This window comes from Monodon monoceros, unplaced genomic scaffold (assembly GCF_005190385.1).
Source record: "Monodon monoceros isolate NGI ecotype Baffin Bay Population unplaced genomic scaffold, NGI_Narwhal_1 Super_Scaffold_20, whole genome shotgun sequence".
NCBI classification, from domain to species: Eukaryota; Metazoa; Chordata; class Mammalia; order Artiodactyla; family Monodontidae; genus Monodon; species Monodon monoceros.
The window spans coordinates 72,820,552-72,886,789 of record NW_021703777.1 but is presented as its reverse complement, the minus strand read 5'-3'; the positions used below and the strand labels follow the sequence as shown (position 1 = coordinate 72,886,789).

The 66,238-nt window shown below is 41.1% G+C and overlaps 1 protein-coding gene and 1 long non-coding RNA gene across 4 annotated transcripts; one reads left to right on the top strand and one right to left on the bottom strand.

The window, feature by feature from the left end:
* The first annotated feature begins 7,014 nt into the window (after positions 1–7,014).
* RHOH (ras homolog family member H) lies at positions 7,015–50,461 on the top strand. Of its 3 annotated transcripts, none has more exons than XM_029235088.1 (3): positions 7,015–7,213; positions 16,202–16,287; positions 48,495–50,461. In XM_029235088.1, exon 3 carries the CDS (start codon positions 48,712–48,714, stop codon positions 49,285–49,287), a length of 576 nt encoding a protein of 191 aa, XP_029090921.1. In that variant the 5' UTR covers positions 7,015–7,213; positions 16,202–16,287; positions 48,495–48,711; the 3' UTR covers positions 49,288–50,461. The 3 variants fall into 3 exon arrangements, with proteins under 3 accessions (XP_029090921.1, XP_029090919.1, XP_029090920.1); XM_029235086.1 differs by lacking the exon at positions 7,015–7,213 and adding an exon at positions 12,939–13,190; XM_029235087.1 differs by lacking the exon at positions 7,015–7,213 and adding an exon at positions 15,483–15,595.
* A 6,448-nt stretch (positions 50,462–56,909) lies between these two features.
* Positions 56,910–60,656, bottom strand: LOC114902657. The gene is made up of 3 exons (XR_003795568.1): positions 60,556–60,656; positions 60,204–60,367; positions 56,910–58,354 (listed from the first exon to the last, which is right to left on the bottom strand). It is a non-coding gene; the product is annotated as an uncharacterized LOC114902657 (long non-coding RNA).
* Between the last annotated feature and the right edge of the window lie 5,582 nt (positions 60,657–66,238).

Below are 66,238 nucleotides of genomic sequence, written 5' to 3'. Positions count from 1 at the left end.
TATATATATATATATATATATATATATATATATATATATATATATATGTTTTGTTTTGTTTTGTTTTGTTTTTTCAGTACGCGGGCCTCTCACTGTTGTGGCCTCTCCCGTTGCGGAGCAGAGGCTCCGGACGCGCAGGCTCAGCGGCCATGGCTCACGGGCCTAGTCGCTCACGCGGCATATGGGATCTTCCCGGACCGGGGCATGAACCCGCGTCCCCTGCATCTGCAGGCGGACTCTCAACCACTGCGCCACCAGGGAAGCCCCATTTTATATTTTTTAATGTAAAGGTTATAACATATGAGTCCCAGTATTTAGAAAACAGGGGAATGGATAAAAACAATCTATGGGCAATTCTATCCCCCTAAGACAATTCCTGTTAGTGGTTTGGGTTTGTTTCTTCACAGTCTTTGAAAACATTGTTGTAATCATAGTGCATGTACAATCCCAAGTCCTGTTTTTCCTTTTTCATTTTCTTACCCACATAATCTTACATCATGTGGCCACATGATCTTCCTACATATTATTTTTAAATAACTGTATAATATCACAGTAAAATAATCTACCTAACCATTTCTTTTTATTTTCAGCTTTATTGAGACATATATGACAAATAATATTGTGTATACTTAACCATTTCTTTATGACATTCTACACTGTTAGCCATTTAGGTTGGGTATCGGCTAATTTTTTTTTTTTTGCTAAATTTTTTCAATTTCAATTAAAAAAATTTTTTTTTGGCTGTGTTGGGTCTTCATTGCTGTGCACAGGCTTTCTCTAGTTGCAGCGAGCAGGGGCTACTCTTCGTTGCAGTGCGTGGGCTTCTCATTGCGGTGGCTTCTCTTGTTGAGGAGCATGGGCTCTAGGCGTGCAGGCTTCAGTAGTTGTGGCACGTGGACTCAGTAGTTGTGGCTCATGGGCTCTAGAGCACAGGCTTAGTAGTTGTGGTGCACAGGCTTAGTTGCTCCGTGGCATGTGGGATCTTCCCAGACCAGGGCTCGAACCCGTGTCCCCTGCATTGGCAGGCGGATTCTTAACCACTGTGCCACCAGGGAAGCCCCAATTTCAAATTTTTTTGTTTCAATTTTTTTCAATTTCAAATTTTTGTTATATGTTACTACATCGTTAGAAGACATTCAGTTGCAAGTATTAGAATAACGAACTGTGGCTTAGATAATACCTGCATTTTATTATCTCACATAATAAAAATTAAGAGGTGGAGAGTGGGTCAACAGTGTTCTGGCTCTGTGCCTCTGCAGGCTTCTGGGCTTTCCCGTGTGTCCTGAGATGACCACTTTAGTCGTCAGAACGTCACATTCTCATATGACAACAGTCAAAGCATGAAAGGAAGGCAGGTGTTTTTTGACGTCTCTCACTGATCTACCCGGTGAAGAATACCTTTCCCAGGAACACCCAAGAAGACTTTCCTGAATATTTCATTGAGTGGAACTGGGTCACATGGCTACCCATAGCTGCAAGGGAAGCTGGAGAGCCGGGAACCAGAAGAGTCTCTTTCACTACCTTAGACTGGACATCATGATTCATTCCCTGATTTGGTACACTTTGCCCATCACCAGAGAGAGATTCTTTTTAGCAAGGAAGAAGAAATGACTTTGGGGAAGGTAGACATTCAAGTTAACAGTTAAACATTGGGACTTACTGCAGACACAAAGAAAACCACAGAAATGGTTTTTCAGGTTAAGTTCTCAAAAACCTGCCCTATATTGCTACATGGGCTAGAAGAGAGAACCAGATCTTCAGAATATGGCACTGTGATTTCACATTACTTTTTTAAAAATTGAAACCACACATACCTTTTTTTTAAAATAAAAAGTTCCCAGCAAACCAAAAAACTGAAGCGAAACCACATGCATTAGAGAATCACTGACGAGAATAAACTGTATGTTTAGAGCACTTTATTAAAAATAGCTGGTAATGTTTGTTTGACTGATTATAGAGTTAATCCTTACTGATAGCTAAACATTTGCAGAATACAAAAAATCAGAGAAAAATAAATGAAAAATCATCTCCAATTTCACCATTCAGAGATAATCACCATTACTGTTTGATATAATTACTTTTAGTCTTTCAGACATGAGTAATTTTTTTCATATAAAATTAGGATTTTATTGTACAGATCCTTTATTTTTGTATCTTATTCTTTATACTAATAAATCTATGACCATTTAAAAATAACGGATTTTCTGCATTTTTTGCATGTCTCTCTTCAGTGTGTATCTCTTATCATGTTTTAATGAATCAGTTGGGAAAAGTAATTTGTTTTCTGCAGGGAAAATGCTATAGAGGTAAATTGATCTAGAGAGTTCTCTCACTAACTGGCTATGTGGCCTTATATAAGTTGCTTAACCTTTTTAAGTTTCAGTTTTCTCATTTATAAAATGAGGTTGCTGAGAATAATAATAATACTTGTTTTGCTATTTTACAGTGATCTTGTGAGGACCAAATACACGAATATACATAAAAGTACTTTGTAAGTTGTAAATTGAATCTGAAACATAAAAATTCAAAGTTAGAAGAAAACTTAGTATTTTAATATTTTTCTTCCAAAGCATTAAAAAAAACTCATTATTTTATATTTAGAAGATTAAAAGGCAGGAATTATAGAGAGCAAAACAATCTTACTTTATGTTTTGAATAATAAATATACCATAGAGATAGCTTTGTTCAAAATTATAAAAAAAAAACATTTTGTTTCTGATAAATATTTAAGAACTTAAATTTCTTTTTTGGAAAAAATGTTTTAATAGAAATTTTGCCTTTTAAAAGGTTTATATGGTTTAAAAAAAGTAAAGGGTAACCAATATTTTATCATTGGACATTGAAATTGTTTTCATTTGTCTCTACATTAAATAAAACTGCACTGAACAGCCTTGGAAATAAATCTATGTATGGGTGTCTTATTAGTTTGTGAAGATACATTACTTGAAGGAGATTGGCTGACCAAAGAATTCACCACAATTAAGGGATGTTTTTGTGAGACAATTTATAATTTATATTTATACTCATATATGTGTATCTATGTACTACTATACACTACTCATGTGAATTTAAATGGTATGAAGGTATATAGGTTTATGTATATGTGTATGTATTTATAGACACATATACACATAGCTATTTTTATACATATACATATTAATATGTATATTGTATCTATAAACATGATGGAATTTAAATTCACATGAGTAGTGTATAACAATCCTCATTTCTTCATACTATCCCCATCCTGATTATTAACTTTTTACTTACCTTTAATAACTGATGATATTATAAAAAAAAGTAAAGGTAATAGACATTTGTTTATGACTAAACTTGAAGTTTTATGTATCATTTTAAATGTCATTTAAACAGAAAGATTAAATGTCATTTAAACAGAAAGATTAAAAGAAAATTAAGGAAAATTTACAAAAATACTGCCTTTTCTCCTAAATGATTAAAAAATGCACAACTATAATAATTTAGGTAATAGTAATTATAAGAAAACAGCAGATTTAATTTGAAACCAAATCTTGCAATCGTTGACTGCCCTTGGCACAAACATGTTTACCTCTAATAAGCACCAAGCATTTCCCACTACCTCTTTCTTTTTGAGCTCAGACACTGAATAAATTTCCCAGAAACCTCACTTTTATTTCTGAGTACTCCTTTCTTTATCTTTCCCAGAAGATAAAGCTACTAGATAGCCTAGGATCTTTCCCAGCTATGATTTCCATTTTAAGGGAAATTTAAGATTGGACTTCTAAGAGGTTTAATGCAAAAGCCGCTGGAATCTCTTGTTTTTGAAGTCTGTGTGGAAGTGGAATTTGCATCTGGTTGGAATCATCTAAATGTGACCCAGTATAGGCTGAGCGATGAGGAAGATGACTTTGCAAGGTTCAGCTATGGTTCAGTGATTCTATTCTGAGAATCAACTGCTATAAAATCACTGGTTATTACGCAAAACATATTGAGACTGAAGCAGTAACAAGGGTTTATGGAGGAAACAGGTAGACTTACTCAATGCAGTTTTAAAAAAACCTATAATTTTCTATCTGGCTTACATAAGTGTTAATATAAAAAATTTGGGAAATACAGAAAAGGAAAATGTAAAAATTACTGGTGTCCTGTCACCTAGAGATTACCTCTATTAACATTTGCATATGTGTACATAATAACAAGTTGAATTCAAATTCAAGTTTTGTCTTGCTTTTTTTTACTTAATGGTATATTGTGTGCACATTTCCACGTCATTAAGTATTTTTTGATTTATAGTGAGTTGAAATTGCCTGCCTCTTAGGAATGAGTCACCATCAGCAAAGATGAAATCAGTGCCTTCTAGAAGGAAGTAGTTGCCTCTACTGCCTACACCTGCCTCTCTTTCATTGCACCCATAACTATTTTTCTAATAAGAAATGCCAACTGGTGTCAAGTCTCAGCTGGATGACGTGATGTTTAGTTTCGTTTTGATCTGTGGGCTGAAGTGCAATTTATAAATACCCTAAGTACAAAATTTCGCACAAATGTTTCAAGCTAGTTCTCTCCATGAAGGTTGCATCAGTAATAAAGTGAATGGAATTCATGATTTTACTTAGCAGACTCAAAATTTATCATTTAAGCAAGTGGGTATTTCCAACATAGGAAGTTAACTGGTAAGGAAGAAGGGCTATGCTCCTCTGAGTCTGGCTTCCCAAAGCTCAGGCCACATTATTCCAGGTTTGCCAACAGGTGAAATATAAATTTTCTATTGAAGTAAACACCGGCTTAAGAAGTATGCTACTTTCTGGTAAGCTTAAAGAGATACTGAACTGATTTTCTTAACCATTTTTAATATCGTAAGCAGAACCTTAAAAAACAAAGGAACAAAAAACAACTACATTCATCCAAGGACAAAAATGTACACACATTCCTGGCATTTGTGCAAAAAATTTAAAAAACTGCTATATGAAAGTAAAACACCACTGGTCATCTTATTTTCGACTCAGAACATACCCTGACTTCCTTGTGTTGGTTATATATTCCTATAAGATGTATTTTATTCATTTAAGAGAGCTACCTGTTCAGATTACGAACTAACAAGTAATAAAAATTCTAGTTTCATGTGATTTTCAGAAGATAGTGCCTCGTCTCTTCCATAAATCAGTATATATCTGTAATAGCTTCCAGAACTTTATTCAGGAGAGCATATGAAAGCCATTTTTACACATGTCCTTCACATTGTCAGCACAGCTATTCAGTAGTGGGTGAAATTCCTTTTCTTTTCTTTTTTTTGTTGTTGTTGTTTGTTTTTTAATTTATTTTTGGCTGTGTTGGGTCATCGTTGCTGTGCACAGGCTTTCTCTAGTTGCGGTGAGCAGGGGCTACTCTTTGTTGCAGTGCACGGGCTTCTCATTGCAGTGGCTTCTCTTGTTGTGGAGCACAGGCTCTAGGTGCACGGGCTTCAGTAGTTGTGGCACATGGGCTCAGTAGTTGTGGCTCGCGGGCTCTAGAGTGCAGGCTCAGTAGTTGTGGTGCACGGGCTTAGTTGCTCCGTGGCATGTGGGATCTTCCCGGACCAGGACTCGAACCCATGTCCCCTGCATTGGCAGGCAGATTCTTAACCACTGTCCCACCAGGGAAGTCCTGAAATTCCTCTTGCTTATTGGTATAGTGGCAATAGCTAACAAAAAGTGCATCTAAAAACAAAATGTCTGAATTCCCTGGTGGTCCAGTGGTTAGGATTCCACACTTCCACTGCAGGGAGCACAGGTTCAATCCCTGGTCAGGGAACTAAGATCCCGCATGCCACGCAGTGTGGCAAAAACTAAAACAAAAACAAACAAACAAAAAAAACATAAAAAACAAAACCCAAAAATGTCTAAAATTCATGCCTATACACTGAGTCATCTTAGGAAAAAAAGACAAAAAAGGGGCAAAGAACTATTCTTAAAAAGTGCAAAGAAAAAAACAAGGTATTTTTTGGATGAAAATACTGACAGCTTTTGAAGTTTAAAATCAATCTTTGGGGCTACCCTGGTGGCGCAGTGGGTAAGAATCTGCCTGCCAATGCAGGGGACACAGGTTTGATCCCTGGTCCAGGAAGATCCCACATGCCGCAGAGCAGCTAAGCCCGTGTGCCACAACTACTGAGCCTGTGCTCTAGAGCCCGTGAGCCACAACTACTGAAGCCCGCGCACCTAGAGCCCATGCTCTGCAACGAGAGAAGCCACCATAATGAGAAGCCCGCGCACTGCAACAAAGAGTAGCCCCTGCTTGCCGCAACTAGAGGAAGCCCACACACAGCAATGAAGACCCAATGCAGCCAAAAAATAAAACAAAAAACAAAACAAAAATAAACCTGTTGAGACAATCAACATATGACTTAGAATCCTATGCATGATCTGTAAGCTTGTATGACTTTATTCAACCAGATTTTGGCACTGGCAAAGCTTCTCAAGTCCTGAAACATAACAGTTGTTATTTAAAGTGGGGGTAGGAATGGAGGGAAAAAACTCCAGAAGGCAAAAGTCCAAAACAGGAGTAGCTATTAATAGACACCATGTATTGAGTGTCTACTATATTCCAAGGACTATGCAGCCGTTTTACAAAACCCTTCCCAGGTAGATGTCATTATACCTATTTCCCGGATGGGAAGATCAAGGCCTCATCCTTGCTAGTAAGTGGAGCTGGGGTTTGAATCTTGCTTTGTCCAAATCCAAATTTATAATTCTCCAAAATTTCAGATTGCCTTTGGGTACAAGCTTCAACCCGTTCCCTCCAGAACTGTGCTGGAGATCTGTTATTTTGTAAAGATGGCAAGTTAGCACTCACTGGGCCCTGCCTTTTAACTGAACCACCTGCAACTCCCACTCTGAGCAGGTGTGCTGAGCTGCAGTTACCCTGTGATGTTTGTGCCCAAAGCGGAGATCCTTATCAAGGCAACGAGTAAAATGTGAATGCGAGAAGAAGCAGTGATGGTTTTCTTCTTTTTTAAACAAATCAAAATTTCTACATCAGAGAGGATCTTGTACGCAGTGTAGGAGTCCCCTGGAAGTTCATGCACTTGACCCAAAGATGCTACTCTTATTCACATTACATTTCAAACTCCTCACCTGGATTTGCTCTCAGAGCCTGAGGCACAGTCTTTCAAGTTTCTTCAGTGATAGCCAGTCTTTGTCCTTTTGGGGTGGATTTGATTTTGGGAGACAGCCCTTTGGAGCTACCTCCAGTGAATAAGGTAGGTGACCAAGCCAGATTATATTTTGAGTCAAAAACAAGTTGTGAATAGAATGCAGCACTACTGGTTTTCTTTTGTAGTGTATTAAGCTGTCTCGGAAGGTTCTAAAAAGGTTCTGAAAGTGCTTTGCCTGATGTCTGCAGGGTTGGAAAAGTACATTAACTAACCAGGGACTGCTTTGAAGGGTAATGGGCGTTTGACAACATTAGCTCTGCTCTGACACTTAAAAAAGTTACACCACAGCTTGAATGATTTTGTTGGGTGCTATCATCTTTTGCAACGAGACCCTGCATTATTATGAAGTATGGCTCTGCAATAAAAAGAACAAGGATATAAATGTTTGCTCGATAAACACAGTTATACAGGGCAAACAAACCAGGATTAAAAAGGCAGATGAGAATCCTGAGAACCTGGCATTCACTGATAAAAAAAGCAATACATTATGTTACATTAAAACAGTTAAAGAGAAAATAGATGATGAGAATCACAGCCAGGGAAATGATGTTTTTATAGCTATGGCTATAAGAGGGAAGCTTGAAGATGTTTGAAATGATACTCTGAACTGGTTAGGGAGGCTGTTGTTTCTAATGAGTTAAAATGCATAAGGAGGAAATCATTCATGTGATTTCTAGCCTGTGGCGTTTCTAGGATATTTTAATATTTAGAATTTTAAAGTGTTTTATATGAGTGTATTTTTACACTGAAAGTGATACTTCAGAGTTAAGCTCTTTCTCTTATGAAGAGCTAATATTTTACACTCCCCATCATAAAATCTCTCAATCAGAAGGAATGCGTGTTTCGGTTTAATACAGTTATCACTTAGTGGGGAGCTGAGTAAAAATAATTACCGTCTGACTAATGCCCTAGGTTTGAAACTCAAAACATTCAGACAGAGTTTTAGTACATGTTTCCCATCTTCAGAACCCACTGAAATATTTTATTTTATTAGGTGGCATATTGTGAATGAGGGTCTGTGCAAACGTTAAAAGCTACTTACGAAATCGAAATCATTTCACCTAATACTCTAACAGTAAGGAGAAGGGGGAGGCATCTTACTAACCCAGGGTAAAAAAATTTAGTAAATGATTGATATCACAGGTTTTCCAAGGTTTACTATCCATTACAATTACCCTTGTCATTAAGAGTTCTCTGTGGTATAGATGGCAGAGACCTTTGCAACGGGCAAGAATGCCACTTACGTGTGAGTTCAGAGTACAGAGACAGTCGTCATATTATTTCAAAACCCTCGCTAGAAGAGGTCCTCGTTCTTAGGAGACTGTTAAAGAGGAAATAAGCTGTTGGTCTGCTGTATCAGAGGACATCTCAAATGAAGGTGTTTTTGAGAAAGCAAGTCTTGACCTTTAGCGGGTTGTGTTTGCTGGAGAACCTCCGAGAAGGGGTGCTCAGGAGAGAGAAAATGGACCTGTGGCTAAGGCTAGGCTGCCTCTCTGTTCCCAAAGCAGCCCATCTCTCCCCCTTGGGAACCAGCAGAGTGAACAGCCACAACTGATGGACGGGGTGAATCTTTGTTCTTTGGGGGCCATGTGGTTTCATGCAAATTGTTTAGCCAGCTGAGGTGTCCTTGGCTGTAAAATATATAGTTAAGAATGATTACCACATAAGGCTGTTGTGAGGGTCAGATGAGATAATCAATCTATGGATCAGCAAGTGGTTCTTTCGTAGCTGACTAGTTAGTGCCTGAGATGCACCAGTGAGCAAGGCCAGGCCCTGGGCCTCAAGGGCGTCTGAGCAGGACATGACAGGGCTGTTTGGTGAGTGCTTGGCAGGGTTAAGAGGAGGTGCTGTGGGAGCTCATGGGAGGGCACTAGCCCGGCTCACAGTGGGTTGTGAGATTGTTACGGAAGACTTCCTGAATATGGCTTATAACAAGGGGCCGGATTCTACAGGGACCTCCAAACCCATCGTTTCCTTCCTTCCCACCACTGAATCCCCAGGATTTCCCCTCACTTCTGTCCCAAGGCTGGACTATATAGCATCAGAACTGAAACACCCAGAGGTTTGCATATGTGTGTGTGTGTGTGTGTGTGTGTGTGTGTGTGTGTGTGTGTGTGTGAGCGTGTAGTGTGTACATGTATTTTAGGTTATTTTCTACATCTCCATCCCCACTACCCCTGTCTGTTAAAAGAATGAGAGAGACAGAGAGAGAGATTTCCAGAACAGGGAGGAATCTAAATAGCTGTCTCCCAACCTTCTCCAACCCTCATCCAGAAAATCCCCTCTTAGATTAAATATATGTGAAGACTAGAGGTGTGTAAAGGCAACAGGAAAAACCATTTCTCAACGTCAGAGGCAGGAGGCAACACAAAGCCTGACTCCACCTACATCTAAAACTACAGTTACATACACAGAGAGAGCGAGTCCATCACAAGAGGCAAGGGTGTTAGCCGGGAGCCAAGAGGGAAAGGGGCATCTTGCAGCCAGACAGCCATGCCCTTCCCAGCACCTTGCAGGGCGTGGTGGGAGTGCTTGGGCCTGCGGACACACCCCGTCTACGCTGCCCTGGAGTATGTGTGCCGTTTGTGGAGAAAATGCACAAGGCCCGAGGCCCTGAACTTACAAACCATGCTTGTAGTGCTTTTTCTTTGTTTCCCAAAGGGCAGAGTCTCACCTTCTCCTGGAGGTGGATGGGGGCTGCCCCCGTGGGCAGCTGTCTGTCCTTGCCCGGTGCCTCTGCTTTCTCAAGGGGCACTGGGGCACTGACAAAACCACTGGATCTCTTGCTGGAGCTACATCCATTTTCACCTCTTTGCTGCCTCAAAGCTTTTGGAAGCTTGGATGAGAAAACGATTTTATCCTGAACTTTCAGAAGCATTTCTGAAGTCTATTTTCATCTCTCCATTAAACTGGCATATCAAAGCAGGATATGGGGCAGCACACACTGTACTAATCCCTCCACACACCCTCCCCTATGTGCACCCTGGGATTGCTTTCAGTCAACTCTTTCATGAGATGAAATCAACCTACATTGAGGAAAAATGTAAGGAACCATCTCACAAGACGTGCCGCTGGCAGCGTTTAGTCTCAGGATGGTGTTTCACTTCGGTTGTGATGTCCTCCTATTAGATTCCAGGTGCCAAGTTTCTCTTTAGTCTCAGCACCGGGGAGCCAGGAAGCCCTCACCATCCTGAGCAGTGTGCTCACGGTTATTCAGTGGGTGCTCAGTTTTCTATGTGGTAGTGTTTGCTGCCTCACACCAGTCGCTTAAACGCTTAGAACATGGCATTTTCATTTTCTCTATCAACCTCACCCCTGGTTTTAGCTTAATTTTTGTCTTCATTTCTTTTGGTCTCATCTTTCCATTTCTTGTTTTTAATTTGCTTTATTTTGCTAAGGTGTATGTGTTTTTATAAGCTGCCCTAAATCTTTCTTGACCACCCAACCTAGAGGTAAATAAATAAAGTATCCACGAACCATATGTTCTGCTTACCTAATAACATTATGATGGTGATCTGACTTTCCCGGGAGAATTTTCTAAAAGGAGATATGTGCATATCAGAGGGCCCAAGGTTCTCACCTGCCAGACTGAGTTCTTCCTGCACATTAACAAATTGATACCTGAGCTCGTGTAAGAGTCTCTTATGGCCTTAGTAGTTGGGTGGCCATCTCTGAGAATACTCATTTTCCACCACTTATTCCAGCCATCATTACACACCAGACACATCAATCCTCTTTCACTTCCTTGAACACACCAAGCTCTTTCCCACCTCAGGGCCTTTGCGCATACTATTGCCTCTGCTTGGAATGTCTTTCCTTCTACTCCCCTTAGGTTCCTCTTTTTCATCATTAGAGCGGTGGTGTCACATTAGAATGATGGTGGGGGGGAGTTAATATTGATGCCCAGGTCCCAACCCAGACAAATTAAACTGGAATCTCTGGGGGTGGGGCCTAGGTACTGTTTTTTTGGGTTTTTTTGCACTGTACTGCATGCGGGATTTTAGTTCCCCATGTGGGATTGTATTCCCGGACCAGGGATGAAACCCGTGCCCTCTGCAGTGGGAGTGCAGGGTCCTAACAACTGGACCGCCAGGGAATTCCCTAGGTACTGGTATTTTTAAAAAGCTTCTCAACCAGGGCTTAGAGTCACAGCTTCAGGTCTCACCTTAAATGTCAGCTGCACGAAGAGACCCTCTTTGACCACCCCTGGGATGTAGATATTGTCTTGCTCTCTAGTTTAGCTTCTTCTCTGATTCCTTTGCAATAGTTATTACAAATTGTAGTTATTGCATTTGTATGAATGTTTTTTTTTTTTGTCTCCTCCAACCGGAACATAGGTCCTGTGAGCACAGGGAATATATGTCTCAGCCTTTGTGTTTCTCTTCAGTTCACAGTATCAGGCACATAACAGGATACTGAGGCTGCAACGGTGAGGGAGTGAGGGTGGCCCTCAGATGATGCATGCAGGTCTGAGCAGCCTCCTGGAAACCAGCCAAGGGTCCCTGGAATATTATGAGAGAATCCATATCAACATTCAATGGCTATCTTAACTGGCCAGAAGGTTGTACACGCACTTTCCTTTCACCTGACCCTGGTGTCCCAGGATTTTTTGAGTGAGATTTTTTTTTTTTTTTTTTGTCCCTGCACAGCATGCGGGATCTTAGTTCCCTGACCAGGGATGGAACCCGTGCCCCCCGCAGTGGAAGTGTGGAGTCCTAACCGCTGGACTACCAGGGAAGTCCCTTGAGTGAGATTTGTTAATAGATCCTGGCTCACAGCATCTCCTTTATGTCCATGTCTTTCCCCTTCACTTGATTTTGACTCTCATGAGTGAGAGATTCCATCTTGTTCATCTTTAAGTGCCCTCCTCCACACCAGCACTGGACCTTGCACACAATAGGGGCTCTATAAATGCTTGTTGACTTGAATGGAGTTGATCTTATCCTTATGGCATGTAGGTATTTTGACTGAGATTTCACCCTGGGAGGTAGCATTTACGATTACTTAGGGATTTGAGGCAAGGGGGATTGTGACCACATCATGAAAGTTAAATGTATCGGTGTAGGCAACTCAGCCATAATCTAAATATGTGCAAATGGTCTCTACACCTGGATTGCACTGACGGACAGAAGAAGTAAATTTGTCTTTGGAGGCAAATAATGAAACTCTGAGGAGTCTGAAAACAACTCATAGTCATGTATCTCGCAACACAGGTGCTGGTCCATCGAAGGGTAAATGCGTGGCGGAGCTGCTTGAGCGTTAGCGCTGAGTCTGTCTTTTCGAAATTGTTATTTCATAGTTATTAATAAAACAAAGTGAACCGCCCACTTACCATTTTCCCTCCATAGTCAGTATGTTCACCAAGCTGACATGAAGATCTAAGGTGCTTTTTCCTAAGCTTAAATTAACCAAGACCAATCTGTGGAGTGGCCTTTTTTTTTTCCTTGGTTTATTTCACTTCCTAAGGAATCATCTTGGTTTTTCACTCTTCCTTTCCGCAGTTTTTCATAGGTGATTTGCTGGAGAAATGGGGGAAAAGAGAGAGGGAAATGGTCCCTAGAGAGCTGATAAATTCAACACAAATTCAGCCATGCAGCAAAGGCCTTATTCTGTCTCTTATCTGGGGAAGTTTTCATATTGTCATGGAGGGAAATGCACGTGCACATACACATCAAATGAAACCCTCTCTTCAGAGAAGCCAGCTACAGGAAATTGACTTATGCACAGGAACTTGCTAATCTCTTTTGTCACATTTGGATTGTTGCTGCTGCCTCAGTCACCACGCACACTAAACCCAACCATCTTGGGTTGGATTCTACACCAGCCCAACTCTCAAAATTTTAGCTCTTCCAACGTGAAACAGTTATATTCTTGGGGAGGAAGAAAAGATTGATCCTAGAAGGAAATCATAGCAGTGAAAGGGCTTGGGCGGCTTTTGTTTTTACCTACCTGCGCCGAACAAATTTGACTTGTGGAGTCAGTCATTTTGGTGTCAAGAAATTTCTTCGTCATTCTACAACAGGTAAGAGTTTTGCTTCTTTAAAAATATTTCTTCGGTGTTAAAAGAAATCTCTCTGACTTTATTTAGCTTTTACAATAGGCTCAACATAGTGATTTCCCTGTTCTACCTGTTGTGAAGTATGGAACCACATTACGTGGGCAAGGGGAATTGCTCTGATATCCAACTACCCCCCACCCCTGCCCAAGTCTAACAAGGTACATATAGTTTTTGAAACATTAAAAGTTATCATAGTTGGCTTTTTGGTTTTCCAGATATTCTCCTAGAGAATTCATATGCTTTTGATTGGCAATGACTGAGCTCAAATATTTGGGTAGTTTAAATATCACCCAGTGTTTGATGAAGTAAATCCAAAGATCCTCTAAGTTGTGCAAATATGAGTTTTAAAATTTTCTAATTCAAAAAAGAAACAGAGCAAAAATCCAAATGATGTAGATTCATATCTGGAATTCCTAGCTTGTGGGTTTCACCTATTCCCAATGCTAAAGTCCTCTTTTTCTAAAAGTGATATTTGATATATAAGTACATATTTTTAAATTAAATTAAATTAAATTTAGTTTTTGAGGTGGTTTGATTTGGAGACATGCTGTGAGGTACCAGTTGGTAGCCTGAGTTGTAACTAAATAAAGTTTGGGAAATCACTGGTTTTGGGTTCTTTATTAAATTAAAGCTGGCATTGAAATATTCAAGTAAACAACAAGTAGTTGATAATCACTTATTGATTCTAAGCTGGTGCCATGAAGCATATAAGAGAAATGTAAAGAATTCTCTATTTTGAAGGATCCAGTAGACGTGGTCAGAACTAAAATTCAGGAAGCAGTGCAAGATGAGAATTAAGGGATGGATGGCATGGCCACAGGCTGTAAGAGTTATAGGAGTCCTGAGAACGAGATTTGTGGGTAAGCTGGAGTAGTCTGAAAGACATGGGCCATGGAAACATAAGAGATTTTAGTAGATGGAGAAGGAGAAGGTTGATTCACACTGGATGGACTGTGTGGGCAAAGGTACAAAAGTGAGACTGACTAGAAGATGACCAGCCCAGCTGAGGAAATTGACCTGAGAAAAGATGAAAGTTTGTTTTACACATTGGCAGGAAATAAGCTTGGAAAATTAAGGTGTAGACAGGTTATGGGGGACCTTGAGAGGCTGCTGAAGAGAAAAGACTACACCATTCCGTGGTTGTCTAGTCTTCTTATGCCTTTGGGCGCCTCCTTCTCAGCTCTCGCAGCTCCAACAGAATTCCACAAACCTTGTGTGGTTTAAGGTACCTGTAAGACCTCCATTTCTGGTTACTACTTGTTAAGGAGGCCCTTCAATCATCTGGTAATTCAAGTGGCCTTCCTCTTGGGAGGACAAGTTGGTTGACCAGTTACAAGCAAGTCTCCATTCTTCAAAGGTCAGATCCCAAATCCCATGGACTATATGCTACTCCCTTTGCATGTCTGAATGAGATGTTGTGGATATGCTGCTGCCCTTTTCCTAATGATTCCGAGCACTTTTTTCCCCTGCACTCTGAAATATCTGCGTCCACGTAACAGCAAAAGCACAGTACGGTGAATACAAACCCAGACTTTGAATCCTGGTGCTGTTGCTTCTGATTCATGAGAACCTCGGACATGTTATTCAACTTCTTCAATCCTCATATTAAAAAAAATTCTGTAAAGTAGCTCTAACAATAAATGAAAATATCTACTTCAGAGGGTTGTTGTAGGGATAAAAGAGTTAAAAATATGTAAAGCATTTAGCCTAGTGTCTGGAATAAAATAAACTCTCAGTAAATGTAGCTATTATGATTCTTATCAAGGCTGGGGACACTAGAATGAGGATGGCATGGTCCCTGGCTCGAGAACAAGATCTCTCTAAGGTAACTTTTTAAATGCCAGTATTCCTTTAAAAGGAAAGTGGGGGTGATAAGTAGAGCCTGGGAATTAATATTTTTTGAGCACCAAGAATAGACTAAGTACAGGGTTAGGTGTTTTATAGCGATAATGAATATGATAAAAGGGAAACAAGGTTAGGAACTGATTTTTTTAAGCCTTTCCATAGCAAATTCTCAGACTTAAAGGACAACTCTCTGAGTGACTGCTGTGTTATTTGTGGGCATCTGTGGCTGATGCTCTCTGAATGCACGGGGTGGTATTATAGAGTACTTGGAATTAGAGGCGAGTGGGTGACTCTTCTTCCTTGGCCAGTTTAAATTAAATTATTTATTTTATGATATCTTTTAATTTTAGTGCTAACAAGGCACAGCTAAAAATCCACTTCTATCTAGGAATTGGGACCATTTTGACAATGAGTGCCCAGAGTGTTTGTTTGAGTTCTCGATGCTTGGGTCTGGATGAAAGCCAAGATTAAAAAGCATCCTGCTTTCCTGTACCGCTCTCCAGATCAGAGATTCTCTTGAGTTAGTAAGTGCCCTTTAAAAATGCAAATATGGCCGGTGTGTTCGTTATGCAGGGGATTCTCAATTATACATGCAGATTACTTTGGTCAAATCATAATACTGTTTTTCTTTCTAGATCCCCACTAATATCCTAAGGGAGGAAATTTTGGGGGCTTTGTGTATGGAAACGGGCGGACACAAGTCAGGATGGGATGCCAAAGTGGATCGTGCTGGAAGGCAGCCTGGCAGTATTGAGTGCTGGGCTGGGCAGTGAAGGGGTGGGGCGTTCAGAGATGGAAAGGGTGAATAGAGGGCCATGGAAGGTGCCAGAATTAAGGCTTCTCCTCTGAGGCTCTTAAGTCATTTGACTCCAACAGCTGCTTGAATGCCCCGAGCAACTTCTTGATGCCTTACATAAGAAGTTGTCATACTGTTCCTGGATTTGGACCATTGTTAAGAGACAGTTTGATTTGTCTGGTTCTGGCCTGGAATCATAGTTCCTCAAGCTGGCTGGACATGAAAACCCTTTGGGAAGTTTTTCAAAAATAGCAATTCTCATGCCTCACACCCCAACCCCGGAGTGGGGTCCAGGAATCTGTGTGATAAAAATACAATTTTTTTTTTCCCCCAGGTGACTTGGAGACAGTTGTTCTGTGGGTGAACTTTTGGGAGCCATTGATCCAGAGCTCTCCTACCAGGGCCCCCAGCACTGAGATGGTAAGTTGAGTAAGTGTTGAAATGGGGTAAAATGATCTTCCCTCTATTGTGAATAATATCGTCACACAAAAGCATTTTCCTTTGTTTTGAATTTATTTCTTAGGAGAATTTCTGGGAGTGGGATGATTTGGTCAAGGATATGAGCATGTTTAGAGTCTTTGTCAACCATTTTTACATTTTAACATGCAAATGTAGGGCACCACTTAAAAAATTCTGAACTGTTATAGACATGTAGAGGCAATTCAGTCTCACTCAGGGAAAGCCCAAAGAAAGGAATTTGCTTTCACGTGAGAAAGTACCAAATTACTCTCCCATTTCTCTTTTCCAGTAAAACAGAATACTGATGAATTACTTTTGGAACAAAATTTCAAAGCATTACAGAAGGCTCAATTTCTTAGATCATAAGTTGAAGTCTTCTTATCACTAAACTTAGTTTCTTGTAAATCTGCAGTCAGCAGTGACCTCTTCCCCATTTCATAGAAAAGAAAACCAACAAAGAGAGCGGTTAAGTAACATGAATATGGTTTTCATGTCATTTCCCATGAGAACTATGTATAATCATCCATTCAGCCATTGTTTGAGAAAATAAATGATGGAGTAGTTTTTAATAGGTGACCCATGGAAAGACACTAGTAAGATGAATGCATGAAGAGAGCATTATCCATATTGGAGGAGGGTGGGCAGAATGAATTGACCCAGATAGACCTCCTGCTCCATCTTTTTGTTTTTTTGTTTTATTCACTATGCATTATCATAATCTGCTAGCCTAAAAGCATGGTTATTGCTTGTGGCACAGAGAGAATCAGGTGAATTTTCAATGGCTCCAACGGAAAAAAAAAAAAAAAAGACGTGCTTTTGCAAAATATCAAGTGAGGTACACACTGTGGTGTGCGGGAGACTGCACTTGCTTACAAGAGCTGATTGTGATATTTCCAGAAATTTTACAAGCCAGTTGTTAAACACAGTCACTATTAAAAATTAAATTCTGGGCTTCCCTGGTGGCGCAGTGGTTGAGAGTCCGCCTGCCGATGCAGGGGACACGGGTTCGTGCCCCGGTCCGGGAAGATCCCACATGCCGCGGAGCGGCTGGGTCCGTGAGCCATGGCCGCTGAGCCTGCGCATCCGGAGCCTGTGCTCCACAACGCGAGAGGCCACAACAGTGAGAGGCCCGTGTACCGCAAAAAAAAAAAAAAAAAAAATTAAATTCTGTAAATCACAGTTAAGTAAATTATATTAAAAATAAAGGTAATACTCAACACTCATTACTCCTGATTATTTACCACATTTTTACTGTCATCTGTGTTTTGAAGTTGTCTACTCCAATTTATCTGTGTGATAGGAATATTATACAATGATGTGTTATTAAGTATCTCTTTCCAACTTTGTATTCAGTGAAACTGGCCATGGCATGAGTATTTACACCACAAAAATTGGCAAACACTGTCAACCAGGCTCTCCACAATTTTTTTTTGAGGAAAGCCTGTTGAATAAACATTTACCAAAATAACACCAAGGAAATGTGTAAAATACAATCATGGCAACTTGGCAAAATGTGTCAAGAGCCATTAAAATGCTCATACCAGGGAGTTCCCTGGTGGCCTAGTGGTTAGGATCCAGAACTTTCACTGCAGAGGCCTGGGTTCGATCCCTGGTTGGGGAACCATCTTGCATGCTGTGCAGTGTGGCCACAATACAAAAAATTTTTTAAAAAAATGAAATGCTCATACACTTTGATCCATTAATTCTACCTCTGGGAATTTATTCTAAATAAATAATTCAAAGAAGGGAAAAAAATAACATGCATGAACATGTTCACTGTATTGTTATTATAACAGAAAAATCTGAAAATAACCTAAATATTAAGCAAAAGCGATCTGGCAGCACTAACTGTGTGGAATATTTTACAGTCATTAAAGGTCATAATTAACAGTAGTTATGAAAATATATTTGATACGGTGTTAAATTAGAAAATCAGGATTACAATTTTCACTTACATTCTGGTTTCGTTGTGAATGAGGTTTAAATGTGAGCATAAAAAAATAAAGCATTTGGTGTGTTAGAATGGTGAAATAGTAGAATTTTTTTTTACTTCATGTATTGTAGAAGTGGTGTGTGTGCATTAAAAGCTATGGAGAAAGCCTGTAAATAAGTGGTCTTAAGTAGTTTTAATATTTAAGGGGAAGGCTAGGGGAAGATTTGTGGACCAGATGGGGCTTGCTTTTGACCTGCAGATGTGTTCTGTGTACCCTGGGCAGGGCAGGGTACTGTAAAGGGAGTTAGGATCTAGGCAGTCTGGAGTGGTGAATGCTAAGTAGGTTTCGTTAGGGCAGCTCAGGAAGAAAGAAGTGACTGGCTGCCTACAGAGGATTTGCTAACGCAGTCGATGGAGATTGAGAAAGAGCCCAGAGAAAAGCTACCGTCGAAGGCCGGAGAGAGAGGAGAGAACATTTCTTAGGAAGAGACAGGGAGATGCTGATCTCAGAGGTGAACCAGATGGATGTGAAAATAGTTCCATTTAGATCCCAAAACAATAGGGCTCAAAGCAGAAAGAAAATGATTCTTCTAAATCATGTGTTCTCGAATCTCAGTGTGTTTACCTGTGTGTGTCGGGGGTGAACCTGTTACCTTGAGGCTTAGGATTGAAGGGCTCATGACGTAAAAGAGGTATGACAACAGAGAAAGCCCATAAGGGACAAGTTATTCTGTTAAATCTATAGAAACAAACTAAAAACTGGAGACTCTTCTTATGATACTCCTTAAAGGGGAATATAGTTAGTGCCATAAAATTCCCTTCTGTAGTTAAGTAACTTTTGTCAGGCATTTGGACCAGCTGAAAGTAACTGTGAACAGGGGAACTACAAGGGAAAGCACAGAGAAAAATGGTTAAAGGGAGAGTCTAGGACTCATGAATATTCTATTTCAAATCATTGGGAGGTGGTAATCAACAATAAACCTGAGTAGAATATGTGGTGCTATGTTCAGAAAACATTCGGGCCTTAGTGTATGATAATATCACATTAAAGAAGGAAAGAAAGCCTAATTTTTAATGAAATGCAGTACTTTATATACAGAACTGTAGCACTCAAAGTAGTAATAACAATTAGACATGTGCCATAACAACAATGTACGTATCACAAAATAAACATATTGAAAGTAAATGACATCGCAGTAGCAGAAGCCATGGTACTGAGATTATCGACTTCACCTGGCTTTAGAACTTTAGTGACAGTAATAAGCTCTCAAATCGCCTTTAATATCTTGGGTTCTTTCAACTTTACACTGAAAATTGTTTAACTTTAAAAAGGATTTCACATTCCCTGTCGTCAGGGGCAGTAGTCTCTTGGGACATGACATGATAAAACAAGGACAAATCAACAACCCTTAGCCTTGGAGTCAGGGTCTGTTGGATATGCAAGGGTCTGGCACCTGAAGTCTGGCACCTGAAGTCAGACCTCCTTCTGCCTTGCCTGCTGACTGTCCTTTTCCCTACTTTACAGGGTGTTTCATGGACTAATTGGCTTACACTTTAGAGCAGTATTTCCTAATCACTTTTTTGGTCATAAATTCCTTTGAGAATCTGATGAGAACCAAAGACCGTATCCCCAAGAAAAAGAACACATACAAGAACATGCACATTTGTCATACACTTTTAGGAGATTCAGGGATCCTCTAGAGTGTATCCATGGACAATCTGTAGTCCAGAGGCCTCATATTAAGAAATCCTGCCTGAGAGGCTGTCAGTATAGCAGAGAGGGCATTGCAGAAATTGAGAAAGTGCTGGTTATTGTTGATGTTGGATTTAGCTGCTAAAGAGAAAAGTTGACTCTCCAGCTGATGGCTAAAATGAGGACAACATGGCAGGTACATGTGTAATTTTATAGCACTGGATTCTCAAGTTCGGTAAACATGCGGAGCTAGAGCTTGCTCTCTTCAGAGTATATATGACTAATGTTCTACGTCCTTAATTCTGAATTCTCTTATGTGAAGCCAGGATCAGTAGCCATCTGGGAAAACATCTCTAAGATTCTATTTTAATGTCTTATTTACTGTCATGTGGTACCTACTTGGCACAAGAAATGCAGGCACTTTGTAAATACCAGTCTGGCTAGCCCCAGAGTGTAGTGAGTGGTATTCAGTATTGGATACCCAGCCAGGCTGCTTTTAGATGGGAAAGGCCTGTGTGTAATGTGATCGCTTCTGAGTGTAAAATGCTGGTTTTCCTATCTGAAGCTGAACATCTGTTTGGGCCCTGATGACTTTGGAGATAGTACTTTTCCTGTGTAGCCTTTAGACGACAGAAGCCCAGTTGGCCATCTTCTGTTAGTGGGTACTTGATTTGCAGTTTGGGGACCTGGGTTTTTTCGGCTGAAAGTTCATGCCTTTGTTAATCTCCTATCCACTTAGATGGTGATAGGGGCTCAGGCAGGGTGTGAAGATTTGTCCCAAATCTGTCATGTTGATGGAGTGGGGGAGGGAGATACAGGATGGGGAGGGGAAATGCACCCAGTCTTCAACTCTCCAGAGAAAAAGTATGTGCAACTGGATAAAAAAAAATTGTGAAATATGAGTCAGGCTTCTCTTGGTCTGGCATAGTGTAAGAATTATACGTCTTTCTTTGAGGTAGAAAAGGAAAATCTGTAACAAATATATTCAAGTAATTAGTGCGCCTCACTTTCTACAACCATTTAAATTATTGTACACCCATGACTAGGTCTCCTGCCAATTTCAGTTCAATGTATTCAATGTATTTTTCAATGTATTCAGTGTATTTTAATACATTTAATGCATTTAAATAATAACACTGCATCATAGAATCCTCAGTTACAGCCCACAAAACAGAAATATTCCACGTACGCCAAAGACCAGTGGCAAACTCTCCACCCCCTTGTCTCCTGGAGATTGCTTCCCCTGCTTCGACATTACATCTAGCGAACTAGTTGCTGTTGTGGGGAACTGACTGGCATGTATCTTGTATCCCTTCCTTGAGGCTTCTCCTTTCTCTCAGAGGCTCCTTTCTTTTGGGCAGGATCCCTGCTTGTCCTTTGCTTTCACCAGTGCTATTCTAACTTCTGCCTTCTTGAGCACTTCTAAATACACATATCTTATCATAAATCTTTTTCTCAGTTGCCACAAAAAATCCTGCCTGTCTTTGTTCCAATCTGGAGCTGAAAATGATTTCAGCCATGATTGAGAGAAGTATAAGAAGGCCTGGGATTAGTCCTTCTGACGAGGAAAAGGAGAGCCATATATTTGGATTCAAATTTCAACGATGTCAAGCCACTGCCATCAGATGCAGAAACCCTTAAAGGGTCTAGAAGTCCCCTCTGGTGTACTTTCTGGGGTTAAAACCTGATTTTCCTCAAACTCCAATAGCTTTGGACAGTAACTTGCTGTAATTTACGATGACAATCTTTCTTTCTCGCTCCCTCTTTCTCCGGCTGTGATAAGGGAGTAGAAGAGGGGGTTGGACGTATATACAGGAAATAGGAGGGGAAAAGGCAGAAAAACCTTACATGTTGACAGTACCACAGCTTCCTACGTTTACTAAAATGATACTGTCACTCTTCCTATACACAGAATATCTGGTAATATCAGAGAAATATCTGTAATAATGTTGACTTTAAAAATATAATAGCAATGCATGTTCATTGTAACAAAATGTGGCATATGCCTTTTAACCTAAGTATATGCGTATACATTTTATTTATGAGTATTTAACTTTTTATTAAAAACACCATCATGCTAGTGCTTTCCCTTCAAAATGTGCAGAATCTATAGAAAGGAGCTTAAAGTAAACATTGCTCCTTAATACAAGAGAAATACAGCTGATGCTTAAATGGATCACTTGAATTAATAAAGGGCAAGCAACTATGGTATCTTTTCTGAGTCCCATAGTTATCTTTTTTTCCTTTTCATCCTCTACATCTCAGGAAAAGTGATTTCAAGATGTAGATTGTGGCAAAGTTTCTATTAAATTCTAGAGCCATGAAAATACATGGACAGTTTTGTCATGGTGGCAGGGGAGTTCTGTGTAAAACTTGGACCAAAAGTTCAAAACCCAAACCAAGAGTTTTGGATTTCCCCAAGTGCTACCCATTTGACATGTCATCCAGGAAAGACCCAACACACATAGATAAGGAAGGAAAAACAAAAGTTTCTCTTCCAACAGGGGCTAGACTCTTGTGGTTTTCAGTTTAGAAACTAGATTGTGCAATCGTACTCATGAAAAAAGTCACCAGCATTTTTAGCTTAAGCTGATGTTCAATTTTTTTTTCTGACCTGTGACCAGCCAACCTTAAGAAGTTATATTATCTTAAAGCTCCCTCTGATTTATCATTCCTTTCTTTAGAGGGCTGAAGTGATCATATTTAAAATTCTTTCCTACATTCATTCACGCTGTTTGGAGTTTAAACGTTAGTGCTACTTCCTTTATGTATTTGGTCATGACTGGTTTTATTTCTCAACAGGTATGTAGCTCATTATTTTATCTACCAATTATAATTACTTCTTGTTTCTTTTGCCAATTTTGAGAGTGCTTAACGATTCTTAAATGCTAGATCTTTAACAAATTAATTACTAAAATACAGAATAAATAGCATAGCAAATTCACTTGCCTTCATAGTCTTTTAGAGTTTGATCAAGAACTTTTCAATTATTATCAAGTTTTTCCTTTTCCTATAAAATATTGGCTGAAGTACAATTTATAAATAATATCACCAGTCAGGAAAAAAGGGTTGAATGAACCCTTCTGCTCACCACATAATAAGCTTTGTTCTAAATTATTATTTTAAATTACTTTAGATGGCTATAGAAAGGCTTCTTTTCAGAAAAATTGCAAGTAACTGGGCAGTATGAAGCAATAGCCTTAAAATGTTCATATACTGTGACTGCTTCTAAGAATTAGTCCTAAGAAAACAATAAGTGTTTTATTATAAAAACAAAGCTTTTCAACACAATGATTTTTTTATAACAGAAAAACCTAAAAATCATTTAAAATGAAAGGCATGATTAAATAAATTATATTCCTATTAAATATTCATTAAGGTATTTTTTGAAGAATGTTTAATACGTGAGAAAAAAATTTGAGTACAAAATTACATATTTTTGTTTAAAAAGGCCTATATATTTTTATACATGAGTTCAGAATATGAAGGTAGATAAACCAATATGTTAAAAGTTATCATCTAGTGTATAACAAGATTATGTATGATTTTAAAATGATTTTTATTTTTCATGTATTTTCTGTGATTTGCATATATTACTTTTATAATAAAAAAGGTAAAAAATCCTTATTAAAAGAAAGTCAATTTATGGTGTGAGGTTAATAGTGAAACTAGTAAAATGATTTTGATGTGAGAATTATTTTGATATTTTGAAGAAAACCTAATGCTTGAAAGCCCTAAGCCTATAATTAAATTTTATCTTTTAAGATTTAGCGGATCTTTAGGTTTAAAGGGATTTTGAGTTTCTTTTATCTTGAACCTTGAAAATCACTTTTAATGAGAGATGTTGGAGTTATTAAATAGGTTTGGTTTATATTTTTAAAATAAGAGAGAATTAGCTTTAGCTAGTATCAGAATTTAAGTAAAATATAAAATATTCAAATGATGAATATAGAGGATTATCTAAAAAATTTTAACATGTGAAAAGGTTCCCAAAGGGAGCCTTTAAGAGGCACATATTCCTTATGCATCTTAAATATTTAATTTAGAAATAACTGACTTTCAAATATTTTGAAACACATACCTACTAGGCAAATCATTCATTTGGTATAAAGTAGGAAAATTATCTCGTAGCCTTTCATGACCGTTTTTCTACACAGTAATATCAAGTATCTTAAAGTTTGTTAGTTTCAAATGCTAAATATTAGTTGGAATACTTTACAATTATTTGAAAAGTTGATTAGTTTAGTGAAGGAAAGCATTTTCCTTTTAAACATGAGTGAAATCTCCTGTTTGCTTGTGTAATATTCCTGATCACATGTTTTTGCTTTTGTTTGTGTTTCTCTCTGGCTTTGGTTTAACAATAATTCATGGTCATGTCAGACAAGCTATGGTTCATGAGACAGACAACATATCAGTTAGCAATGTTTCAGCTGCAACTTATACAATACCTAATGGTAACTTACAAAAAATCTGGATTCCCACATAAGAAGTCTGGAGATCTGTGTTCTGCCACTGGTTCAGTGGCTCAGTGATACTGCCTTTGCAGTTCTCGTGTCTTTCATCATAGTTGCAAGATGGCTGCTGCAGCTTTGAGCCTTGTGCCTCCATCGAGAGGTGTAGATTTGGGTGGAGGTGGAAAGGAAGCTGATCTGGCAATGGCTGTTGCTTTTTCTAGGAAAGCAAGAATTTTCCCAGAGATCTCCTAAACAGATATCAACTTTCATGTCGTTGCTAGGACTGGGTTACGTGGCCAGGCCAGCTGTGAGGAGGGTGAGGAAACAGGAAGTAGAATTGTTATATAATGGCCTTAGACCATGCATTCCCGATAGGGAAGCAAAGGGAGGAATGCAGTTAGGGTAGGGATGGGGTGAGGGTAGATGGGATGGTGATGATAATCCCTAAGAGGGAGAATTGTTTATTGGTGGGGAAGAGAGGCAGAAAAAAAGATATTACTCTTTTTATGTATGTAGCACAGGTACGCATACAATACATAGACAGACGTAGAGTATATTTATGGTAGTAAAATTTCATGAGTGGGGTGATTAGGGAAAAAGTCTCTAAAAATGCTCTGAGGTGGATGATAATGAAAAAAAGGTTGAGAAATAGTGGCGTAGGCCAAGAATGATCCATTGCCCTAAGGCTTTGCACAAAGTCCTACAAACAAAATTGGATTATATTATTAATGACAAAGAGAGGCTTGGATATTGAGCAGAAAACTAACGATGCCTGCCACCGATAATGTCATAAATTAAATTGAGGAACAACTTACATTATCTTGTAATTGGTGGTCTCTCATTGGATTGTGAATTTCTTAAGAGTAGGAACTGTGTTCTATTCATTTTTGTATATTAGTACACTAGGCCAGTAAAACAGTGTTTTACCTAACATTGTTTTAAAGCTGGACCAATTACCCCCAGACATTAATTTGAACATATTTACCCACCCAAAAGCCATCAGTAGCTTCCAATTCCTTACAGGTACAAGGTCTGCCTTCTCATTCACATTTCCTACCACATCCTCAATTCTGGTCTGGGGTCTAGGCACACTGATCTACTTGGTCCCTAAACACATCTTTGGTCACAGTCCTCTGTGCTTTTGCACATGCCAATCCCTCTCTTGTTACCTTTCCAACTCCTTTCACCTCGAGACTCTATTCTAGGTCACTTTCTCTGGGAGTCCTTAGGTGGTTCCACTTGCCTAGAAGACCTTTTCCTTTGTCTCCAACCTTTTCAAATCCTTCCCCTCACAGCCTAGTTTAAGTCTTACTTCTTCGCAAGTTCTTTTCAGTGCCCTCAGCCCATGTGTACCTCCATCCTTTTTTCTTTTTTTGTTTTTCCTTTTTTGTTTTTTTGGCTTTTGTTTGTTTGTTTATTTTGGTTTTTGTTTTGTGTTTTTGCGGTATGTGGGCCTCTCACTGTTGTGGCCTCTCCCGTTGCGGAGCACAGGCTCCGAACGCGCAGGCTCAGTGGCCGTGGCTCACGGGCCCAGCCGCTCCGCGGCATGTGGGATCTTCCCGGACCGGGGCACGAACCCGTGTCCCCTGCATCGGCAGGCGGACTCTCAACCACTGCGCTACCAGGGAAGTCCTGTTTGTTTGTTTGTTTGTTTGTTTTTAATGATTCCCTTCCTTTTAAAATCCTATTGTGTTTCTGATCTGTTTCACTCTTTGGTGTACCTAATTAAGTAATTAAGTGTACCTAATGTCTTTAGTTGTTAGTTGCCTGACTCAAGCATTTATATCTTATCTCCACAATAGGCTAAATTCCAGGAGAGGAGGGAATCTCTCACAATGACCAGTGTAGTGCTGTGCATCTAGGAAGCAATTAATAAAAGCTGGTTAAATAATAGATAAAATCGATAAATATCAATAGATAAAATGAGAGCCAGTAAGTAGTTGGACATTTTGCTTTCTTTGCAGTTCTAACACCCACTGTATACTATTTGTGTTTTAACATTAATAACCCAGCACAGCACCATGGGGATTCACTCACAAGAGACAAACCTAAAGGCTTGATTTAGGAGCTAGAAACCATCCACTAGCTCAGTTCTGCCTTCCATTTCCTGATCCTCTGCATGAGAGAATTGGAAGCATGGAGGTGTGGTGTAAAGCTCAGGGCTTTGGAGTTAACCAGGGTTAAGTTATTAATTTCTCTGGATCTCAGTCATCACATCTGCAAAAGGGGGATAGTATTATTTATCTTGTGGGATAGTTGTGAGGATAAAATTAGGTCATATATAAAAGTGCTTGGGCTTCCCTGGTGGCGCAGTGGTTGAGAGTCCGCCTGCCGATGCAGGGGACACGGGTTCGTGCCCCGGTCCGGGAAGATCCCAAATGCCGCGGAGCGGCTGGGCCCGTGAGCCACGGCCACTGAGCCTGCGCGTTCGGAGCCTGTGCTCCGCAACGGGAGAGGCCACAACAGTGAGAGGCCCGCGTACTGCAAAAAAAATAAATGAATAAAAATAAAAAAATAAAAAGAAATAAAAGTGCTTGCTTCAGGATCTGGCACCGTGTAGGCACTCAATAAATGGTGCTGTCGATGGCTTGGTTTATCAGCCTGATGTTTTGGGGGCAATATGTCTTTGCTTTTTTGAATTTCCCTCTCAACATTCCCCTGAAGAAAAGAAGTCAATTAGGAGTACTTATTTAAAAGGTATTTTCTACCCAAGGAGTTGGAATAAGAGTAGTATCTACATTTCATAATATTTTGAGCCAGAATGAAACCCTCCTGTCTTATGCGTGATGAAAGAAGCACCTAGAGGTGAGTAGTTACTCCTGGTTATGAGGCCAATGACAGAGATGAAATTGAACTCAAATATCCTGACTCCTGATTAGGGCTTTTCCCCCTTGTCTAGGGTTGCCAGATCTAGCAAATAAAAAACTAGGATACTAGTTAGATATTGAGTTTCAGATAAACAAAGAAATATTTAGTATAAGTATGTTCCATGGCTATTAGTTTAAAAACTAAAAACCCTTTTTAAAGAACAAATAAGAAAAAATAGATGTGAAGGGAATAGCTTATTGACACGCTATTTTAATAAGAGTTGAGAACTTGCCTTTACAAGGGGAAAATGGCACTTGGAGAAGTGAAGGTGTTGATTTTTTTAAAAAATTGTATTATTATAAAAATTTCAAACACATCTAAAAGTTCCCATAAGCTCATCACCCAAATCCAGCAACTGTCAAGATACTGCCATATTTGTTTCATCTTTTTCCCCCTTTGCTGAAGTACTTTAAAGTAAATTCTAGACATCATGTCACTCTACCCACATATGCTATGCATCTCTGAAATCGAGAATATTTTCTTACACTACCATGTGACCATTAGCCCACCTAACAAAATTAGCAGTAATGCCTTGGAACTTTCTAATACCCAATCTATAATCGTATCTACCTGATTGTCTCAAACATACCTTTTCATAACTGACTTATTTAATTCAATATTTAAACAAAGTCCATCTATTATACAGTTATGTCTCTTAAGTATCTTTAATGTTGATTATTTTTAATGGCAAAATGAAGTATGAGGAAAGACACTGGTTGATGTCTGGGGGTAGTTTTATTTAGATTCATAGCAAGTTGTTTGATTACTCTTCTGTAGATAGTACTGTACAAAGACCAGAAGAGACTTTGCAAAGAGCGATGGCATAAATGATTGTTTATGAGATGATCCGTTATGGTAGTTCCATTGCTTTGTTTGCAACAGATGAAAAAGAAGGAAAGAAAATGGAGAAAGAGAGAATTTGTTTTGTTTTGTTTTTTTGGGGGGTGGGGGGCGATTGTCTTTTTGTGTGTTTGTGCTGAAGCTGCTTCACTTGTAAGTTGAGGATAATAACATAATAATTCTTACTACCCAGATTGTGAAGGTCAGATGTAAAGCTGTCTGAGAAAGCTGTGCTTAGATGTGTAACGTTGTTTCTCCAATTTGACTGTGCTTCTGAGTCATCCTAGTACTTTAAAAATAGCTTCTCTGGTTCTTCCCAGACCTACTGAATGTGTATGTCCCCATGAGGGGCCCAGGAAAACATTTTAAACAATTTTGATGATGCTCAGATTTGGAGATCACAGACTTTACCCCCTGGACATTGATCAATTTATCTGTAAACGGAGGGAATTCCCTGGTGTCCAGTGGTTAGGACTTGGCGCTTCACTGCCATAGCCCCGGGTGCCATCCCTGGTTGCGGAACTAAAATCCCGGAAGCCGCGTGGCACGGCCAAAAAAAAAAAAAATTATCTGTAAATTGAGAATAATGATACTTCCCAGGGCTAATGGTATATCACAGCACTGTGGGGTGAGTAGCAAATGCAGTGAATAAACACCAAGTACTTCCTTAATACCTTAGTCATGATCAGTGTTATGAACCCAGTGTTATGAATCCACGCGTTGGACACTTGACTTTGAGATGGATTAGAATTCTTCAGCTTTCTCTATTCCCCCTGCAACATTTAGTATAGTGCCTAGCATGTAGTCATGCAACATTTACTATAGTGCCCAGCATGTAGTCAGAGTGTAGTACATATTGGAGGAATGAGCACATGAATGGTATTATTGACAATTCAGATCAATGACCCTTCAGATTATCAATCCACAGACAATACAGGAGACTGATAGGCCCCTAGTGCTATTCCAGTTTAGGAGGGGCCTGGATTTAGATGGGATTAATGCCCAATGCCTTACCTCTCTTTGTATACAGTTTTTGTTTTTTGGTGAAACTTTTTCCTCTTCCAATCAAAACTGGCTTTGAGGATAGAGAGAGACTTGAAGCACATTTGTATAAACGTGGAAAGGGTAAAAAGGGCTTTATCTTCCAAGGATATTCGCGTTTCAACAAAGCACTGAGCCTCTGGAGAAAGGGCTGTTTCAGTGGTGGGAGGGATGCGCAGTCGGGACGGGACTTCCCATTACCCTGATGTCCCCTGTGGAGTCGGGTAGCTTCTGGTAAGGCTGACCCCTGAAGGAGACATGCTGTGCCCGCTGTGCCAGCTGGTCGGAAAGCCCACGCGTCAGACTTTCTTGCAGGGGATCCTTATTGGCAGGGATGGCAGCTACTGCTGGTTGATTGGGAAGCTACTTCCTTTGCCATCTCCCTGTGGGGAGGGCTCCCCTGAGCTGGGCCTCTGGATGATCCCAGATCAAGAACTGTGCTGTGGGGATCTTATCAGATGCTTCTGAACTGCTGTCCTGCTTCAAAATGAGGAACCCTGAACCTTCAATTCTATGCACAAGTAGCGGTGATGACTCAGTCGAGAAGACACTGGAATTCAGCCAGGAGAATATCATTAAAATGAGGAGATGGGATAACAGATTTTGCATGTGATAGAGAGAGGAAGTCCTCTATCTCTTTCTGTGCCCCATGATGCAAAAAGGAGGGGACATAGTTTGCCTACTGATAGTTGACTCTGTGATCATAAAGTTTCCTGGGACCTTATTTTAGAAAAATAGCAAGTGTGGGGAATTCCCTGGTGGTCCAGTGGTTAGGACTCCACGCTCTCACTGCCAATGGCCCGGGTTCAATCCCTAGTTGGGGAACTAAATCCCACAGGATGCATGGTGCAGCCCCCCAAAAAAAAACACAAAATAGCAAGTGCGAGTCTCACTCTTCTACTTCCTGATTACGCCCACCCGTGCGCACACACACACATACTCATGGGCCAGGCTAGTAAAACTTCATGGGAAATGGAACACTGAAGAGTTCACTGGGAGGTTTTCAAATTTAATCTTACAAGGTAAGAACTTTGGGGTTGATAAACCCAAAGGAAGTGTTCTGATGGATGTCTGCATGAGATATGTGAGTGTTACAAGATACAAGCAAAATGTACAAGTGAAGAGGTGGTTACAGGAAGGTGGAATGAGTTTAGGGGATTATCTTCTGAGGCATTTCAGTTCACTTTGGAATTATGGACATGAGAAGTTGGCTAATGCTGATGTCCTGGGGTTTCTTTTGGAACCCTGAACACTGAGGAACCCTGAAATGTCTATTGAAAGTAATTTACTATTGTCTCTTGAAAGTAATTTCAGGTGGGCTCGTACCACTAAGGCAAGACTTGAGTGGCCTAGTACATGAAGATGACTGAGCGTCATCTCCTGAGAAGCTGGATTTATATGAAGAGATATTGATCAGAAAAAAGAGGGTTGGTGATCCATGGAAACATAGAAAACAAGCAAGTCTGAGAATCGTACTCTGGCAGTGCCCGTCCATGCATTGTCAATGGCCAAAGAATCTTGGCTAATAGACCTCCTGTATTTTGATCCCATTCACAAGACCATAGAGAGGAAGTGAGCCTTAGGCTAAAGCATGCCCTTGAACTTTCTGGTGCTCAGTGACAAAAGGAAAGGTGTTGCCATAAATCCTAACTGTGGCAACTATCTCTGTTACGCAAGGAACCTCTTTTCCTAGGGTCTGAGTTTCCCCAGGAATTTTTCTAGCATATTGAGCAAGGTGGTATAGGCACAATCCAAATCACTGGAATATTCCAAGGTGTTTTTTGTTTTGTTTTTACATGAGTGGTATCTGAAAGAGCTATGAGGAGTTCCAGACTAAGAAAGGGACTAACAGACCCAGTGAGACCTGCTCATCTGACAGATGAGGTGCCTGTGGTGGGAGGGGTATCCTGGACTGGTTCAGGGTCATTTCGTTAGTCAGGGGCTAACCCTGACCCAGGATCCAGGTCTCCTGTGTCATACTTTCTTGAAAGTGACTACAGTATCTGGTGATACTAGCAAATCCCATTTCTATCCAGGAAGAAACTGGGGATGCATTTATATTTTCTTTTACAAAGAGTCGTGAGTTACTTTTACAACTCCCTTTTATTACCGAAGCAGTATATGTTTTTGAAGGAAATTTGTAAAACATAGATAAGCACACAAAAAATCTATAACTGCACCAATCAGAGCATTGCGCATCTGGGTTTAGCTTCTTACTCCTCTCTATATTTTTATTGAAAAAATCAGGATCATGTTTCACATACTGTTTTGAACTTGCTTTTTTTCATGTAACAATGTTGTCATATACCTTTTTTCCACATTATTAAATATTTTTCTAAAATAATAAGGAGTTTAATGATAAAAGAGGTGTGTGTGTATGTTTTTCTCCTTTGAAAAGTTATCCTTTCTGGCAAGTAGTCTTGTGTTTAAAACGTTAAGGCAAATGAGGGCAAAAATGAACAGAAGTGGCAAGTCCATTCCACAGGAAGTGTGTTTTCTGGAAGTCCCTGCTGCTAGAAACACATTTACAATTAGGCCTCCTGGTTTCATACACGTTGATAATAGCTGTGTGGAGGTGTGAGAGTTGGCATAAAGGGTGAACATCAAACTCCAGGTAGGAGCTCTGGATAATCTACGGAGAGTCGCAAGTTACCCTGCCGAGAGTAGATATTCAATAGTTATCCAGTTCCTCTCCCTGTTAGGACCTGGCCATTTTAATGTTATGGGGAATGCTTTACAAGGCCTGAGAACTTCTCGGTGTGGACATTTGGGAGGCAAATGAGTGATGTGGCCAAAGACTGCTTTCTGTCTCGAGGAAAGCCAGGAGCACGCCTTAGAGTTCTGAGGGATTTTGTGGGGTCTACGTGACATTCCCCTTCGGGCCTCTCTGCCACCTTGGCTGCCTAGTTGTTCTGCTGCTGAGGTCTGTGAAGGGGCTGGGTGTTTTCTCCAATCAGCCTCTGAAAACTCTCTGAAGTGCAAAGTGTTCACAAGTTCTTTCTGTCACAAATTAGGCCAGTGGACTCTAAATTGGACGTGTTCCCGGGGAAAAGAGGTACAAATTCTGTTTCTATGTGTACAGCTAAGATGGTTGCAACTGAACACTGTCTTGAAATCTGACACCAGCTGGGGCCCCTTGTGCTTGTTTGGCTCATGCACCCAGGCTGAGGGCTTTTTAGCACCCATGCCTCTGGGTCAAGTTAGGGGGTGGAGGAGGAAGGACAAGCTAGGGAAGGCAAGAAGAAAAGCCCAGGAGTAGGGAAAGGGCATCTGTGGAGGAAGGTTGAGCTGTCTGCCCCTTCATGCTCTTTTCTGTTAATATCTGTTCTCAAAGCAGCAGCAGGGGTTGAGAGCACTGACTACAATTTTGAAAGAAGTTCCACTGTGGGTAATATGTTATCGAACAGCATCGCATGCTACAGAGAAATCGTTCATGAAAGGCAGAGCCCATCGATGTCGTAAACTTCGTTGTTGTCTTATTTTAAGAAACTACCACAGCCTCCCAGCCTTCAGCAGCTATCGCCCTGATCAGTCAGCGGCATCAACATGGAGGCAAGACCCTCAATCAGCAAAAAGTTTATGACTTGATGAAGGCTCAGATGATGGTTAGCATTTTTTAGCAATAAAGCATTTTTAAATTAAGTCATGTACATTATTTTTAAGACAAAATGCTATTGCACACTTAATAGACTACAGTCTAGTCTAGTGTAAACATAACTAATACACACTGGGAAGCCAGAAAATTCATGTGACTCACTTTATTGCGATATTGCTTTATTGTGGTGGTCTGGAACCCGAACCTGCCGTACCTTTGAGGTATGTCTGAAAATCTGGTGATAAAGAAAAAATTAAGTGAGAAAAGCATCAGGGAGTATAGAATAGTATGCTGCAGTTTGTATACTAAAAAAAGAGCGAGTGTGTGTGTTAGGATAATTACACATATGCATTCGTATATATGTTTGTGAATACGTGCCATAATGTAATAGCTTTGGGAAAATGCATGAAAAACTTAACACAATGGTTGCCTCTGGGAAAATGGCCTGGGGCCCTGGAGGGCAGGCAGAGGAGGAAGACATATTTTTCACTTTTGTACTCTTTGAATTTTACCATAGGCGTGTATTATATTAACTATTCAAAAAGGTAAACATAAAAACATTTAAAGATTACATGTGAGCTCAAATAAGGGAGAAAAATAATGCTTACGAGGAGTTTCTGGAAGGCCTCCTGGAGGAGGTGGTGTCTGAGCTGGGCTCTGAGACAGGTAGAACTTTACCAGGAAGAGTCAGAGCAGAGAAGGTTGTACTTTAGGAGATGAGAGTGACACACTTAGGATTACTAAGTGAGGTAACATTAAAAAACAAACAACCCAATCCAAAAATGGGCAGAAGACCTAAACAGACATTTCTCCAGAGAAGACATACAGATGGCTAAGAGGCACATGAAAGGATGCTCAACATCACTAATCATTAGAGGAACGCAAATCAAAACTACAATGAGGTATCACCTCACACCAGTTAGAATGGGCATCATCATAAAATGTCCAAACAACAAATGCTGGAGAGGGTGTGGAGAAAAGGGAACCCTCTTGCACTGTTGGTGGGAATGTAAATTGATACAGCCACTATGGAGAACAGTATGGAGGTTCCTTAAAAAACTAAAAATAGAACTACCATATGACCCAGCAATCCCACTCCTGGGCATATACCCAGAGAAAAGCATAATTCAGAAAAACACGTGCACCCCAATGTTCATTGCAGCACTATTTACAATAGCCAGGTCATGGAAGTAACCTAAATGCCCACTGACAGACGAATGGATAAAGAAGATGTGGTACATATATACAATGGAATATTACTCAGCCATAAAAAGGAGCGAAATTGGGTCATTTGTAGAGATGTGGATGGATCTAGAGACTGTCATACAGAGTGAAGTAAGTCAGAAAGAGAAAAACAAATATCGTATATTAACGCATATATGTGGAATCTAGAAAAATGGTACAGATGAACCAGTTTGCAGGGCAGAAATAGAGACAGATGTAGAGAGCAAAGGTATGGACACCAAGGGGGGAAAGTGGCGGGGAGGTGGTGGTGGTGTGATGAATTGGGAGATTGGGATTGACATGTATACACTAATATGTATAAAATAGATAACTAATAAGAACCTGCTGTATAAAAAATAAAATAAAATTTAAAAATTCCAAAAAAAAAAAGAACAAAAATAAAGATTACTGAGTGAGGAAAGGCAGGGAGAGTTTGGGGGATATTTCATAGTCCCAGGGCAGCAATGGCTAGGTGGAGTGGGGAAGAGGAGAAAGTAATGAGAGAGCTGGTGGGAAGGAGGTTATTTTATACTTAGCATTCACAAATTGGCCCCACTGTTCCTTTCCAATTCGTCTCCCGCCTGTGCTTCAGCCGCAAAAGCCAACTCTCTACCCTCCAAATACACAGAACCTTCTCCCCTGCACACCTGGGCACCGGCTGCTTCCTCGGTCTGGATGCAGTCCACCAATCACATTTTCTCTCCCCTCTGAGACCGATCTCAGATGTCTCTCCTTTCTGCCTTTCCCACTCCCACTGCCCTTGAAGATTTAAGCACTCTGTCCTCAGCACTCTCTTGGCATTCTGCACTTACCTTTATCATGGCACTTGTCCATTTAAATTTTAATTTTTTCTGGGATGAAGCTGAGCGTAAGGTCATTTGTATGCGGAAGGTTGCTTCTTTTCTCTCTAGTTTAGGATTTTATTCTCTAATGTCCCAGCGATATGGGGCCTTAGTATGATGAAGTACAGCCATACCAGCTACCTTTGCATGGCCATCGCATTACCTCTCCTCAAGAAGTCATTTCTTCTATAGAAAACAACCACAACAAAAAAGTGAGAGTTAGAGACATTATTAACAAAGTAGGAAAAAATTTTTTTAAAAAACCTCTAAGCCCAGTCTAAACTATATTAACAGTTTCTTTGTTATCTTTTGTCCCCATTAGTCTCTTTAAAAGTATTCCTAGTTTAAAGCCAATTAAAGGCAGACGTCCTGTCATTCTTTTAGACTTCTATGGATTTGGAACTTAATGTTCATGGAACATTATGTATGCATAAGCAATGAATTAAACAGCAAAAGAAAAGAATTTTGCTCTGGAGTATCTTGATAGTTTCAGGGTCATTACGAACTTGTTTCTCCCCGTTTCCTGGGAGAAGTTGAGCATCTAGGGAGACAGTTGATGCATCTAGGGAGATAGTTAATCCCACTGCTGTGTATTATATCTGCAATATAATTAATATAGAAAGTATATACATTGATATCCCAAAAGGGGATTTTAAAAACCTAAGAAAGGCTGTACAGACTTGTGTTCTTAGGTTATTCCTCTTTGTTCCTCTTCTCCCTTAGAGAATTTAGGGCGTAACTGCTGTGCCCTTAGTACAGTTTTATCTGTAGAGGAACACGTATTGGATGAGCTAGAATTCACAGCAAGTCTGGTTTTGTCCACCATTGCACAGATACCTTTCCTATGCCTGAACCCATGCCATTCTGACCATTTTGGGCATTCAAGGGCCCAAATATAGTTGACGTACAATATTACATTAATTTCAGGTGTACTACATAGTGATTTGACATTTGCATGCACTGTGAAATGATCACCACAATAATTCTGGTAACCATCTGTTCCCATACAAAGTTATTACAGTATTATTGACCATAGTCCTTATGCTGTTGTATTACATTCCTGTGACATTTATTTTATAACTAGAGGTTTGTACCTCTTAAGCCCCTTCACCTATTCCCCCCTCCCACCCCTATCCTAATTCTTTTTAATGCTGTATCGGATTCCACTGTATGGATACAACAGAATTAATTTAACCACTGCCTTTTGATACCTTTTAGTTATCATCAGTTCTTTTTCTTTTTTTTTTTTTTTGGCTGTTGTGAATAATACCGCAATGAAATTCTATTTTTCAAAATATTTTTAAAATAGATTTATTTATTTTTATTTACTTATCTTTGGCTACATTGGGTCTTTGTTGCTGCTCGTGGGCTTTCTCTAGTTGCAGTGAGCGGGGGCTATTCTTTGTCATGGTGCGAGGGCTTCTCGTTGCGGTGGCTTCTCTTGTTGTGGAGCACGGACTCTAGGCACGTGGGCTTCAGTAGTTGTGGCACGGGGGCTCAGTAGTTGTGGCTCGCGGGCTCCAGAGTGCAGGCTTAGCAGTTGCGGCTCACGGGCTTAGTTGCTCTGTGGCATGTGGGATCTTCCCAGACCAGGGTTTGAACCCATGTCACCTGCATTGGCAGGCGGATTCTTAACCACTGTGCCACCAGGGAAGTCCTGCAATGAAATTCTTGCACATATTTCTTGACTACTTGTATAGGTACAACAAGACAATGGGTTTAAAGAGTTAGAATTGCTGGGTTAAAAGGTACATACATTTAAAATTTTGATAGCTACTAGCAGGGATATACCAAGGACATGGGGGTAGAAGGGGTCCACTCCAGGTATAGGCAGTGAGGGAGTACATCATCTGCTGAGAATTTAAAGACAATAATAAAATCAATGGATGTTTGCTTTTTATTATCACCATGTGCTGGCAGTGATAAAGTTAGAGTAATGCTTAGGGGTGTGTATGGATTCCATTAGAGCTGACTTCTGGGGTATATTGTGATTCCCCAACCTTATGGCACTACGTATTCCTGATTCCTGTTTACTGATTCCTAAACAGTACATTAGAATTAAAGAATGATAGCACAATGATTTTAGAGACTATGAAACAGAACTTGACTTATTTCAATTCTGTTATTCTATGTGACTTTTTGGAGTTTTGTGTTTAAATTTAAAACAGTGAAGCAGAGTGCAAATTGCAAAGTGTGATATTTCTGATCAGTAATTGCAAGTTTTAGTATGTACAGAAAATATTTTATTGCACTTGAATAATACTTTAAAAATTGAAATTTATCTTTCTTGTAAATTGTTACTTGTTTATTTTAAAGCTATAGAATGAGTCAAGGAAATAATGATTGTTCCTGACTCTTACACATTATTACTGAAGCTAATTTTGCCATTAAAATGAGGGAGGTTAAAAAATGATCAGCTCCGGGTGTCAAAAACACAAAATGTGCCACTGAATTCTGTCATATTGCCTTCTACAAAGATGGCATTCTTCCGTACATCTTCCAATGGTGTCTGAGAGAGTCTGCTTAAGGGAGAGATCTTTCAAATGTTGTTAGAAATAAGGCCTATAGTAAGAAAGAAAACACCCACCAGCTGAAAAACGTCTTTCCAGCTCTCCCTCCTCCTCTGCTGCCTTTATTTTAGGATTGTGTCTTAGTCTATTCGAGCTGTTATAACAAAATGCCACAGACTAGGTGGCTTATAAACAATAGAAATTTATTTCTCACAGTTCTGGAGGTTGGGGAGTCCAAAATGATGGTCCTGGCAGATTCAGTGTCTAGTGAGAGCTTGCTTCCTGATTCACTGATGGTGCCTTCTCACTGTGTCCTCATATGGTGGAAGGGGCAAAGGAGCTCTCTGGGGCTCCTTTATAAGTGCACTAATTCCATTGATGAGGGCTCCACCCTCATGACCTAATCACTTCTCAAAGGCCCCACCTCCTAATACCATCACCATATGAATTTTAGGGGCACACAAGCATCAGATAGCAGCAGATTGCTTAGTTTCATCAAGGTTGCAAAGGTAGGTAAGCTTCCCCCAGATGAGAGACAGTGGGAAGGGAGATAGAGACAACTCTGTGAATGGGTTTGGAGGCAAGCCCTCCTCACTAGCTTGTCCTCTTGGGCAAGTTACTTTACTTCTCTGTGCCTTAGTTTCCCCAGCTGTAAAATAACAACAATGTATTGAGCACATAGTATCATTTTATTTTATTTATTTATTTATTTTTGGCTGTGTTGGGTCTTTGTTGTTGCGCACAGGCTTTCTCTAGTTGCGGCAAGCAGGGGCTACTCTTCGTTGTGGTGCATGGGCTTCTCATTGCGGTGGATTCTCTTGTTGTGGAGCACGGGCTCTAGGCGCAAGGGCTTCAGTAGTTGTGGCACGTGGGCTCAGTAGTTGTGGCTCACGGGCGCTAGAGTGCAGGCTCAGTAGTTGTGTTGCATAGGCTTAGCTGCTCCACGGCATGTGGGATATTCCCAGACCAGGGCTCGAATCCATGTCCCCTGCATTGGCAGGCAGATTCTTAACCACTGCGCCACCAGGGAAGTCCCGAGCACATAGTATTGTTGTAATGATTAATGAGCTAATTTTCATAAAGCACTTTAAACACATCTGACCAATGTGTTTATTATTATCCTTATCTACTAAGGGTCAGGCATGCCGCTAGGCATGAGAGATAGAATCTTTTTAATTGCCTTAAAAATCCTTCAAACTATTCACTATTATCCACATTTTACAGTTCTTGTTATGTGAGTTGCCAAAGGTTATACTACTAGTCAACGATAGAGATGAGAATCTAACTAAGACCTGAACTCCACAACCTGGGCTCTGCAAATGATGGAATATCAGCAATTTTATACTTTGAAGCTGAAACCAAATCACCTCACTCCATGCAGTGCTCTGGGCTAAATATCCTGAACAAAACACCTTGACTTCTTTTACAGTTTGAGCAATCTGTAAATTAAGGGTTTACCCTAATTCTAGAGAATGTTGGAAGCCTTAATGATTGCCCCTAAAGAGAGATGATCTATCTCTCAAAGGAAGTTAAGTAGAAAGAGAACATCTGTTTGAAAAATAGTTTTATATTAATACTGGGAGTTATCTTCTGAGTAAAAAGCCACCAATTTGGAACATATATCTAAGCTATCTATAAGGGTTTACATTTTTAAATTAAGGAAATTAAGTATGGGATATAAAATGTAGATAACAGGGCTTCCCAGGTGGCGCAGTGGTTGAGAGTCCGCCTGCTGATGCAGGGGACACGGGTTCATGCCCCGGTCCGGGAGGATCCCACATGCCGCGGAGCAGCTGGGCCCGTGAGCCATGGCCACTGAGCCTGCGCGTCTGGAGCCTGTGCTCCGCAACGGGAGAGGCCACAGCAGTGAGAGGCCCGCGTACCGCAATAAATAAATAAATAAAATGTAGATAACATATATGTGAAAAAATACTGTGTAGATGGAAAGAGTGCTGACTCAGTGATCCAGTTTCTGGGCTTCAGGTCAGCCCCCACTACCTAAACCACCTTGGTGGGCCTTGGTTTCCTCATGGGAAAATGAGGAAACCTGGGCCTTGGTTTCCTCGTGGGAAAATGAGTAGGTTGAACTAGATGACCTTTCAGGTATCTAATCATGCTAAGTTTCTTTCCACAATCAGGGGACATGCTATTTCACATTCTATTTAGTGGTTGCTCAATAATGGGGGAGTACCAGGATTTTGGGGAATTACCAGAATTCACGGATGCAAAGCATATGAAGAAAAAAAGCTACATATTTATTTAACCAAGAGAGGATTAATATCCTTAATCTCTAAAAAGATTTTTAAAAATATTTAAGAAATGATGACCACCTTACTAGAAAAGTAGGCAAAGTAGGTGACTTATGAAAGAAAAAATGTAAGTGGTCAACAAAGAGATGAATTTTAATTTTCACTAGTCGCAAATGAAAACAGATCAAACTGGCAAATATTATACCCAATGATGGCAGTGTGATAAAATGAAAACTCTCATATACTACATATGGAGTACCAATTTGTCCATGTTTTTCATCTTTCTTGTTCCAGTAATTGTGCTCATACCTATTTATACTAAAGAAATAATTGTATATTTGTACAAATTTATTTTTTAAATGTTCACTCAGTGTTATAGTAAAAATTAGAAACAATTTAAATAATAGTTGGTTCAATAAATAATGCTATGTTCATATAATGAAATATGACAGTCATTAAAATTATGTTCAAAGGATCTCAATGATATAAGAACTATTTATGATGTAAATGTTAAATAAAAAAAGCAAGATGCCAAACTATATATAAAGTACGATATTAGTATTGGCAAAAAATGACACTGAAAAAACGAAACAGGAAAAGGTACACTAATATCTCGCAGCTTTTGGTTTTAGGTGGTAGCTATATTTCTCCTTTAGGTCGTTTAGATAGTTCAGTATTTTTGAAATGTTCCATAACATGTATTAACTACTTTTATAATCAGGAAAAAATGGTATGTATAGATGACTCAGACAAAATGAGGGGAAGAATTAGCCAAAGTGAGGAGGCCATCTTCAGTCTGATTGGATCAGCAAATAAGGGAGGAAATGTTGCTCACCACTAATGGTTTGAGTGTGTGTGTTGAATGATGGTGGTGGTGGTGGTGGTGGTGGTTCTGGTGGGGGGGGGGGATGAGGGAACCCTGGGATGTGATGGTTTTCTTCGTTACAGGTGGTGATTTAGAGCTGGGAGGTACCATGGGCTTGGTGGAGGTCTACCCAGGTATCAGGTAGATTTCATATTTTCACATTAAGTAAAGATCAGATGGAGCTACTTTAAGTCTAAGGGGAAAACATAAAATCTGAAGGTAGAAACTCTTCTCTACCCCTTCACCTTTTCAGACAAAAAGAAAGACCCCCAGGGCCAAGGGTCTTCCTCATTCTGAGTTGCTTTGATTTGTGATCTGGTTTTATGTGGGTAGTCCATTTTCACTCTTGAGTTTCTCTTCTTTCTTTTTTTTTTTTAAGTTATTTTCATTATTACTTTTTGCTGTTTTGCAAAGAGCTAATTCTGCAGAATTGGGGCAAGGAGGGCCAAGGGAAGTTAGTGAACATAGTTATACCAGTTAGGAAGTTCACATAATCTCAAAGTAACTTCAAGAGTATCCTTTGACTAGAATACTTTCTATCCATGGCCTTTACTTCCCAGGGGCAGATGGTGATGTCTTATTGAGATGCAGGTAGAGCTTGTACTTGAAACTCAAGCCTTTCTCTTTATGACTTGGCTGGGAATCCTCACCTTTTTCTCCTCTATCTCTCTTCAACCAGGAAGCAGGCTCTAAGCCTTTGCACTGTCTACCTTTATGTCACTTATTTGATGCAACAACATTCCTTCAAATACTTGAACAAGTCACTGAGGCGCAAAGTATACTTTTTATTTTTTAGTGATACTTTTCTTCATTTTCTCTAAAACTAAAGATGAGAATGAAACCACAGCTTGGACAAAATGCTATAGAAAACAAAAGTTCCCACCCTTTAAAACTTCTATCATGAAAAAATTTGAATATATATAAAAATAGTGAGAATAGACTCACATACCCCCATGTACCATCATTCAACATCAACAGTTCTCAATATTTTCCCAGTCTTATTTCATCCATCATCCTTAGTTCTTTTTTTCTTTTCTGGAATAATCTAAAATAAATCCCAGACATCATATTTATTTCAGCTGTCTGATAAGGACTTTAAAAATGTATATGACTGGGCTTCCCTGGTGGCACAGTGGTTAAGAATCCACCTGCCGGGGCTTCCCTAGTGGCACAGTGGTTGAGAATCTGCCTGCCAATGCAGGGGACACGGGTTCGAGGCCTGGTCTGGGAATATCCCACATGACGCGGAGCAACTGGGCCCGTGAGCCACAATTACTGAGCCTGCGCGTCTGGAGCCTGTGCTCCGCAACAAGAGAGGCCGCAATAGTGAGAGGCCTGCGCACCGCGATGAAGAGTGGCCCCCACTTGCCACAACTAGAGAAAGCCCTCGCACAGAAACGAAGACCCAACACGGCCATAAATAAATAAATATATATTTAAAAATATCCACCTGCCAATGCAGGGGACATGGGTTCAAACCTTGGTCTGGGAAGATCCCGCATGCCGCGAAGCAACTAAGCCCGTGCGCTGCAACTACTGAGTCTGCGCTCTAGGGCCCGCGAGCCACAACTAGTAGCCCGCGTGCCACAACTACTGAAGCCCGTGCGCCTAGAGCCCATGCTCTGCAACAAGAGAAGCCACAGCAATGAGAAGCCTGCGTACCGCAATGAAGAGTAGCCTCTGCTCGCCGCAACTAGAGAAAACCCACACGCAGCAACAAAGACCCAACGCAGCCAAAAATAAATTTAAAAAAATATATTTTAAAAAAGTATATGACTACAATGTGATTATCACCTAACAAAATTAGCAATAGTTCCTTAATGTCATCAAACACCCAGGCCGTATTCAAACTTCTTTGAATATCTAAAAAAATATAGAAAAGACTTCAAAAACTCTCTAATGAGGAGGAAAAAGAGATGGGCTTAGGACATTTGTGAGAGGAGGCATAATTACTCAGCTTAGCTTGTCCCTTAAAAAAGAACCAGAAGCCAGAGATAGTGCTTCTAGGAATTTTAAACAAATTCAGCTGTACAGATATAGAAAATTCTTGTCTCGGACATGATGGGGGCTCATAGATATTCTCTAGCTTAAAGGGCCCTCAGATCAGCCTTTTCTGCCTTTTCAAGCCAAACTTAAAAAACAAAGGAACACACACAAAGCGCTTCAAAATTGTACACAGAACTCATGCTTTTAAAATGTGTTTTGTTTTATTTTAATTTTATTTTAAAATGCACAGAAGCAAGGAGAAGAAAATTAGAATCAGTTACAATCTCAGGACCATAGACAATTCATCCTAACATGTTGGTATATATACTGCTCTAGACGTTTTCATAACTGTGGGATCATACTGTACATATTTTGAAAACTGCTTTTATCCCATTCAGCATAGGGACACTTTTCCTGTGTCAGTTAAGTTAATATACTTGTACTCTGTTATTTTAAAGCGTATTGATTACAGGAATAAACTAATTAGTTTATCCAAGAACCACCTGTTCTTTAATAATTTTTTCCCGTTATAAACAACATAGACAAGAATATGTGTGTAACTAAATATTTCATGTCAAAGTTTGTGGAAGAATAAGAATTCTCCTCGCTGCCATCCTTCTTCCCTTCTCACTCATTCTCATCCTGTATAATGTAGCCAGATTACCCTTGGTTCTCCTGGAATCTCTCTGGCACCACACTGTCTGTCCCCTTGTCTCACAGACCTGTCTCTCCTCCAGTGTTTGTTTCCTGTTTGCCAGTGGCTCCCTCCGAGGCCCCCAGGCCTCACAGTCATCTCACTTTGGGCCTGCATGTCAGCTCTAGCTCTAATAATCTTACAACACTTCAAGGTAAATAGATAAATAACAGATAGTTCTATAGTACTTACTCTGTGCCAGGTACCATTCTATGTGTTTTACATTCACTTACCCATTTATTCCCATACAACAACCTTGTATGATACTATCAGTATTGCCTATTTACAGTTGAAGAAGCTAAGGCTTAGTGACTTTGGAGGCAGCATGGTTTCAGAGTCCAGGCTCTTAATCACTGAGCTATACTGCCTCTATTGACAAAGGTGCAAAACTCAGAGACGTTAAGTAATTCACCCAAGATCGCACAGTAAGCAGCAGACGTTGGGGCCAAACCCAAGCTTGCCTGATCCCAGGGTCTGTGCTCTCCTTCTTACTCTGAATTGCCTCTTTTTATTTAGCAGCAGTTGTCAAACTTTTTCTGTAAAAGGCCAGATAGTAAATATTTTAGGCTTTGTGGGCCATAAAGTCTCTGTTGCAACTTTGAGTTGTAGCAAGAAAGAAGCCATAGAAAATTTGTAAATGAAAGATCATGACGATGATCCAAAAAAATGTTCTTATGGACACAAATTTTAATTTCATATGATATGCACATGTCATTAAATACTGTTCTTTTGATTTTTTTTAACCATTAAAATTGTAAAAACCATTCTTAATTCGTGGGCCATACAGAAACAGATGGTGGGTTTGGCCCACAGGTGACCCATAGTTGACAACTTTGGTTTACAGCATCATTACATTCTAGAATGGTTAGATATGCATGTATTTGCCTCTTTGCTTTCTTTCCTTGAACAATTCAGCTTGGGTCCCAAATGTTCATACCCAACTGAAAAAATATGAGTCCTTCAGTAAAGAAATTCCCTTAGAAAGCAGTTCAGAGACCATTGAGTATGCCTCGTGGGGTTCCACCCTCAACACCAGGCAGTTTTTCAGAAAATTCCAACTACTTTGAGAGAGGTACATTTTCCCATCACTTTATTAGTTAGTTTTTTTTTTTTTTGGCGGTACGCAGGCCTCTCACTGTTGTGGCCTCTCCCGCTGCGGAGCACAGGCTCTGGACGCGCAGGCTCAGTGGCCATGGCTCACAGGCCCAGCCGCTCCGCGGCATGTGAGATCTTCCCGGACTGGGGCACGAACCTGTGCCCCCTGCAACGGCAGGCAGACTCTCAACCACTGCGCCACCAGGGAAGCCCACTTTATTAGTTTTGACATGAGATTCTAGAGTCTTAAATGGTGCTCTGGGCCGTTGCCTGGCTGACTAGCCTTGTTTTTGACTCTGAACTTGGACCAAATTGAGAACTCTAGACCTGTGGAGACAATCCAGTTACTGTGCTCGTGGGAGTGGAAGGGACCATTCAGGGCAAGGTGGGTGGGACAGAGGAGGGGAAGGGTGCCAGGGTCCCTGCTTGGCCTGGGGTCAGCGGGGCAGGGCTCCTGGCTCAAAGAGGCCTCGGGGCTTAGTGATAGTCCATTTAAGTTCAAATATAATGGTATTAAATAAGCTTTAGGTTTAGGAATGTAAATACTGCTTAGAACCTTGACTCTGGAGAACAGTAATAAAAGCTGCAAACCAGCGTCTTGCAAGCAAACTTTCAGAATTAAACCCACTTGGAATACAGATGATCTGTGTATAAAAATAAACTGATTTAAAAGTGATTTCTTTTTGTGATTCAGAGGAGAAATTTAATTATTTTTTATAGCAATTAGAAATGAGCTAAGGGGAATTACTGAAGTAGCGTTGAGAATTAGTGAAATGAATTCTTGCAAGATGAAAAACTTACGATAAAATATTCCTTGAGAAGATGTTCCCTGCAAAGGCAGTAACCTTATTTTTAAAAATACTTTTTCCTGAAGTTTAATCTTCATACAGAAAAGTGAACACATCATAGGTCTGTAGCTTGAAGAATTTTCACAAACTGAACACACTTGTGGAACCAGTTTCCGAATCAAGACACAACACACTTCTTGTAAATATCAAGAACTCCTTATTTGTAGGAGGAGAATCGGAGTAGGGACCTGTTTGGAAGGGATGGTCAGAAAAAGTGTCTCGAAACTGGGTTTGCTTAGGAAGCATGGTTTTACTTGAGGTGCCTTGGGTAGGGCAGTGGGAATTATGGGGTGTGGGTGACACGTGGAGCTGCTGCAGCTTTGGGGTCACCCTCTGTTTAGGTCTAACTTTGCCTCTGCCATTGCCTCACAGTGTGACTGTGACAGGACTCCCTACCCCCTGAAGTCTCTGCAGTTGTGAAATGTTGATCTCCATGCGGACAGAAGCCAGCTTGCTCACTGTTACGCTCTCAGGACCTGATACGGTGCCTGCCACACAGGAAGCCCCAAACAACCGTTTTTTAAAAACGAAGAAAACAACTAATGAATAATGTATACAGCCCTTAGAAGATGCTCAGTAATGTAAATAAAAGTCACAAAATGACCCATTGATCTAGTAATGCCATATGGGTAAATGTATTCCCCAAGAAAATTTTTCCACGTAAAAGTAACTTCTATAAATGAATATATATTTTATGTATAAAATAACACTTGTTAATTATTGTGAAATATTGAAAGTAACTCAAAGACTGCTAGCAGTGGGGAACAGCTGTGCAATTATGAATTGTTGAAACATTGAAAGCTATTTAGCTAAAACCTGGCAAGTAAGTTGATTATGTTGAAATAGAAAGTTTTTTAAATTGGAGAGAATGTTTAGAAGATATATACAAGTGTATATCTATTACAGAAAGAAAACTGAATGACAATTTGGACTGATAAAGCTTAGAAGTGGCTATAGTTTTCCTCTACTAAGTTGCTTAAGATTTTTTGAATTGATTCTCTTTCTCCAGAAGAAAAAGAAACAAAGTGAAGCACCCACTCCCCTACCACCACCCCAGCCCCCCAGTACGTGGAGCCCCGCATCCCGAGCAGGGCCTGCTCTTGCTGTGGTGTCCCTGCCAGGCTGCGAAAGTGTTGTTGAGAGAAGGCGCTGGCAGGAGTTGCTGAGTGGCACAATGATTTCCTAATCATCTAAGTGTGTTAGATTCACGGCAAAAGCAATTTCCTTAATGAATGAATTGGCTGCTGCCAGCATAAGTCCTTTGCCCAAAACTCTTACAAGAAGGATGACATTTAGATGTATTCTTTATCATTGACAGGCTATCCCTGGCAGATGACTGCCATGGGCTCATCTGTTAAAAAAAATATCAGGGTTTTATCAGCATTTTGAAGTAAGCCACAGATTCAATCGAAGCCCAGATAACCTAAAATCTGCAATAATAATAATCAGTCAATGAAAGTCATAATTTCATCTTAGTTTTGTATTATGCTCTATCATTGTTTTCATTTTTAATTTATTTTTTGTTATTTTTATTATTTTTTATTTTTGGCCATGCCACACGGCTTATGGGATCTTAGTTCCCTGAACAGGGATTGAACCTGGGCCCTGGCAGTGAAAGCGCCAAGCCCTAACCTCTGGACCACCAGGGAATTCTCTGTTTTTTTATTTTATAAATTATTATTATTATCATTTTGTGCTCTATCATTCTGAAGGGGCTTTCTCACAAGACAATCAAGGGAGTATTCTCAAATGTACAACGTCTTGTAAAAGTACAAGTATAAATTATTGCTGTGTTATCATTTCCATATGAAGATGTGAGTCTTCAGATAGAGTCTGGGCGAATATTTGACGTCCCAGCCCCCATGCTTGGACATTCAATATTTGGCATTTTGAATAAATAGTAGTAGAAGTTGAAAAGTATGGTGCCTGCCCACAGATCCCATGTGCCAAGTTCTGTGCTAAGCCAGACTCTCCACATACTGAATTGTTATAACATTTCCATCAAGAATGTGCTTTTCTTATTTTCATTTTTATGAAGAAACCGAGTCCCAGAGAGGTTAAGTAACTTGGCCAAGGTCACCCAGCTTATGCGTGGTAAAAATGAATTTGTGAAAATCATGTGAAGTATTTATTTGATTAACTCATTTGTAAAGGCTATTATGTCTAATTAAACAGAGACTGTAGGTAGACAAAGATAATAATGTCTTGGAGGGGAATGTCTGGATTTAGAGGAGTGATTTTAAAAATTACCTTTTGAAGGAGACCTATCCTATGTGTCTATCCTACATTACATGTGATCTGTCAGGAAGATTGCCAATGGAGGAGGTTATAAGCCCAGATTGTATTAATAACCTTTATTTTGAAATTTGGTCCAAAAGACCTTTCCTTCATCTGAAGCTGGGATGGCCCTGTGATGACATCCCTTGGCAGACGGGACACCGTCTCCAAGGCTGATCTCATTGTCTGGAGCTCTTTCACCTGCAGTGAATGAGAATTTATTTGACCCTTTCAAGAAATTCAGATTCCGTCATATTTATGTGGCCCGGTTTAAGTGACAGGCACCGAATACGGTTGCTTTTAAGCAAGTTATTTTGTTTAACCAGGGGCCTAGCAGAGTTCCTGATTACATAGGTAGCTGTTCAGAAAAGAAAGAAACAATTTTATCCTCACAACATCTCTGACAAGTGGTTCCTAAATCTATCACAATTTTGCGGATGAGTAAACCGAGGCTTGGTGATGAAGCAAAGTGCTCAAGGCCATGTCGTTGTATAGGTAATGGAGTCTGATTTCAGATGCAGAAAATGCCAAGGACAGTGCCCTTTCCATTATATCTATAGCCAATTTTTGGAAAAACCTCAAGGGAAGAACCACAGCAAATTTTTAGAGTTCTGGTGATTTCTTCTCTCTGACCTCAGCACAAATTCCCACATAAACCAAGGACTGGCTGATGAATCAATAAGTGAAAGGAAGTGCTTCCGCTACGTGCGGCTCATCACATTGCTCTTTCTTGCAGTTCCCAAAGTGGCTGGGATCCATTAGAGACTGAAGTGGCAGAGACCACTGTCAGCTGTGGTCTCCACTTCTCGGAGCAGAAGCCAGGAGAGAGCAGTCTGAAAACGTCTCATTCACACATTAGGTTGCTATTGTGGTCTTTTTCATGTTGCCACCAGAGCAACTGCTTGTGTTTTTAACCGTGGGCTGATTTTAGAGATCAGGTCAGCTTCTGCTTCTTGACTGGGTGGGGTCGTGGGTACGGGGTATAACAGATCCAAGCTTTCCCCGCCGAGGGTAAGAGTGGCTTAGACAAGGGAGGAGGACCCTTGTCCACTGAGGTGGACCCCCTGATCAATCAGTTTGCCAATGAGGAAGCTCCCCCATCAGCAAAAAAGGGAAAAAAGACTCAAGTTCTCCTCCTCTTTTTCTTTTTCCAGTTGAAGACCAGCCTTTGGAGGTTTCCAAAGTAGATGGTGCATCTCCCTTGGATGGACTGCATGAAGTAACATTCTGCAGATTGCTGTCAGAGGTCCTAAGAACACAAATCCATCTGGTTTCCATTCCTCGTTGTTGAATGGCGTTTGCTTCAGCAGCCCACTGAGGGCTCTTTTCCTCGGAATTCTGAATTTGTAACTAGGAATCCGAGCTGGGAAGATGCTGAGTTCCATCAAGTGTGTGTTGGTGGGAGACTCTGCTGTGGGGAAAACCTCTCTGTTAGTGCGCTTCACCTCAGAGACCTTCCCAGAGGCCTACAAGCCCACAGTGTATGAAAATACAGGTGTAGACGTCTTCATGGATGGCATCCAGATCAGCCTGGGTCTCTGGGACACAGCTGGCAATGATGCCTTCAGGAGTATCCGCCCTCTGTCCTACCAGCAGGCAGACGTGGTGCTGATGTGCTACTCCGTGGCCAACCATAGCTCCTTCCTGAACCTGAAGAACAAGTGGATCGGTGAAGTCAGGAGCAACCTGCCCTGCACCCCAGTGCTGGTGGTGGCCACCCAGACTGACCAGCGGGAGGTGGGGCCCCACAGGGCTTCCTGCGTCAACGCCATAGAAGGAAAGAGACTGGCCCAGGAGGTGAGAGCCAAGGGCTACCTGGAGTGCTCAGCCCTCAGCAACCGGGGGGTACAGCAGGTATTTGAGTGTGCCGTCCGGACTGCCATCAACCAGGCCAGGAGACGCAACAGAAGGAGGTTCTTCTCCGTTAACGAGTGCAAGATCCTCTAAACCCCAAAGACTCCACCCAGCAGTCACTTACCGCAAAGACTAACTGGGACAGGGAGAGCAGGCAAGCCAGCAAGCGTCGATGCTCTTTCTGGGCACGTCCTGAGCAGCCTGAAGCAGCATGAGCAGCAGCAGGAAACCTTTCGGATACAGTTGTTGATGAGACTTGGCTACTGGATGTTTTTACGAAATACACTCTATCAAAGAACTCTTTGCCCATTACAGTTAGAAGATCCCTTGGGAAACTGTAATGAATATTCCACCTTCGATTATAAAACCAAAGTGGTCTCCATAATTTCGGATAATGAAGTGAGTTTTCCAAAGAATTCCATATTTAAAGACACATTGTATTTAAATAATAACAAAATAAATAGCACTGGTATATAATTAGTTTTCACACTTGGGAAGTCTTTTCCTACCTACTGACAAACACAAATTGATGTATGAGTGAAACGACCTTATAGGGCCCTGCCATGTGTTCGTAGTGTCGGTATTTTCATCTGAAGTAGTAATTTTGTTGAAATCACTTGCCAGCTAGATTTTATTAGGTAATCAAATTTTAAAATTACTGTAAACTGATCCTTGCAATTAATTTTCCACCCACTTGTTATTCAGAGTTGTATATAAAATACAGTTCAATGACATAAGATACTTTAATACTGCCTAATGATTTTAAACGGCTATCATTATATGTCTCTGTAATTATTTTTTTTAAAAGCGCATTTCTTATGGTTTTGCCTTTCACCCAAAGAACTCCAGTTGTGTACTAAGTATGCTTCTGTCATTCCCCAAAACAGATTGAAGGAAAACCTCTCAGGTAGAGAATCAGACTGCTCGCAGTGATAGCAGCAGAACTTGGAAGAGACACGAGGAAGTCTTACTTTCATTTCAGAGACCACTGCACTTTGTGCCTGCTTCTTCTGACACCGGGGTTCCTAGCTGGTCGTAGGTCTTGTGAAAGAGCAGGCTCAAAGTCTCTATAATTGTGATTTAGCAAATTTGTTATTTGAGCTCTAAACTGAGCTGGCATGGCAACATAATTCATTAATTTTAGGACCTCATCAGAATAATTGGGATGGTGTCTACAGGTATATGTATGTATTTAAGGGAATTTACAGCTTTTACTATTTCATGAATATGAAACACCTGAGTGGGAAAAAAAAATCACAAATTCCCAGCACAGGGAACAGGAAAACTATACAGCAATTGCTTAGATAATAAAAATTTCCCAAGGGAAATACTGAATCAATAGGGACATCCCTCCAACCCCCAACCACCATTCTGTCTAATAGCTTAAAAGCAATGGTATTGACCATCTGTGAAAGCTGAGAACAGAGGACTATGTAAATTAAGAAATCGTGAAGGCTGGAACCCAAGCGTTTCATTTACTCACCTAATCAAAACCTATAACTACTCTGAACCACATTTATGAAAGTACATCATTGGTTTGGTGTAACATGCCATTACACACCAATGGTAAGGCAGTTGGCATAAATGACTATGATTAGACCTATGATGACATAACCAAACTAATTTTTCAGTTTCCTTATGTGGTCAATTCTTTATAGCTATAATAGATGTCAAAATCAAATGTGTGCTCATCTCCACACTGCCTTCTCTTTTTCCTCTTCTCCCATCCACATTCAGGAAAAGGGCTGGGACCAGGGTCTGAGTCTCTGCGTCCAAGGTTCCCTCAATCCTCTGGGGCTGACATATCTGCCTTCGCCCAGACAGCGCCAGCTCTCCAGTCCCACAGCTCATCCTCAGCTCTGTGTCACCTGTGTCCCTTGACTTGAGAGCTACTATATCCAGCTGTCTATGTTGGGCATCCAGAGGGTTGGAGGGCTTCAAAGCTGGCCAGGCAGGGGAGGCGATGGGAGCGCATCTCCTTGTGATATCCCTGTTGACCCGCCTCCTCTTCTCCAACAGTTGCAAATGGTCTTAAATAACTTCTGCAGATTTTCCTTCAGGGCCTGTCTAAGGTAGGCGGTATTTAACATGATAGCAGGAATAAATTTCTAATGACTAACATTGGTTGTCCCAAAGCTTTTCCTTCTTTCTTGTTGAAGGGAGATTGGCAGGGGCTGGGATATGAAAATGGGAAGGGCCCAGATAACTGATTCTAAGTGAGGGAAGAGGTGGTGATTCCACGGTGGAAGCGGTGGAGGAAGGGAAGGTCATAGAGGGCGTGGTCAAATGACTTTGCCTTCCTCTGGGCCACAGATGAGCCCTCTGCTTGCTGGCTGGAGCCAAGCTTAAAGGCTGTCTCTGGGAACCCTCACACCTGAGAACAGGAATCACGTGTAAACCCTCTCCAGCAATGGGACCTGGCAGAAACTGTGGCCCGCTGGCATCTGTCTCCCCTACTAGACGATCATTCTTGAAGGCTGGGCCACCTCCTGTTCATCTCGGTGTTCCCAGGGCCCAGCTCAGGGAAAGAAGCATAGCGAAACAAAGTTGTGTTGAACTGAATTGGAGAGAAGGACAAGAATTGGGCTGACGTGCCGCAAAGTGCTTATGGGAATGAAGCAGACCTCCAGCAGCCCTGGGGGGTGGGGGACAGGGGTGGGGAAGAAGCAAAAATGAGTCATTTTGTTAGAATCCATGCAGTGTATGTTCTACATGGCTGTTAATCTATTTATCCTGCCTCGACTCAGGCTATGTTTCTTCCCCTTCAAAACTTTCAGTGCCTTTTTGTAGACTATTGTACGCTGATTTCTAACCATGCCAAATAGCAACATTAAATATGCTCTTGTTTACGTGAAAGGGTTGGTTTGAGTGGGTAGCTCATCCTACTCTGCTTTACTTTGTACTGACTAATGGGGCGGCCGAAGCTAGTGTGATGAAATGAGGCTGAGCGACAAGAAAGCAGAAGGCATCCCAACGGTGACAGTTTGCGGAGGGCTCCAGATGTGCTGACCCCTGTGCTAAGCACCTGAGCGTGTGTTATCTCACCATGTGGGGTGAGCACCACCTTACACGGGGAAACTGAGGCCTGGCGCAGCAGGTGAGTGGCAGCATCAGGAGTCTCGAGTGGGCCTGTCAGACTCCAAAGCTGTGCTCAAGACCACTGTGCCCCACTTCCGCCCAGAGCAGCCCAGCTGTATGGTTTTGCCACATCTCATCTCATGTAACCTTGCAGGCCCCAACCCTACTAGTCCCTGTAGTTTTAATAAAATATTCCCAGTCTGATCTTTATCTTCCCCTTTTATTTTTGTTTCTGGCAATAAGAAAGGGACCCACCTAAGTCACAGAGCACCATCATTTGCAAAGGTGTCTGCTTTAAACCTTGGCTTTTAAGTGTAATTTTATAGGTTGACTGCATGTGAATTGGCAGAAATGAAATACATCATGATTTGACGCTTTAAAAACCTTGGAAAAAATTCTCTTTTTCTTATTTCACTTTTCCACGCCTCAGGTTTCAGGTATCTCCTTTGAATGAGGGAGTGACAGGGGAGAGGAAAGCCTGGTTCTTTCCTTTTAAGGATTTGGTACCAAGGAAGGGCACTTTACCCATCATGAGATGGGATGAAAGGGTTCCAGTGTGGCACATCTATAGGGTTACGATATGATGGAGGGGACAGGGCATCTGCAAGTGTTCATCCCCAGTGCCGAGAAGACTATCTTATGGGTTGAGTCAGATCAGAGCAACTCAAGGGTAGGGTCCTATTTTCCCTCAGGCTGTATCTCTTCTGATAAAGCAAAGAAACATTAATCACTAGCCAAGATCCTGAGCAGTTTTTCACCAGAAAAGATAAAACAAGCCACAGAAATTACTTGTAACGTAAAGTTCCTAAAGAGTACTTGATTCAACCTAAAGTTCATGTTTTGGTCAATTCTAAAATATATCCTGACATGGGACATAATCCTTAATGGTAGATAGACAGCAATAATGGGGGAGTAAGGGGCAGACATATTTTGGAGTCACAAAGTCTGGGTCATGTGTCTTTCAGCCTCAATTTCCTTAACTTAAAACAGTAATTCCTGGATTCCTCTAAGAATTCGTGCAATAGTATTCATACAATAACAGCTTTATATCTGTGAACTATTGTTCAAATGGATGTGTCGTTACGGTTTTGGTGGACCTCTATGCAGATACATAGGCTGAACATTCTAGATCAGATCAGAATATTCTAGAACTTGTTGATAGTGGGCCACACGATGGGAAACCTACACAGAAGCAGGTGCCATTTGTAGCAGTGCTAGATAGAGCAAGATGAGTAAAATGACACGTAATGATAGTGGAAACAAAACTACATTTGATTCCTACTGGCTCCAGCTTTGTGCTAGGCACTTTACATACACCATGTCATTGAATCCTCAGAACATGCTCATAAGGTAGATATTATTCTCTTTCTGTTGATAAGCAACTGAGGCTCAGACTGATATATGGAGATATTGCCCTTGTACAGTCACTTTTCAGAACATCCCAGTTTTACTATGTAATTTTGGTTTAATTAAACTTGACCAGCTAAAAATTATATGGTGAATTATATTTAATGTTCATTACACTCGCTAACTTAGCTAAGATGGCGAGAATGATCCCTGTTACACGCTAATGATTAGGGCTTGGCAGCCTTCCTTCATGCACTTCCTTTTGTCACTTTTCCTATGAAAAAGTCTCAGGTGGTTCCTATCCCACTGCCATGGTGGTCTCTGCTGGCTGTTCCCACTCCCCGTTTCCATTTTCCACCCTTGGCTGCCCTCCCCTGTGGCTGGGAGGCTAACCCTGTGGGCTGCATCACCCAGGAACTCTTCCTGACTGGCTTCTACTTGGATGCAGCTGGTGGGAGACTCTGGCTGGAAGTCAGAGGGTAGGAGGAGAGAATAGTTGGGTGTTTTTTCCTACTTCTTTCCTGCTTGGGTGATGCTTATCTGTCCATAGCTGTGAATCCCTCCCACCTGCTGAGCAGCTTCTCCTCCACATCACCAGCTTTCATGGGGCCCCAGGATGGTATTTCCTCTGTCTGCCTCTCCGTCCTGTAGGAAGTAATGGCTTCCTGCTGGTGCTAGTCTTGGGATGCAGCAACATCCCTCCTGTGTTAACCCAGACCTCTACAAGTAGTGCCTTCATTCAGATCTCTTCATCTGAACCATCTGGAATAAATTTGGTTTCCTATGGAATTTTGACTGATATACTCACCAAATATTAAAAGTCATCTATATGTTCTGGTAGTAAGTGAGTACACATAACTCTTCTGAAGGATATGGGTTTGGCAGCCTGGCTAACTCTCCTGTCCTGAGCCTCAAAAGCCAAGAAATATCACTCTCTACTTCTATTTGCTTGGAAGAGAAAGGAGTGTGCTGATTAATTCTCATCTGAATATGCAAAAGAATAGTTCTGGGAGGGCAAAGTTCAAGAATTGTGGGGTTTCTAATGACATATTTATATTAAGAAGCTTTTATCCATAATATATAAAGAACTACTATGAATCATCAAGAAAAATAGCCCTATTTTAAAAATGCACATTTCTCAGAAAAAGAAATATGCATAACCAATAAACAATAGAAAAGGTGCTCAATCTCACCAGTAGCAGAGAAATGCAAACAAAATCCACAATGAGATATCATTTTCCTACTACCATATTGGCGGAGGATTAAAAAGTATGACTATGAGGCACTGGCAAGGGTATGAAACAATAGGAAAGCTTATATGCTTCTTGTGGGCATATAAGTTGATATAACATTTTGGCATTACTTAGTAGTATTGAATATCCTATACCCTTGACCTAGACATTTCATGCCCTAGAGATATACTTACATAGACTTCCCGGGAGACCTGTATGTAAACGTTCTTAGGAGCATTGTAGATAATAGCAAAAACTACAAACAACACAATGTAATCAAGAGAGAATGGCTAAATAAATTTTGGTATATTCTCACATAGAATACTATGCAACAATGAAAATGAATGAACTGTAGCTGTATGTATCAATATAAATTAATGTAGACAATATTGAGAAAAAAGCAAGTAGTCAAATAATATATGTATTATGATTGCATTTAAGTGAAGTTCAAATGCAAGCAAAGCTTAACAATACAATACTTAGGGTCAAAAACATTTTAAAGCATGGGAATGATTAACACAGCATTTAATTAAGTGGTTACCTCTCCTAGGGAGATAAGGGAATACAACTGAGCAGGGTCACCCAGGGATGTCACAGGTATTGGTCTATTTCTTAAGTTTGGGAAGTGGGTACAAGAATGATCATTTAATTTTTTTCTGTTATTTATTCTTCAAAAATATTCCTATGTGTTTTATACACTCTTTTGTGTGCCTGATATAATTCATAATTTTAAAAGGTTTTTAAGGACTTCCCTGGTGGTCCGCGGTTAGGACTCCATGCTCTCACTGTCAAGGGCCCAGGTTTGATCCCTGGTCAGGGAGCTAAGATCCCACATGCCGCACGGTGTGGCCAAAAAAAAAAAATTTTTTTTTAAAGTTCAGGTTGTACAGTCAAATTTCCAGAATTTCAGCTCTGCCCCTCAGTAGCTTTGCAGCCTTGTTCAAGTTAACGAGCCTCTCTGTACATCAATTTCCTCATCTGTAAAATGGAGAAAATAACATCACAGGGTGGTGAGGATTAAAGAAAAGAATGAATACAGGTAAAGTCTGCACTATGTCTGGCACATAGCAAGTTTTCAATAAATGGCAGCTCTATCATTCAATTGTCATCCTCCCTCAGAGCTGGGAGGATCCTGATCTTTAGTGGATGAAGACGTTAAGATCTGGGGACATTTAAATGACCTTCCCAAAGCTCTATGAGCTGGTGGCAGACTCAGCCCACCTCGCTCTCCCTACCACACTTTGGGTGTTCTTTCTCTAAGCTTCATGAGAGCAGAGAGGTTTGGTTTTACTTGTTCACTTTTTATAAGCTCACTTTTCAATCCAGGTTTCCTGTACTCTATAATTTGCAGTATTTTTTCTTAGCACAAAGCAGGTGCCTTTCAGTGCCTTACAGAAGGGATCAACAGAGAATCCTTTATCTTATTTATTCATTCAGCATTTACTAGGCTCCTTTTGTTCTTTCAGGGGTGATACTAGGCTTCTTGCGTTCTCTCAGGGTGTGATTCAAAGAAAGTAGAGGACGTCACTAAAAGAGACATCGATCCGAGCATCTCTCCATCGCTGGATTTACAATATTGTTTCATAATTATGTGTTCATGTTTCCATTCCCCCATTGGACCGTGACCTTCTTAGCAACAAGACTGCAAATAGCCAAAGCTGCTGCTTTTGTGGAGTTTAGGATCTAGTTAGGTAGGGATAGCTGTGTATGGGCAGATAATAATTATGTAAACAAATCTGATAAATATGGATGGGTGATCAGTACTATAAGGAAATAAATTAGGAAAAGGGAGGGAGGACACTTGGTAGTTTATCCTCTTAATTGAGGAGAAGCCTGGCTGATGTAGATAGACTGCATCATTTAAAAATAAACCACCCCGGGCTTCCCTGGTGGCTCAGTGGTTGGGAGTCCACCTGCCGATGCAGGGGACATGGGTTCGTGCCCTGGTCCGGGAAGATCCCACATGCCGCGGAGTACCTGGGCCCGTGAGCCATGGCCGCTGAGCCTGCGCGTCCGGAGACTGTGCTCCGCAATGGGAGAGGCCACAACAGTGAGAAGCCCACGTACAGCAAAAAAATAAATAAATAAAAATAAACCACCCCTCTGAAAAAGAAAGCAGGCTTAACTTTTTCTCTGCTGGCCTCAAAAAAGGGACACACAGCTTTTCACAACCATCAGTGTTCAATACCCATTTCCCTCCAGAAGTGACTGACTTGGGGGATTCCAACCCACCTGACTGTTGGGTTAGGGCTGTTCCAAAGGATGGATTAGAAGAGACTGGCACAGAAAAGTGACATGATTTACAGAAGCTGGGGTTTACACAGGCAAGTGGTTTCCAACAGATTCTGAAAACAAGGAAGGAAATGACTAGAACTCAGGGTCTAGATAGGACTCCAAGTGGAGCCAAAAGCTTGCCTGCTGGGACTTGTAGAGCAATTCCAAGAATATGTGTGTGGGCGTGGTAGCATAGGCGTGAGAAACAGCAAGGTTACAGCATGCTAGAGCCCATCTACTGATGCAGTTGCAGTGCTTGCTCTTTATGGCTGTGTTGTTTAAATAGAACATAGTAAGTTGCCCTAATCTGTCTTTGCTCTGTGGAAGTTTCACCCTGATGGAAACAGGAGGGGTGCAATTTATGAGTGAGTCACTGGAATTAACCAAAGAGCAGTTGTTGGGTGTTAAAGCTGTCATCTCAGGGAACTAAAGATTTACTGAGGATTTTGATTGGCAATGTTTTTTTATTAAGTTTTCAGAAAGCCCCCAATAAATCACTGCATGTATGTACTTCTCAAATACATCTCTTTCCCTCTTTTCTCCTCCTCTTCATCATTTCCCTCTGCAGCTAGGTACCCCTGTCACCTGTCTTTGGTTGCTCCAGCATCTGAAATGGTGCTGTGCCCATAGTAGATGCTGACCTCTATTTCTTTTTTATTTTATTTTTATTTTATTTTTTTTGTGGTACACGGGCCTCTCACTGCTGTGGCCTCTCCCGTTGCAGAGCACAGCCTCCGGATGCGCAGGCTCAGCGGCCATGGCTCATGGACCCAGCCACTCCGCGGCATGTGGGATCTTCCCGGACCAGGGCACGAACCCGTGTCCCCTGCATCGGCAGGCGGACTCTCAACCACTGCGCCACCAGGGAAGCCCTGACCTCTGTTTCTTGAGTAAATCAATCCTTATTATCACCATCACACACATCCATTCATACAGCACTTTAAAAGTGTCCAAAGTGCTTTTCCATGTCTTCTGGTACTAATTGCCAGTATTTGCTTAGCACTCTCTAAACAATCAAGTACTTTGTGTATGTTGTCTCCCATGACCTCACAACAATGCTGTGGGTTATTATTATTTGGCCCATTTTACAGGCAAGGAAGCTAAGGCTCTGGAAGGTTAAATGACTCATCTATGCGCACTTAACTGACACTTGGCAGGCTCGGGATCTCTTGGCTCCAAACTCCCCTTTTTCCATGCCACTAAGCTTTCATCTGAGGCTCAAGACGACCCTGTGAAGAAGAAATGAGAAAGATGAGGCCCAGGAAGGCGATGTGACATGTCCAGGCCATGCACACAGTTACTGACCAGAAGAGAGGTCTCTGTCTCTAAGCCCTGGCCGTCAATATTATCATTCTTATTATCATAACGTGTTTTAAAAAAATTGGAAATTGCTATGTGGTTGTCTCTGATCAACAAATGGAAAAGTCTGAAAGAGGGAAATTATCTGTTAATCTAGGTCTAAACCATATTTGCATTAATTCTCTGGATACTGCCTGCAAACTCACACTAATTTTTTTCTCTCCTTCTGTTAGTGTGTATACTTCCATTGAGAGTATAATATATAAATCAACATGGCTGGAACATTTTCTTCCGTTTCTCTATTATTTTTGTTAAATTATTATAATTATTATACTATATAGTATCAATGTTTATATAATATATTATATTGTATATTATTACTATTATTATATTATTATGTGCTATTATTAGACCCACATTTTTGGAGCTGGAAGAAAACTCAGGGAGGATTTAACACAAGCTCATCACTTTGCAGATGAGGGAACTGACTCTCCAAGTTGCCCAAGGACACACAGCTGGCTGCAGGCAAAGCTGGGACCTTGAAAGCCAGGTCTCAGCTCCCAGGAGCTCTTCTATCTTCCCTCAGGCCTCAAACCTCCCAGCCTCTATCTACCTAGTTTCAGGTTTCAACGATGGAAGTTTAAAGGTTTACCCTTTGCTTAAAACGTCAGAGGCACTGGCAGGTGATTAAAAAAAAAAAGAAAATGTCAGAGGGAAAGGCCAATACATGAAACCAGCAACGGTAGGAGTGCAGGAAGACACAGGACACAGCAGCCAGCCAGCAGCGCTGTCTTGTGTGTTATTAACAAGCTCAGCAGCCAGAGCTATGAGCCCTGAACAACTCAGAGCTGGGCCTTCATGGGCTCAGGGGGAATCTGAGAGAGGCTCTCCCTTCTTCCACCCAAACACTCAGAAGGGAAATTTGCAAGCCAGCCTGGTTGTGACAGGTTAAAACAGTCATAGAGGAAAGAGATTCTTTACATAGATATGTATTTCTATATCTGTCCCCCCAGATTATACAAATATTGCATGCTTATTGGTTTGTTTTTTTTTTGCGGTACGTGGGCCTCTCACTGCTGTGGCCCCTCCTGCTGCGGAGCACAGGCTCCAGGCGTACAGGCCCAGTGTCCATGGCTCATGGGCCCAGCCGCTCCGCGGCACGTGGGATCCTCTCGGACCGGGGCACGAACCCGCGTCCCCTGCATTGGCAGGCGGACTCTCAACCACTGCGCCACCAGGAAGCCCTGCTTATTGTTTAAAAAATTAGAAAAAAACAGCAAAGCAAAAGACAATAATTAAAATCACTGTTACATCATTTTTTGTATTTACCCCTACAGAATTTTTCTTATACACTTATGCATGTATTTTTGAAAAAATAGGATCATATAGTAAAATCTGATTTCCAATCTACTTTTTAAAATTTACTATATCGTGAACAGCTTTCTATGTTAGCATGTTAATGAATATACATACTCTTACGCTTTTGTATGTAAAGGCAGCATGGTAACTATTCCAGATTTTTCCAAGGAACCTGTAACCAAATGTTTGTTAATTGCATCTATGGGCATGTATTGAACTGTGTATGGGAAATTTGTGTGTGTGTGTGTGTGTGTGTGTGTGTGTGTGTGTGTGTGTGTGTGTGTGGCCTTGCTTAAAGCTGTAGTAAAAACCACAGATATATCTGGCACTATGTGCTTTGTGTATGTTAATTTATTTTCTTGTAAGCACTCAAGATGAAGTTAATATTATCATCCCCATTTTACAGATGAGGAAACTTACCCAAGGTCAGTCACCTAGCGTGTGTCAGAGTCAAGATTCAGTCCAGGCAATCTGGCCCAAGCCTGTGCTCCTGACACCACACTTCCAAGAATGGTTCCACCTATTTGGTTCCACACTCCAGCTCCTCGGTTACAAAACTGGAGGGCCTGTAGGAACATCCAGTCCTAGAAAGAAAAGTCTTAGTATGACAGGTGTGAAGTCCAGAGAGTTCTTGACTTCACTATCAAGTCACCTGTAAGTTCATCACAGAGTTTGACGATCATCCATCCAGCTGTTCTTTCTCTGGTCTTCTCCGACCATCTTCCCCCAACAGACACCCCCCCATCCCCCCGCAAAACCCATCTTCTTCTACCTTCTCAGCCCTTCCCGCAGCCTTGGGCTCCATGTAGAAGGTCCCAGTGGAGGCTTAAGCCCTTCAGAGTGAAACAGCTATAAAACAAACACACCTTTCTTTGGTTACTATTGACAACTGTCAGACAGAACTATTTGGTGTTAGGCTCTCACAGTCACTTTCTTTCATTTTACCAGACTCCCTCCCAGGAAGGGCTGGGAGGGGGCCTTGGGGAGGAAGGAAAGAGGGGTGAGAGGGGAAGAAAACCCCCATCCTGCCACAACACAGAGCCTCGGATTTTGCTCTGCTTTGATGCTAACGTCTCTGATTCTCCCTGGTTTGTTCTGAAGTTGGGGGGTGGGGGAGGGAGGAGGGCATGAGGGCAGCTGAGCCTCCAAGCAATGGCATGGCTCTAAGAAGCTGTTTGACGAGGACCCTTGAATGGACGCCTCTATTTCCCTCCCCTCCAAAGAATGACAGTCACCTTGGGTAAGTCTGTTGTTAGAGTTGAATGGCTGGAGGTTTGTGTAGGATGGACTCAGGGTCTCTTCTCTTCCAGGAGGTTTTCAGAATGGAACTTTTCATGTGAGAAAGTCATCTGGCCTTTCCAGTGGGTCTGTGATCTTCTGATTAAAAAACTGTGGTAAAAGACCTTTTCTTTTTCTTTATTTCCAACCATTGCCGACAAATACTGCTTAAAAGTACAATAAATTCCAAGAAGAAGAAGAAGGAGGAGGAGAGGGACAGAGAAGGAAAGACAAAGATTTAATAGGAAAAAAATGAAGTAAAAAAAAGACATACGGGACTGCCCTGGTGGCTCAGTGGTTAAGAATCCGCCTGCCAATGCAGGGGACACAGGTTCAAGCCCTGGTCCGGGAAGACTCCGCATGCCACAGGGCAACTAAGCCCATGCGCCACAACTACTGAGCCTGCGCTCTAGAACCCGCGAGCCACAACTACGGAGCCCACGTGCTGCAACTACTGAAGCCCGCGCACCTAGAGCCCGCTCTCCGCAACGAGAGAAGCCACCGCAATGAAAAGCCCGTGCACCGCAACAAAGAGTAGCCCCCGCTCGCCGCAACTAGAGAAGGCCCGAGCAGCAGTGAAGACCCAACACTGCCAAAAAAAAAAAAGACTTAAAATGCAAGTCCCATTTTTATTATTAGATTCAATAGACATTATCCAATTGCTAAAAAACTTTCTAATCTAAACTCCTGATTTCTGTGCTTATCTTGCTGTGGTCCAGTAACAGTCTGAAGACCTGTCTGCCTGGTGTTTGGATCACACTGCGAGCAGCTATGATCTAGTTCACTCATTTCTTTGCCGGAAAAGTTCATTCATTCACTCATTTATTCTCTGAATAAACATTTGTTAAGCTCCTGTTACAGGCGGGGCATATAGGTTAATCCTGACTTTCTCAGGATTACAGTGACACCATGATTATGTGTTATTTTTACATAATTAAATTGCAATCGTCATAGTATATATCAATATAATATGATGTTCACTGTAATAGCTTTGGAAAGAAAAATTGTCCCAGACCTGGTCTGGGACAGACCCTTTCTGTGTGTGATAAAATTCAAAACCTCTTTCTGGGAAGAAAATCAATGCTCCTGATAAAACACCTATGCAATTTTCTGATAGATTGCAATGGTATTGAGACTTGTTCCAGGAAACCAGTCACCCTCGCACTTCCTTCCCCCCACCTCCAGCTGACCGTCAGACACAGTCTAGTTGACCTTTAACCAGACAGTCTTTTCTTTCCTTTTCTAGTCTGATTATCTGGCCATCCCTATCAAGTGTGAATCTTTGAAATGGACTCCTAGAGGCCTCTTCCCTTGGAGAAAGCCTGCAATAGTTTGACACATGATCATATCTAAGGAAGGAGGTGACAATTCTCATGGGTTGGTGGAGTTGGCAGGAACCCATGACCTTGAGCAAGCTTTATAATATTTCTGAGTCTCAGTTTTTTCATCTATGAAATGGAAAGACTAATACCTCAGGTTGTGAGAATTAGGTGAGGCATTGAATGGAAAGGGCTTGGTAGGTGAGGAGTGCACCATAAGTGTTCACCATTTGTTATGATGATGACGATGGATTCCTGGTCTCCTTGGAGTCAAAAGCCTTGTGGTACCAGGTTCCTCCTCTGCTCCAAATCAAGCTCTGGGCCTTAGCTTGCTCTATGCGATGCCTAGAGGGAACAGACCCACCAAGGGGCTCAGGAAAGGAACTGTCTAGAGCAGCAGAAGCCCAGTTCCTCAGCGGGAGGAGGGGACAGCCTGAAGTGGGTAAGTCAGCCAGGCTTGCATATGGGGTAACACTCACATTTCCCACACTTTGAAAGTTCCCTCTAAGGTAGAGGGGAGGGGATTAAGCTCGAGTCACCTTGGGGCCAATTCTGGCTGAAAGACTTACAGCAGGTGTGTGATCTGGAAGCCAGCCAAGCAGACTCACCCCACATCTGTGGGAGAAGGCAGTGGTCTCCTGTGGTTTCAGTCCTGTGGCTGTTACTCAGGCACTGTTTATGGGCTGCCCTTTTTCACAGCTTTTCTCTTCGCTTGAGGCTGGGGCTGAGGGGAGGAGGGAGGCTGCTGAATTCTGCTGGTTCTGTTTCGTCCGTTCTGCTCTTGATAGAAGAAGCACACGTGTCATGTAGTGAATAATTTTCCTCTTTTAACCTCAATCTGCTTTTTCTGAGAGAATGACATCTGTGTAAGGGGCTCTGGAAGAGGCAGGAGGGGGAGACAGAGGAGGAGTCAAGGGAGGGAGAGGAAGGGAGATGGGAGTCTGGCCAATGTCCCCAGACCACTTTATATTGTGGAGACTTACAAACTGACCATTCTCTGCCACGGCCCCCAGGGGTAAAGGGAAGAGGAGGACGCAGGAGAAGAGAAAGAGTGTTTGCGGGTGGTACAGCGATGCCAGCTGGCAGGGCACCTTTGTGAGGATTAGAAATGCCGCCTGCTCTGGGTGCACCTGACCCCGCACCAGCCAGCAGAGATTGGCAAGCCCAGCACAGGTTGGCTTTCAGTCTCCACTGTCCCCTCTGCCTAGAGTTTTGTTCAGTGAACAGCCTGCACAACTGTGACCAGCAGCCCTGACTGGGGGAAGACAGTTCCCAAATGCAGTGGCAGATGAGGGCTCACAAGAAACTGAGATAAGAAGCAAAGAGGTAACACCTGCTCTTGGTTATGGCTACCATGTCTGGTGGGTATAAAGCTACAGTCCATTTCCGGAAAGAAAGCCTTACTACTCGGAAGTCCCTCTACTCATCGAGTACAGCTCTTTACTTTCTCCACAAAGCATCAGTCAAACCCTATGTAATCTAGTTCTTCCCCTCCTTTTCCACCAAACTTGGACTCTGTCCCTGTTTCCACCCCCCCCCACCCCGCATATTGCTTCTTTTGGGCTCCCTAGGAAGGGGCTTCCTGGACTTCAGAGTGAAATTTCTACCCCCAACGTTTCTGCTACCAATACTCACTACCACGTACAGGAAAACTCTGGTGCCTTATTCTGCTGAATCTTTTTATTATTTTTAAATTTTTTTCCTCTTATCAAATGACACCTCTTTTAGAAAGAAGGAGAAGAAAAAGCTAAGAGGGTAAAGGAACATGAGAGTGGAGAAAATCCTGCCTAGTCACGCATAGTTTTTTGCTTTAATTTATTTTCTTCCCCCCGTGGAGAGAATGTTTAAAGCTTTCATCAGATTGTCAAAGGAGTCCACGAGCCTAAAATTTCAAGAGCCGCTGCTATAAAATGACTCACAGAATCTAAACAAAAGGGGCATAGAAAGTTCAGGGAGGGTTTATTAAATTTATTTTATCCCACTGTCTGATTTTCAGCAGCTTATCTAATTTCTTTCAGACCACGGGCATGAACACTGCTGCTTATTCTCCTGCCTGTCCTGGATGGCCCCCAGAATCACATTATTCTAATTGCCAGCTAGCAGGCCTCCCATTCTTCAGCCCCTCAGGCTCCACATGTCACCAGAGTTATAATCCTAAAGCGTATCTTTCATCATATCTTCACCAAACTCCAAGCAGCTCATTGGTGTTAAACTCCTCCATCGTCTGGCCCCCTCAACCTCCCTGACCTTATCATGCTCTGTTCTTTAGCCAGCCCTCCATGCCAGCCGGGTTGGTCAATGTACTGCTCACGACATGGACATTGTGACCTTCGACCTCCAGGTCATTACCTTTAATCTAGGTCTTTGTCACCCCTTTCCCCTCAGTTTTCCAGAACCTTCCATCATTTAAGGCCAGCTCTCTGAAGTGGTATGCCCTGCTTCTGTGTTCCCACAGCATCCCGTTTTCCCCATCACAGACCCCATGACTGTGTGCAGTATCTCTTGCCTGCTCTCTTCATCTCTCCCACTGGTCAGTGAGTTTCTTCCGGATAGGGGTTGTGTTTGGCCAATGTTCCCAATATTGCCTGGAAGTTAGTATGTGCTTGGATACTTAAATATTTATTGGATAACTGAAGTTTTCTCTGACAATTATAGTGCATGCCCCCTCTGGGCCTGTATTTCCCCGAACTTCTATTATATTTATTGTTTCTACCAGGGACTGATAATCAGAATTACTGGAAGAGTTTTATAAAATACAAATTCTCAGAGCTCTATCCCAGCTCTACTGCATCAGGATCTAGAGGGATGGGCACCAGAATATGTATTTTGACAAAGTTCCCTAGATGTTTTTGATAACCTAGTTTGCTTTATATCTCAAACTTTTTTGTCTTGGGGCCACTTTACACTCTTAAAAATCACTGAAAAATCTAAAGAGTTTTTGTTGATGTGAGTTGTAGTTATTAATGTTAACCAAACTAAAATTACAATGGATAAATGACAAAATATGTATACATTAATTCATTCAAAGTAACAATAATAGATCCATTAAATGTTAACATAAATGACACATTCTTTTCTGTTTGTGTGTTTATTGAATTTTATTTTATTTATTTTTTATACAGCAGGCTCTTATTTGTTATCTGTTTTATACATATTAGTGTATACGTGTCAATCCCAACCTCCCAATTCATCCCACCACCACCACCCCACCACCTTCCCCCCTTGGCGTCCATACGTTTGTTCTCTACATCTGTGAATGACACATTCTTAAATAAAAAATGTTTTCCTAAACAACAGTTTTAATGAGAAGAGTGCCATTGTTTTATATTTTTGCAAATTGCTTTAATGTCTAACTTAATAGATGATAGTTGGATTGCATATCTGTCTTTGCATTCAGTCTGGTGCAATTTGCCATGTGTGGTTTTGGATGCAATATATGAAGAAAATTCAGCTTCACATGAACAAAAAGAAGTATTTTCATAGACTTTTCAAATCATTGTGGATATTTTTCTTTGAAAGTACTCCAAAAATTGATGTTATAGTTTCTTAAAAGTTAGTTGCAATGTGGAATCCGGAACCATATCAATGAACTCTGAACTCTTGTAGAGAATGAGCGAAACAGACAAGTAAGTCCTTAGTATTATTATGAACATAGTTTTGACTATTTTTTGAGGTTCCTACAGTGATCTATTGTTCATTATTTTTACAACTTTTTCATGAAGATAATTCTCAGATTGTTTAATTCATTCAACAAGTATTGTTGAGTGCTGTGTGCCAGGTGGTGTTCTGGGCATTGAAGTTCTAAATGTAACTGATCCCACAACAAAATTATATTGATGAGAGAGGCCCCAGTTTCAG

What these genes read in the sequence shown, in the direction of transcription:
- RHOH (XM_029235088.1), top strand. Translation starts at nt 48,712, where the DNA reads ATGCTGAGTTCCATCAAGTGTGTGTTGGTGGGAGACTCTGCTGTGGGG.